This window comes from Choloepus didactylus, chromosome 17 (assembly GCF_015220235.1).
Source record: "Choloepus didactylus isolate mChoDid1 chromosome 17, mChoDid1.pri, whole genome shotgun sequence".
NCBI classification, from domain to species: Eukaryota; Metazoa; Chordata; class Mammalia; order Pilosa; family Megalonychidae; genus Choloepus; species Choloepus didactylus.
Window position 1 is genome coordinate 16,864,036 of NC_051323.1, and position 58,285 is coordinate 16,922,320.

At 39.7% G+C, this 58,285-nt stretch overlaps 1 protein-coding gene and 1 long non-coding RNA gene across 2 annotated transcripts; one reads left to right on the top strand and one right to left on the bottom strand.

The window, feature by feature from the left end:
- Positions 1-12,635: 12,635 nt before the first annotated feature.
- On the top strand, positions 12,636-27,921 carry LOC119512447. The gene is made up of 3 exons (XR_005212381.1): positions 12,636-13,352; positions 26,913-27,063; positions 27,865-27,921. It is a non-coding gene; the product is annotated as an uncharacterized LOC119512447 (long non-coding RNA).
- A 9,366-nt stretch (positions 27,922-37,287) lies between these two features.
- LOC119512841 (uncharacterized protein C2orf78-like) lies at positions 37,288-44,020 on the bottom strand. The gene is made up of 3 exons (XM_037807625.1): positions 43,858-44,020; positions 40,286-41,044; positions 37,288-39,242 (listed from the first exon to the last, which is right to left on the bottom strand). The coding sequence occupies exons 1-3, from the start codon at positions 44,018-44,020 to the stop codon at positions 37,333-37,335; spliced, it is 2,832 nt and encodes a 943-aa protein (XP_037663553.1). The 3' UTR covers positions 37,288-37,332.
- Positions 44,021-58,285: the final 14,265 nt, after the last annotated feature.

Consider the following 58,285-nt stretch of genomic DNA (forward strand, 5'->3'; position numbering starts at 1 on the left):
TTTGATTTACAGGTAGCAGCATGTCTACCAGAAAAATGGTTTGAAAATCCTGCCATGAATACATCTGTTCCCCAACTAGAAAACTTCATCCAGTTTTTATTACAGTCTGTACATAAATTATCTAAAAGTGAATTCAGGTAAGGCATGTATTATTTTCACTTTCATAAGCATAGTTCAAGGATTCTATTATGTTCTCAGCAATTTTTAGGAAGACTGGTACTTTTACTATGCTTCTAAAAATCTGTTGAGACTGTAATACTGAAGAGTTAGAAGATATTTTCATATGTAACTTTTGGAATAGCTATCCATTTTATATTCAGACCTCATGTATTAGTTGACATTTTTAAATGTAAAGCTTTTAAAGCACTTCCAGAAATATAGCACAGGTGTATTTAGAATTAAAACTGTATATCAAGAACCTCTTATGAGCATTTTTTTAAAGTCTCCACATTTGCTAAGTATAGCTCTGCCGTCTGGTGTTCTACCCATGTCTGCCCTGGACATCGCATTCACCGCGCCAGATGTTTCGGGGCTTAAATACGGTGACGTTCTGGTAACCCACCTCCCCAGGGGGAAAGAACAAGCTCAGATTTGCATCATTTGCCTTTGTCCCTGGCGTCAGTCCTCAGTCCCTGGCTCACTCCATCGTGGCCTATGCAAGCGGGTTCTCACACAGTACTGCTTAAATTCCTGTGCTATTCCACTTTTTACAGTCACTTGCTTTGATACTTGCCAAAATACACCCATTAATAGTCAGATAGTATTTGAGCTTTATAATTAGGCTGAAGGCTGAGAATGGAGCATCTCTGTATTTTATGCTATTTTAGATACTGGTTTAAGGTAAAGCACTTGTTTTAGATTAACCACTGATGATTAGGTTCTAAGTTCACCACTGTGCCTCGTACATTTCATTTTTAAGGGGAGAAATGCTTTTTGTTTTGTTTTTCAGGAATGAAGTCAAGATATAATTCTTATTCTGGTGAAAATAAAAGCTTTGAATCAAGCAGAATCCTTCGTAGAGAAATATCACCTAGACCATCTTAAATCAGTAATTAAAGAAGTTTAAGTAAATTGTTATAAGAAAGTACAAAAATGAGATTTTAATATGGTCATACTCAGTTGCTGGCTTGAAAACAAGCTGGTGCAGTAGTCTCTTCTTCATTTCCAGTAATGGAGGAGAGGATTGGCAAGAAAGCAGGACTCCATCCTTCCATTCCCGGCTTCCACATTCTACCAGCCTATACCTGAAAGGTTCCTCCTCCTGATTCTGAGGTGTTTGAGGAAATTAAGCCACAGGAGCAGTAAGAGTTCAATTATTTCCATTTGATTATTTTGAGTTCTTTTCCAAGTAAAGAAAGAGAGTTGGAGAAACCTTGCTTGTATCTGTTTGGCTAAAACATCATTTAGTTTTCTTCATTTATGTCTATTTCAAATAAGTTTTTAAAAAATGGAAATTTATAATGAGATTCTTACATGAAATGAATTATTTGTTAATAATACAAATGATTAAAGCATTTTAAGGCTTTTGATAAACTGATTGTCAACTTGCCCTTCAGAAATATATACCAATTTATTGTATTAACACACATATAAGAATGTCAATGAATGCCCATCAGCAATAAGTATTACCATTTTTTTAAAGTTCATTGCAAATTTGATAGGTGAAAAAAATCTTATTTTAATTGCTGTTTTGTTTTGGCTGTTAGAGAGTGAACACTTTTTTATTAGCCATTTGTAATTCTTTTTGCAATGCTGTATCTCTACCATTTCCTCATGGATTTGTAAGACATTTATATTTTAAAGGTACTGATCTTTTGCTTGTCCTGTATTGTAAAGTTTTCCTCATTTGCCATTTTTCTTTTAAATTTTGTGTATGACATTTTGTTGTATTAAAATCATTACTTGTTATGTAGTTACTATTCTTTCTCATTATGGTTTTTGTCATGGTGGTAGGTGTTTAAAACAGATATTTTAAATACTCAGAATATATGACTAACAATTCTTATAAAAAAATTGTATAATTGACAAAGTTTAAGGCAAGGTAATTGAGTCAAAAAGAAACTAAGAAAATTTTTCAAGGTGAAAGTTTACTGGTAATTTTTCTTAAATTGCAACACTAAAATATTTATTTTTCTAATTGTTAGCCAAAGAAAAATAGTAAGAAAATTTGATTATATTAGGATTTGAGCATGTGGCCTCTGACATTGTCACCAGCTTGATTTTTGAAGCTGCATGTAATATACTTTAACAATTTGGTGTGTTATTTCTATTGCTGTGAAGACGCATGATTCACTTTGTGAATAGTTTTTTAAAAGGTATTTCAGTTACACAAATCATACAGGAATAGTCTCATGTAGAAAACTGAAACCATTGCTGAAAAGCATTTAGCATTCCCACACAAATATTATCCCCAGAGATAACTGCTGTTTTCACTTTAATGATATCCTTTCAGATCTTTTCTCTGTCTATAATAATATGTGTATATAGGTACATATAACTTCATGTTTTCTACAAAAATGGCAAATAATGTTATTGGATATGAAATTTGTATATTTTTACCATTAAAGTACATGTTTGTAAATTTCCCTGTGACTTTTGAATTTTTTATTGAAAATGTGTTGGATATGTTCCCTTACATTTTTAAGTTGGACAGAAAGACCTCTCTTGCATTTCTTAGAATGAAAAATGTAACTGCTTTCAAAAATACAAATTGGTTTATAGTTTCTGATTAAATCTCATTATGTTTGGGGTTTGAACCTCAAGATTTTTATCTGTCCCATGCTATAATTGAGGATGTTCAAAAACATTTATGAAGCTTGCTAATCCTCAGTGCAGAATCTTTTTTTTTCCCAGTCACTGTCAAATGGATTGCATGAAGGGAAGGAACACAACTAGCAAGAACAAAACTTGGAATTGGCAACTCATCTCACATCTGTTTTTTCCCTGGAATTTTCAGCTTTTTGTTCATAAAAAGAATGTGGAAATTTTACAAACTTAGTTAGATGACTTTTCAAAATTTTTTCACAGTGGCTGTTAGGAACCTTAAAATGACCATGAAAAACTATGGTTTTACATATCTTAGGCCATTGACAAAATGATACTTCTATGGATAAGGCCCTATGAAATACTGTATGTAATATAAAACCTGAAAAGAATATTACAGAAGGAAATATCAGATGCATTATTCCTCATGAACACAGAAATAAAAGTCCTTAACAAAATATCAGCAGATTGAATCCAGCAGTATATAAAAAGAAGATATCATGACCAAAAAGGTTTATTCCAGGAAAGCAAAGTTGGTTTAACATTCAAAAGTCAATCAGTGTAATTTACCAAATAAACAGAATAAAGAAATAAAAAGTAAAACCATATGATCATTTCAATAAATGTAGAAAAAGCATTTGACAAAATTCAGCACCTTCTCATGAAAAAAAAAAAAACTTTCAGTAAACTAGGAATAAAAATTCATCAGTCTGAAAAAAGGCATTGCAAAAAACATGTCTATCTTAACATCATACTTAATGGTAAAACATTAAATCCTTTTCTCTAATACTTCAGGAACAAAGGAAGGATGTCTCCTCTCACCACTTCTGTCCAATATTGCTCTGGAGGTCCTAGCCTTGCAATCAGTCAAAAAAAAGAAAGGTGTAAGGAATGAAAGACAAGCATAAGATAGTCATTGTTCACAAATGACATGATTATCTACATAGAAAACCTTTATATAATCTAAAAAAAAAAAAAAAAAAAAAAACTAGTAAAACTAATAAATGAATTTAGCAAGGTCATAGGACATAAAAATTAAAGCATCAGATATGGTCAGCAGTATCTGATTTGAAGACTTAATATAAAGCTACAGTAATCAAGACAATGTGTATTAGGACAAGAATAAATTAATATCCCAATAGAATAGCATAAAGAATCCAGAAACAGACTTACACCTACCTATACAAGCACTTGATTTCTAACCAACATCCAAGTTAACTCAATGGGGAAAAAGAGAGTCTTTAGAACAATATTTTGGAACTGAATATCTGTGAAATACAACAACCCTTGACCCTTATCTCATTTTCTACACACACACACACACACACACACACACACACACACACACAAATACAAAGATGAATCACAGGTCTAAGTGCAAAACTTGGCAACAAAATCTAGAAGAAAACAGACTATCTTTGACCTTGAGGTAGGAAAGATTTCTTGTGCAGGACACAGAAAGGACTATGGAAGGGAGGAGAGGAAAAGGATATGTTGGATTTTTTTTTTCCCCCAGCTGTGTGCAAAGAGGGGATTCAACTTCTATTTTGTACTGGAGGGTCCAGTCACCTCCCTGAAGGTAAATTTTAATATATTTAGATTTTATCAAAATTAAAAATTTATGCTCACAATTAAGAAAATGAATGGACAAGCCACAGCTTTGGGGGAAAATATTCCAACACATACCTTATAAAGAACACATAAAGAACTGCAAATCAACAATAAAAAGACTAACAACTCATTAAAATTGGCAAGTATGAATGGTCAGTAAACATGAAAAAGTGTTCAACATCTTGCACACTTACACACTGCTGAAAGAAGTGTAAAATGGAACAACCACTTTGGAGAACTGTCAGTTTCTTATAAAGTTAAACATCCACTTAAAATACCACCCAACAATTTTACTCCTAGGTATTTACCTGAGAGAAAAACACATGTTCACAAAAGAGCTTGTACAAGAGTATTTGACAGCAGCCTTATCAATAGTAGCCCCAAACTGGAAACAAATGAATAAACTGTGTATTCACAAAATGGAAAACTATGTGGCATTAAAAATGAGCTAATATGCACAATAACATGAATAAATCTCAAAGACATTCTTAAAAGAAGTTAGACAAAAGAATACATACTATGATTCCACTTATGTTAAATATAAGAATAGACATAATTAAAGTTATGGGGGAATGGAAAGGGTCATAAGTAGCTTTGGGGTGACAGAATTGCTCTATTTCTTGTGGGTTGTGAGTACCATGTGTGTATTCAGTTGTTAAAAACTCGTGGAACAGAACACCTAAGATCTACACATTTTAGTTTGTTTATTATCCTTCAATTAAATATATATATAGGTCAGACAAATGTCTGGAATAGTGATCTATCTACAATTGTGTTACCAATGCGCTGAGCACCACTTAAGACCAAAGTAATTGCCCTCTGTGATACTGTTTTCAAAGGTCATCAGTAGATATTAACTGAAAATAAAGATTAGGATATCCAGGGATGTTTTTGTTTTTAACACACACAGTCCAGTAGACTAGTGAGTCTTAACCCGTTTTCTGTCCAAACACACCTAAAGGATATAACAAACTCCCATCAGGAACAATCGCTTAGAATCTCTGCCCTGGATATTTCAAGCTACAAATTCAGCATGGCCCACTAACCAAAAATGTCCCAGGGAGATTCTGTAATGCGATTATACCACAGTCATTTATACCAGCAATTAAAATAGTCTTCTCAACAGTCAATGAAAATCTCATGGAGTCAGCCCAGAAAAATGTGAATTAATATTTGCTAATACAGAATTTACAGGCTTTTTATTAAATGTCCAAAAAGCTTTCAGGTTGGCTGTTCATATGAACATATTCATGTAAATGAATGCATGATAGAATTAAATGCATATAGACTCACAGTTCCCAAACCGTGAACTAAGGTGCCATGGAGCACCACAGCGAACTCAAAGAGGCGCTGTGTAATATTTTTAATTTTCAAGGGAGAGAGCAATAGTTGACATCTGTGAACTAGCCTAAGGCAGTTCGCTTTAGATAGTGCTACATTCCTTACTAAAAGTTGTATTTGTGAAGCTGGATTTTCAGAGGTTGCTGTGATAAAAAGCAAGTACCATTTGAAATTCCATGTAGAACAAGAAATGATTCCGTGATCTTAAAAGTTGTATAACAGCCAACAGGCACATAATTCTCATTTGTAATTGTGATTTAAGGATGTAATAACAGTTTTTTCAATTTATATGTATTGTTTTTTAATGTTTATTAAGTTATTTGGACCTCAATGCTTAATTAAAAAAAAAAACACAAAACTGTTAGGTATTTCTTTTGGCCTACAGGGTGCCCGTAAAGAATTTCTGCAAAACTTAGGGAACTGTGGAACTGTGAACTGATTAAGTTGGAACCACTGATATCGATTGTACATGGAAAAAAGCAGAATGTTCCTAGAACCATTCAGACCTATTAAGGCTAAAGCCATAAAAGAACAAATAGAGAAACACTTCCCTGTTGTGCCCTAATGTTCGTGAACACATCTAGGATTTTAAAATAATAAAAGGCTATTACAGAGGAGAACCTAAGATGGCGGCTAGGTGAGACAGGGCAAAAAAACACCTCTGTGAAAAATACTAGATAAAAGCCAGAAAGTGACCCAGAACACGAGTTCCAGCAATCCACCAGCCGGACAGGGTCTGCTAAATCCACAGGGACCGTACATTTGGTAACACCGGGAGTCTGCATTCTGAAACAAGTAAGTGAGCTGGCTGAAAGTCCGGCGGCCGTGCTGCGGTGTGAGGAAACTGTGGGTTGGCATTTGGAGACTGACTAGTTCCTTTTAAAAAAACAAAACCAAAAAAACCCAGGAGCGGCTGTGGTTACGACAGTTGAGAACCGTGCAGTGAAGCACGTCAGGAGCAGACTGTGCCAATGTCTCGGTGTCTGGCGTGGAGGATAGCCCGCTGCTGATTGCCTCGGGGTCAGGGGGGCAGAGGGGAGCCAAAAGGAGAAAGAAACTATGCCCCTTGCAGCCATTTCCCCGGTCAGTGGGGCGCACTCCTGCCCGGGGCCCAACCCACAGCCCAGAGCCGCGCCAAGAAACCCAGTGTGATGGAGTGTTTCCTGCAGCACCATGCACACACCACAATATCAGCCATGGACAGTGGCCTTTAGTGCACCCCCAGCTAATTGTCCCAGAACTGGGAAGGTGGAGCTGTGCAAAAAGGGGGAAATTAACACCCCCATTCAACCATCTTTAAAGCAGGCTGGGAACGCCCCTGCACGGCCCGGCAGCCCAGGGCTTCCCTGGAGGGCCGGCGCACACTTGTGACGTGGCACAACCTTCCCTCAGCAGAGGTCCTGGAAGAGCACAGCTGAGAAGGGGGGCCTGCTCGGAAATCCCAGGGACCCTACGCCAATACCAAGGACTTGTGGGTCAGTGGCAGAGACAATCTGTGGCAAGACTGAAATGAAGGCTTAGACTCTTGCAACAGCCTTAAATCTCCAGGAACACCTGGGAGGTTTGATTATTAAAGCTGCCCTGCCTCCCTAACCACCCATACACACCCCACATTCAGGGCAGACAGCACCAACAACACACCCAAACTTAGTGCACCAATTGAATCCCACAAGAATCAGATCCCCACACACCACAAAGACAAAGTTGGGGAGAACTGACTTAACGGGAATAGGTGACTCGCGGACACCATCTGCTGGCTAGTTAGAGAAAGTGTACGCCACCTAGCTGTAGATCTGAAAAATTAGAGATCGGTATTTTTTATACCTGGAAAGAATCCTATCAAGTAAAGCAAATGCCAAGAGGCCAAAAACAACAGAAAATCTTAAAGCATATGATAAAACCAGATGATATGGAGAACCCAAACCCAAACACCCAAATCAAAAGATCAGAAGAGACACAGTACTTGGTGCAATTAATCAAAGAACTAAGGACAAACATTGAGAGCATGGCACAGGATATAAAGGACATGAAGAAGAGCATGGCATAGGATTTAAAGGACATAAAGAAGACCCTAGAAGAGCATAAAGAAGAAATTGCAAGAGTAAATAAAAAAATAGAAGATCTTATGGAAATACAAGAAACTCTTGGCCAAATGAAAAAGACTCTGGATACTCATAATACAAGATTAGAGGAAACTGAACAATGACTCAGCCCCCTCGAGTACCACAGAACAGAAAATGAAAGAACAGAAAAAAGAATGGGGGGAAAAATCAAAATGGATCTCACAGATATGACAGATAAAATAAAAAGTCCAAATTTAAGACTCATTGGTGTCCCAGAAGGGGAAGAGAAGGGTAAAGGTCTAGAAAGAGTATTCAAAGAAATTGTTGCGGAAAACTTCCCAATCCTTCTACACAGTATAAATACACAAAGCATAAATGCCCAGCGAACTCCAAACAGAAGAAATCCAAATAAACCCACTCCAAGACACATTCTGATCAGACTGTCAAATACTGAGAAGGAGCAAGTTCTGAAGGCAGCAAGAGAAAAGCAATTCACCCCATACAAACAAAACAACATAAGACTAAGTAGTGACTACTCAGTGGCCACCATGGCGGTGAGAAGGCAGTGGCATGACATATTTAAAATTCTCAGAGAGAACAATTTCCAACCAAGAATACTTTATCCAGCAAAACTTTCCTTCAAACTTGAGGGAGAGCTTAAATTTTTCACAGACAAACAAAAGCTGAGAAATTTTGCTAATAAAAGACCTGCCCTATTTCGGATACTAAAGGGAGCCCTACTGACAGAGAAACAAAGGAGAGAGAGATATAGAGAAACTTAACAGACATATATAGAACATTACATCCCAAATCACCAGGACACAAGTTCTTCTATAGTGATCACAGATCTTTCTCCAGAATAGACCATATGCTGGGACATAAAACAAGCCTCAATAAATTTTTTAAAAAATTGAATTTATTCAAAGCATATTCTCTGACCACAGTGGAATAGAAATAGAAGTCAACCATCAGAGACTTAGAAAATTCACAAACAACTGGAGGAGAAAAATGAGGGGGAGATGAAAACACTCCCAGATAATCAAAAGCTGAGGGACTTCATCACCAGTAGATCAGTCCTATAAGAAATGCTAAAGGGAATTGTGCAGGCTGAAAGGAAGGGACACTGAACAATTGATTGAAACCACATGAAGAAATAAGGATTTCCAGTAAAGATCACATGGTAAATATAAATACCAATACTACTGTATTTTTGATTTATAACTCCACTATTTACTTCCTACAGGATCTAAAATACATAATCTGTAATGATAAATCAGTGGTTTTGGACTCAATGCAAAATATGTAATTCTTGACAAGAACTACATAAAGGTGGGGGAATGGAGGAGTATAGGAACATAGTTGACGTGTCCTATTGAAGTTAAGTTGGTATCAAAGAAAAACAAGATTGTTATAGATTTAAGAGGTTAAATTTAAGCCCCATGGTAAACACAAAGAAAATATCAGAGAATATGACCATAGAGATGAAAAGTAGAGTATGGGTTAGAAGTGGGACAAGGGGCAATGGGGAGTTAAGAAATGAGTGTAGGGTTTCTGTTTGGGGTGAAGGGAAATTTCTAGTAATGGATGGCGGGAAGGTGATAGCATTACAACATTCTAAATGTGATTAGTCCCACTAGGAGAGGCGGGGCAAGATGGCGGAGTGGTGAGGAGCAGAAATTCGTCTCTCCCCTAGAGCAGCTGGCAATTACCCAAGAACTATATGAAACAGTGTTTTCGGGGTCTCCAGTAACCAGTCACACATTGGACACAAGTTTGGAATTGGAGGAAAAGCTGAGATCGCAGCGAACATTGTAAGTTCCCCGGACCAGGGGTCTGGCGCCCCTCCCCACCCAGACCTCACAGACTGTCTTGCTGCAAGCTCCCTGAAAGGGGGGGGGGACCCAAAAAACAGCAATCTGCTGAGGGCAAGAAGGGAGGCTCAACCCAGCCTCAACTGCAGAATTAATTAACAAATTAATTAACTAACTTTGGGAGCTGGGGTGCTAAAGAAGGGCTGGGCTCCGAGAAGTAAGGGCACGTAAAAGCGGGCACCCATTCCCAGACTCCAAAAAAGCCATTTTTCCCCCTACATTTTGTCCCTTCTGGATGTGGGTGGGGGTCTAGATGAAAGAAGATGGACCCACAGTTTGATCACTATTGAAGCAAGGTGCTCCATTAATCTAATCTGGCTACTTTTGTACATGTTTGAAGTTTTCTAAAATAAAAGTTTAAAAGTATTATGGATGTCATACCAAAAATTTTAAATCTAGACATTATTGATAAATTTCTGGGGAAATATGAATGCCAAGTTATGGAATATTGGAATAGAGCAATAAGCACCAATGACATTGAGATGGTCATCATACCTCCCCTCCAAAAAGCCCCAGGCCAAGATGGTTTTACATCCAACTTTCAAGAGACAGATAATCTTCATCTCGTCACAAATTGTTCTGGAAATTTTTAAAGAGGGAAAACTTCCTAGCCTTTCAGTGTGTTTGTGACACTAATTTAATCTTTATTCAAAACCAAACTGGGACAATACAAAGCAAAAAGCATATGGACTCATTTCGCTTATGAATGAGGCTGAAAAAATACCAAATAAAGTATCAGATGAATTAATCCAGCAATGCACTAAAAATCAGATATGGTTTCTCCCATAATATGAAGAAGCTACATTAGAGAATGCATCAATGTTATTCATTACAGTAAAGATTAAAGGAGAAAAACTATGTATTTGTTTCAGGATACAGTAAAAAACGTTTAACGCAGTTCAACATCTATGGAGATTTTATAACTAGCAATCTTAGCAAATAAGGCATAGAAAAAGAAATTCCTTAAATTGGTACAAAAATCCTACTGCAAACATTTTTCTGAATGGAGAAAATTAGGCATTAAGATAGGGAACAAGACAAGAATGCGCTCTTACTGCTACTGTGTAACTTAATACTGGAGATCCTAACCAGTTTCGTAAGAAATGAAAAAATAAACAAAAAGAGATTTAGGTATTTGAAGGGAAAGAAAGAGCTAAAACTGCTATTGTTTGTAGACAACATGATCAGACCTACAGAGAAAAACCACCAGCATGAAGAACCTATTACAACTAATCATAAAATTCAGCCAGGTTATTAGAAACAAAATAAACTTAGAAAAACCTCTAACATTTCTCTACACCTCTGGTTCTCAACCATGTAGGGTTGAAAAATTTAGCAAATAAAAATACAGGACACCAGGTTAAAACTTGAATTTCATATAAACAACAAATAATTATTTAGTATAAATATATCCCATGCAATATTTGGGACAAAATACTGGGTGTCCCAGTAGCCTTGATTCTTGAAGACAATTGCATAATTATGAAGTTTACATGGTGTGACTGTGTGATAGTGTAAACCTTGTGGCTCTCATTCCCTTTATCCAGTGTATGAACAGATGAGTAGAACAATGAGGACAAAAACTAAATGAAAAATACGGTGGGATGGAGGGGAGGATGGAATGCTTTGGGTATTCTTTTTTTACTTTTACTTTTATTCTTATTTTTATTCTTTTTGGAGTAAGGAAAATGTTGAAAAATTGATTGGGGTGATGAATGCATAACTATATGATGGTATTGTGAACAGTTGATTTTACACCGTGGGTAAGTGTATGGTATGTGAATATATCTCAATAAAACTGAATTTTAAAAAATACTGGGTGTCCAGTATTTTATCTGGCAATCCCACTTACAGAGGACATTTGACAAGGTCTAAAAACAGTTTGGTACAACTGAGGAAGGGGTGCTACTGGCATCTAATGGGTATAAGCCAAGGATGCTGCTAAACAGCCTACAATGCATACGTGAATTTTGCCAAGGCTGAGAAACCCTGCTATACATTCATAATAACCAACCAGCAAATAAACATAATCCCCCTGTCTGGGGATTAATTTTCAAAGATTTTACAAAACCTTTATAGAGGAAACTTTAAAAAGTCAGATGAGATTATAGGAATACACAGGCACTCTATGCTCTTGTAAATACATGAAAGGACAATTCTATCCCCCAAATTGGTAAATCAATGCACTGCTAATCAAAATTTAAGATAGATTTCTCAGAGTCGATAAACTTATTCTAAAATTTACATGAAGAAATAAAGGGCCATGAAGAGTAAAGTCGAGTTTGAAAAGAGGGGAACCTTGCCCTGATGGATGCTGAGATATCCTACAAAGCCCTGGCGACAGGGGCAGGATGCTACTGACCCAAGAACAAACAGCAGAGCAAGGGCACTGGAGGAAGGGCTCGGATTCAGACCCTTGGGAGCTTCCTATTTGTCAGGAAAGGAGCCACAGACCAGTGGGAAAGGACAGACTAGCTCACCGATGACATGAAGAAAATTACAAGGGACCCTACCTAACTCTATATAGAAAGGTGCACTCCATAAGGGCTTTATATTAACCCATTAACGTAAAAGCTAAAACTATATGTAAAATCAAGAGAAGATACCGCGAGTGGTGAGGAAGATTAAAAGCACAAAATAAAATCAGTGAGTTGTGTGGCACCCAAAGAAAAGATTTCTAGCCATCAAAGGACACTATGAACAAATTTAGCAGATTAGGAGAAGATATCTGCAATGCCTAACGCCAACCAAGGACCAATATTTGGATTATTCGCTGCCTGACTGCTGCCAGCAGGGTGCCCGTTACACTTCGAATAATCCAACCCGTCACCCTGTACAAACGGCCGCCAGCTCAAGCCAGAACTGCGGCCACCTGGTCCCCTTTACTAATCAAGCGCCTCAGGAAGCCGACATGCTGACGCCATCGGGCCGCACGAGGGCGCACGCGCAGGAGCCGGGATCCTGGGCGCTGCGTGGGTTGGTGCCCAGACGCTTCCGGTGCAGGAGCTGGTTCTCTCGGCGGGCGAGGGCCTGGCCGCTTTAGCAGTGTTGGCGTTGGGTGGGAGGCAGCTCCGGGACCACGTGAGCCACTGGCATCGTGCCCGCCGCGGCTGTAGGCAGCGACACGTCTTTTCTGGAGGTTTCTCAGCCAAAGGGAAGGGCGCAAACCACATTTCCGAAAGGTAATCTACCGCGGCCGGTGGGCTCGGCGCTCCGCTCCCGCAGCTCCTGGTCCTGCGGTCGCCGCCTCACTCGCCGCCGCGCGTGCTTGCGGCGTCTGCGCCTTCCTCGGAGGCATTGGCCCCCTCACTCCTTCCCCCATGGTGTCTGTGGTGTTCCTTGGTTTCTCCCCATCTTTTTAAAAGCGAGCCTCTGGCCATTGCTCCTTGGATGGAATTCGGAGGAACTGCTTTAAGATGGGAATGGCAGTGCTGCAGACGGCCCTTAAGTAGATGGAGCCTCCACATTTCCTCAGGTTATTTTGACACAGGAAATGTGAGTAATGAAAACTAAGTTTGTGTGAAATAACCCAACAGTGCCGCCTCCAGATCTGACAGCGAAAGTCGGTTTCGCTTATTTCCGGGACTCGCAAAGGGCGCTCAGCTATTTCCTGAGAATTCTCTTCTAAGAGCTTTGAGAGTTTGCTCAGATGTGCGGTGAATTTCTTTTACTCCCGAGACCTTCCTCTCCATCTCATACCTCAGTAACTTCATTTCTCTCCTGAATGTCTTTTGAGTCTGTCAGCTTTTCTCCATGTGCTCATCACCACCCTGCTACAGGTCTCATCTAACCCATTGCAGTTGGGTCCTAATAGTGTCCATATGTCCATTCCTGTTTCCTTCCAATCCATTCTTCACCCAAGAGCCCAAGAAATCTTTTTTTTTTTTAATTAAATTCAGTTTTATTGAAATACATTCACACACCATACAATCATCCATGATGTACAATCCACTGTCCACAGTATGGTAACATAGTTATGTGTTCATCACCACAATCTATTTTCTGAACATTTTCCTTACATCAGAAAGAACCAGAACAAGAATAAAAAATAAAAGTGAAAAAAAAACACCCAAATCATCCCCCCATCCCACCCCATTTGTCCTTTAGTTTTTATCCCCATTCCTCCACTCATCCATACACTAGATACAGGGGGTGTGATCCACAAGGTCTTCACAATCACACTGTCACCCCTTGTAATCTACATTATTATATAATTGTCTTCAGGAGTCCAGACTGCTGGGTTGGAGTTTGGTAGTTTCAGGTATTTACTTCTAGCTATTCCAATACATTAAAGCCTAAGAGGTGTTATCTATATAGTGCATAAGAATGTCCACCAGAGTGACCTCTCGACTCCATTTGGAATCTCTCAGCCACTGAAACTATTTGGTCTCATTTTGCATCCCCCTTTTGGTCAAGAAGATACTCTCAGTCCCACGATGCCGGGTCCACATTCATCCCCGGGAGTCATACTCTGCATTGCCAGGGAGATTTACACCCCTGGGAGTCGGGTCCCACACAGGGGGGAGGGCAGCGAGTTCACCTGTCGAGATGGCTCAGTTAGAGAGAGAGAGGGCCACATCTGAGCAACAAAGAGGTACTCGGGGGGAGACTCTTAGGCACCATTACATACAACTGTAGACTCTCCTTTGTGGTAATGAGCTTCATAAGGGCAAGTCCCATGCTCGAGGGCTTAGCACATCAAACCGCCAGTCTCAATGTTTGTGACAACATCAACACCAGTCCAGGTGAGGATGTCCAACACATCCGCACCTTCCCCCAGATCCTCGGGACTACGGAGCGGGAGGCTGTAAATATATTTTTTATTATCTGCCCAAATTACTCTGGACTGTGTCACTATTTCACATTACCCTATACAGACCTACCAGGTCTCACTTCCTAGTCAAAGTTCTATGTAATTATGGTATTTGAACACACTATACAAGTTAAATTGTTTAGAAATATAGATCCTGTACCAAAAACATCTCTTCCCTTGGTCTCACATGGAAGTTGAAGTTTTAAAACACAGTCAGTTTCACCTTTATCCTTTGGTCGGCTTGCCCTGGTCTTAACCGACCTGCTTCATTCATATCACTAATTGAAGTCTGGACTCTTTTTCAGCTTTTTTTTTTTTTTGACAGTGGCTGTATGCACTAATACTGACATTCATATCTGCCGAGCTCTAGCTCTGAGTTTCAGGTGTCTCAGAGATGCATTGTTCCAGAGACCAATCAGGTTATACGCTAGGGGATCAGCATCTCAAAGTTTAGAGATAAGCCTTACAATTCAGGGATAGAGTTAACTGCTGTAAGAGCTTGCAATCTAGGGACTATTACAATTATTGTGTCCACGTTAGGCTATGTTCTAAGATTCAATTCTGAGTTTACACATTGTAGTTAGTCCATATTGGTGAGGCATCATCCCTCTCACCATGTTTTCTCCAACACTTTTACTCCTATATATATATTTTCCTACAATTTTATTGAGTTATATTCGCATACCATACATTTATCCACAGTGTACAATCAGTTGTTCATGGTATCATCATAAAGTTGTACATTTATCACCACAATCAGCACTTGAACATACTGATTACTACAAGAAAAATTGTTGTTTTTTTTTAGCAATAAGAGAAAATGACAAAAAGAAAAATAACATGTCATACAATACAATATACTACTAAGGACAGCAAATAACACCACTACCAAGAATCCCATATTACTCCCCTATATCCCCTTCTCATATACATTTAGCATTGGCGTATTGCCTTTGTTACATTTAATGGAGGTATATTACAATGTTACTGTTGACCATAGACTCCAGTTTGCTTTGATTATTTTTTCCTGAATACCATCCCTTTTTCAAATTTCTACATGGTTGACATTCATTTGCTTTCCCACATGCAAAAACATTTTTATATTTGTATATTTAGTAACAGTCATTGGCCACTCCAGTTTCTGCCACGTTATACAGTCCCAGTCTTTATCATCTATCTTTACCTCTGGTGTCATACATTCTCCTATCCCACCTCTTTCAGCTTTACTCACAGACATCTTCGTTCAGTGTACTTACAATACCGTGCTACCATCACACAGTATTATGCTATCTATTTCTGGATCTATGCAATCAATCCTAAACATTCTGTAGTCCTTCAGCATCAAATGGCTGATCTCTGCCCTCTTTCTATCTCCTGGTCGCCTGTGTTGTCAGCTTTTAACTCCCAAAGTTTGTTCATTAATGTCTGTTCATATTAGTGAGACCATATAGAATCTGTCCTTTTGTTTCTGGCTAACTTCACTCAACATAATGTCCTCAAGGTTCATCCACATTATTACATGATCCATGTCTTTGTTCTGTCTTACATCTGCATAATATTCCATCATGTGTATATACCACAGTTTGTTTATCCACTCGTCCTTTGATGGACATTTGGGCTGTTTCCATCTCTTGGCAATTGTGAATAATGCTGCAATAAACATTGGTTTACAAATGTCTGTGTCTTAAGTTTCAGTTCCTCTGAGTATATACCCAGCAATGGAATAGCTGGGTCATATGACAAATCTATATTTAGCTTCCTGAGGAACCTCCATACTGTCTTCCAGAGTGGTTGCACCATTCTACATTCCCACCAACAATGAATAAGTGTCCTCTTTCTCCACATCCTCTCCAGCACTTGTCATTTTCTGTTTTTTGGATAATGGCCATTCTGGTAGGTGTGAGATGATATCTCATTGTGGTTTTGATTTGCATTTCCTTAATAGCCAGTGAAGTTGAGCATTTTTTCATATGCTTTTGAGCCATTTGTATTTCCTCTTCAGAAAAATGTCTGCATGTCTTTTGCCCATTTTTTAATTGGATTGTTTGTCTTTCTGTTATTGAGATGCAGGATTCCTTTATATATTGGGATATTAAACCCTTATCTGATATGTGGTTTCCAAATATCATCTCCCATTGTGTAGGTTGCCTTTGACTTTTCTGACAAAGTCCTTTGATGTACAAAAGTGTTTAATTTTGAGGAGATCCCATTTGTCTATTTGTTCTTTGGTTGCTCGTGCCTTGGGTGTGAGGTCAAAGAAACCACCTCCTTTCACAAGATCTTTAAGATATTGCCCTACATTTTCTCCTAAGAGTTTTATGGTCTTGGTGCTAATGTTTAGGTCTTTGATCCACTTTGAGTTAATTTTGGTATAAGGTGTGAGATGGACATCCTCTTTCATTCTTTTGGAAATGGATATCCAGTTCTCCAAACACCATTTATTGAACAGGCTGCTCTTTCCCAGTTGCTTCGGCTTCACTGCCTTATCAAAGATCAGTTGTCCATAGATAAGGGTCTACTTCTGCACTCATTGATTCCATTGATCAGTATATCTGTCCTTATGCCAGTACCATGCTGTTTTGAGCACTGTAGCTTTGTAATATGCTTCAAAGTCAGGTAGTGTGAGACCTCCCACTTCTCTCCTCTTTCTCAAGACATTTTTGGCTATTCGGGGCACCTTACCCTTCCAAATAAATTTAGTTATTGGTTTTTGTATTTCTGTGAAGTAAGTTGTTGGGATTTGAATTGGTATTGCATTGAATCTGTAAATCAGTTTAGGTAAAATTGCCATCTTAACTATATTTAGTCTTCCAATCCATGAACATGGTATGTTCTTCCATTTTTTCAGGTCTTGTTCAATTTCTTTTAGCAGTTTCTTATAGTTTTCTATGTAAAGGTCTTTTGTGTCCTTGGTTAAGTTTATTCCTAAATACTTGATTCTTTTGGTTGCTATTGTAAATGGGATTTTTTTCTTGATTTCCTCCTCTTGTTGCACATTACTTGTGTATAGGAACACTACAGATTTTTGCGTGTTGATCTTGTAGCCTGCTACTTTGCTGTATTCATTGACTAGTTCTAGTAGCTTTGCTGTAGATTTTTCTGGATTTCCTACATATAGAATCATGTCATCTGCAAATAGTGAAAGTTTTACTTCTTCCTCTCCAATTTGGGTGCCTTTTATTTCTTTTTCTTGCCTAATTGCTCTAGCTAGAACTTCCAGCACAATGTTGAATAGCAATGGTGATAGTGGGCATCCCTGTCTTGTTCCTGATCTTAGAGGAAAAGCTTTCAGTCTCTCCCCATTGAGTGTGATGTTAGCTGTGGGTTTTTCATATATTGCCTTTATCATATTGAAAAAGTTCCCTTCTATTCCTATCCTTTGAAGTGTTTTCATCAGGAAAGGATGTTGAATTTTGTCAAATGCCTTTTCTGCATCAATCGAGATGATCATGTGGTTCTTCTGCTTTGATTTATTGATGTGGTGTATTACATTAATTGATTTTCTTGTGTTGAACCAGCCTTGCATACCTGGAATAAATCCCACCTGGTCGTGGTGTATAATTCTTTTAATGTGCTGCTGGATTCGATTTGCGAGTATTTTGTTGAGGATTTTTGCGTCTATATTCATTAAAGAAATTGGTCTACAATTTTCTTCTTTTGTAGTATCTTTGCCTGGTTTTGGTATTACGGTGATGATGGCTTCATAGAAAGAGTTAGGTAGCTTTCTCTCTTCTTCAGTTTTTTTTGAAGAGATTGAGCAGGATTGGTACTAATTTGTTCTTGAATGCTTGGTAGAATTCACATGTGAAACCATCTGGTCCTGGGCTTTTCCTTTTTGGGAGCTTTTTGATGACTGACTCAGTCTCTTTACTTCTGATTGGTTTGTTGAGGTCATCTATTTCTTCTTGAGTTAATGTTGGTTGTTTATGCTTTTCTAAGAAGTTGTCCATTTCATCTCAGTTGTCTAGTTTATTAGCATATACTTGCTCATAGTATCTTCTCATTATCTCCTTAATTTCTTCAGGGTCGGTAGTTATATTTCCTTTCCCATTTCTGATTACATTTATTTGCATCTGCTCTCTTTTTTTTTGTTGGCCTAGCCAGTGGTCCATCGATTTTATTGATTTTCTCAAAGAACCAACTTCTAGTTTTGTTGATTCTCTCTATTGTTTTCCTGTTCTCAATTGCATTTATTTCTGCTCTACTCTTTGTTATTTCTTCCCTTCTGCTTGCTTTGGGGTTAGTTTGCTGTTCTTTCTCTAATTCCTCCAGGTGAGCAGTTAACTCTTCAATTTTTGCTCTCTCTTCTCTTTTAATATAGGCATTTAGGGCAATAAATTTCCCTCTCAGCACCGCCTTTGCTGCATCCCATAAGTTTTGATAAGTTGTGTTTTCATTGTCATTTGCCTCGAGGTATTTACTAATTTCTCTTGTAATTTCTTCCTTTACCCACTGGTTTTCTAAGAGGATGTTGTTTAGCCTCCATATGTTTGTGAATTTTATGACCTTCTGCCTTTTTTTTCTTCCTTTATTTTTAATTTTTTTATCTTCATTTTATTGAGATATATTCACATACCATGCAGTCATACAAAACAAATCATACTTTCGATTGTTCACAGTACCATTACATAGTTGTACATTCATCACCTAAATCAATCTCTGACACCTTCGTTAGCACACACACAAACATAACAAGAATAATAATTAGAGTGAAAAAGAGCAATTGAAGTAAAAAAGAACACTGGGTACCTTTGTCTGTTTGTTTCCTTCCCCTATTTTTCTACTCATCCATACGTAAACTAGACAAAGTGGAGTGCGGTCCTTATGGCTTTCCCAATCCCATTGTCACCCCTCATAATCTACATTTTTATACAACTGTCTTTGAGATTCGTGGGTTCTGGGTTGTAGTTTGATAGTTTCAGGTATCCACCACCAGCTACCCCAATTCTTTAGAACCTAAAAAGGGTTGTCTAAAGTGTGCGTAAGAGTGCCCACCAGAGTGACCTCTCGGCTCCTTTTGGAATCTCTCTGCCACTGAAGCTTATTTCATTTCCTTTCACATCCCCCTTTTGGTCAAGAAGATGTTCTCCGTCCCACGATGCCAGGTATACATTCCTCCCCGGGAGTCATATTCCACGTTGCCAGGGAGATTCACTCCCCTGGGTGTCCGATCCCACGTAGGGGGGAGGGCAGTGATTTCACCTTTCATCTTGGCTTAGCCACAGAGTGAGGGCCGCATCTGAGCAACAAAGAGGCATTCGGGAGGAGGCTCTTAGGCACAACCATAGGGAGGCCTAGCCTCTCCTTTTCAGCAACCGTCTTCCCAAGGGTAAAACCTATGGTAGAGGGCTCAACCCATCAAACCACCAGTCCCCTATGTCTGTGGTCATGTTAGCAACCACCGAGGTGGGGTAGGCGAATACCCCTGCATTCTCCACAGGCTCCTCAAGGGGGCACTACATCTTTTTTTCCTTGTTTTTCTTTTTTTTTTTTTTTTTTTACTTTTCCCTTCTTTTTTAAATCAACTGTATGAAAAAAAAGTTAAAAAGAAAACAAACATACAATAAAAGAACATTTCAAAGAGACCCTAACAAGGGAGTCAGAAAAAGACAACTAACCTAAGATAACTGCTTAACTTCCAACATGTTCGTACTTTACCCCAAGAAAGTTACCTAATATACCAACATTTCTGTGAACTTGTTCCTACTATATCCATCAGAAATGAACAGACCATAGTCATTCCTGGGCATCCCCAGAACGTTAAATAGCTTATCTCTTCTTGGATTATTGTTTCCCCTTCCTTAATTGCTCTCTATTGCTAGTTCCCCTACATTTTACATTATAAACCATTTGTTTTACATTTTTCAAAGTTCACATTAGTGGTAGCATATAATATTTCTCTTTTTGTGCCTGGCTTATTTCTCTGAGCATTATGTCTTCAAGGTTCATCCATGTTGTCATATGTTTCACGAGATCGTTCCTTCTTACTGCCGCGTAGTATTCCATCGTGTTTATATGCCACATTTTATTTATCCACTCATCTGTTGAAGGACATTTGGGTTGTTTCCGTCTCTTGGCAATTGTGAATAATGCTGCTATGAACATTGGCGTGCAGATATCTGTTCGTGTCACTGCTTTCCGATCTTCCGGGTATATACCGGGAAATGCAATCGCTGGATCGAATGGTAACTCTATATCTAGTTTTCTAAGGAACTGCCAGACTGACTTCCAGAGTGGCTGAACCATTATACAGTCCCACCAACAATGAATAAGAGTTCCAATTTCTCCACATCCCCTTCAGCATTTGTAGTTTCCTGTTTGTTTAATGGCAGCCATTCTAATTGGTGTGAGATGGTATCTCATTGTGGTCTTAATTTGCATCTCTCTAATAGCTAGTGAAGCTGAACATTTTTTCATGTGTTTCTTGGCCATTTGTATTTCCTCTTCAGAGAACTGTCTTTTCATATCTTTTGCCCATTTTATAATTGGGCTGTCTGTACTATTGTCATTGAGTTGTAGGATTTCTTTATATATGCAAGATATCAGTCTTTTGTCAGATACATGGTTTCCAAAAATGTTTTCCCATTGAGTTGGCTGCCTCTTTACCTTTTTGAGAAATTCCTTTGAGGTGCAGAAACTTCTAAGCTTGAGGAGTTCCCATTTATCTATTTTTTCTTTTGTTGCTTGTGCTTTGGGTGTAAAGTCTAGGAAGTGGCCTCCTAATACAAGGTCTTGAAGATGTTTTCCTACATTATCTTCTAGGAGTTTTATGGTACTTTCTTTTTTAGAGATCTTTGGTCCATTTTGAGTTAATTTTTGTGTAGGGGGTGAGGTAGGGGTCCTCTTTCATTCTTTTGGATATGGATATCCAACTCTCCCAGCCCCATTTGTTGAAAAGACCATTATGGCTCAGTTCGGTGACTTTGGGGGCCTTATCAAAGATCAGTCGGCCATAGATCTGAGGGTCTATCTCTGAATTCTCAATTCGATTCCATTGATCTATATGTCTATCTTTGTGCCAGTACCATGCTGTTTTGGGCAACTGTGGCTTTATAATAAGCTTCAAAGGTCAGGGAGTGTAAGTCCTCCCACTTCGTTTTTTCTTTTTTAAAGTGTCTTTAGCAATTCGAGGGCATCTTCCCTTCCAAATAAATTTGATAACTAGCTTTCCAAGTCTGCAAAGTAGGTTGTTGGAATTTTGATTGGGATTGCATTGAATCTGTAGATGAGTTTGGGTAGAATTGACATCTTAATGACATTTAGCCTTCCTATCCATGAACATGGAATATTTTTCCATCTTTTAGGTCCCCTTCTATTTCTTTTAGTAGAGTTATGTAGTTTTCTTTGTATAGGTCTTTTACATCTTTGGTTAAGTTGATTCCTAGGTACTTGATTTTTTAGTTGCTATTGAAAATGGTATCTTTTTCTTGAGTGTCTCTTCAGTTTGTTCATTTCTAGCATATAGAAACATTACTGACTTATGTGCATTAATCTTGTATCCCGCTACTTTGCTAAATTTGTTTATTAGCTCTAGTAGCTGTATCGTTGATTTCTCAGGGTTTTCTAGATATAAGATCATGTCATCTGCAAACAATGACAGTTTTACTTCTTCTTTTCCAATTTGGATGCCTTTTATTTCTTTGTCTTGCCGGATTGCCCTGGCTAGCACTTCCAGCACAATGTTGAATAACAGTGGTGACAGCGGGCATCCTTGTCTTGTTCCTGATCTTAGAGGGAAGGCTTTCAGTCTCTCACCATTGAGTACTATGCTGGCTGTGGGTTTTTCATATATGCTCTTTATCATGTTGAGGAAGTTTCCTTCAATTCCTACCTTTTGAAGTGTTTTATCAAAAAGGGATGTTGGATTTTGTCAAATGCTTTTTCAGCATCTATTGAGATGATCAATTGATTTTTCCCTTTCGAGTTTTTAATGTGTTGTAATACATTGATTGTTTTTCTTATGTTGAACCATCCTTGCATGCCTGGAATGAACCCCACTTGGTCATGGTGTATGATTTTTTTAATGTGTCTTTGGATTCGATTTGCAAGTATTTTGTTGAGGATTTTTGCATCTATATTCATTAGGGAGATTGGCCGGTAGTTTTCCTTTTTTGTAGCATCTTTGCCTGGTTTTGGTATAGATTGATGTTAGCTTCATAAAATGAATTAGGTAGTGTTCCATTTTTTTCAATGTTTTGAAAGAGTTTGAGTAAGATTGGTGTCAGTTCTTTCTGGAAAGTTTGGTAGAATTCCCCTGTGAAGCCATCTGGCCCTGGGCATTTATTTGTGGGAAGATTTTTGATGACTGATTGGATCTCTTTGCTTGTGATGGGTTGGTTGAGGTCTTCTATTTCTTCTCTGGTCAGTCTAGGTTGTTCATATGTTTCCAGGAAATTGTCCATTTCTTCTACATTATCCAGTTTGTTGCCATACAGTTGTTCATAATATCCTCTTATAATTTTTTTAATTTCTTCAGGATCTGCAGTTATGTCACCTTTTTCATTCATTATTTTGTTTATATGGGTCTTCTCTCTTTTTGATTTTGTCAGTCTAGCTAGGGGCTTGTCAATCTTGTTGATCTTCTCAAAGAACCAACTTTTGGTGATATTTATCCTTTCTATTGTTTTTTTGTTCTCTATGTCATTTATTTCTGCTTTAATCCTTGTTATTTCTTTTCTTGTACTTGGTTTAGGATTGGTTTGCTGTTCATTTTCTAGCTTCTTCAGTTGATCCATTAGTTCTTTGATTTTGGCTCTTTCTTCCTTTTTAATATATGCGTTTAGTGCTATAAATTTCCCCCTTAGCACTGCTTTTGCTGCATCCCATAGGTTTGGTATGTTGTGTTCTCATTTTCATTCGTCTCTATATATTTAGCAATTTCTCTTGCTATTTCTTCTTTAACCCACTGATTGTTTAGGAGTGTGTTGTTTAACCTCCAGGTATTTGTGAATTTACTAAGTCTCTGATGGTTATTGACTTCTAATTGTATTCCATTGTGGTCAGAGAATGTGCTTTGAATAATTTCAATCTTTTTAAATTTATTGAGGCTTGTTTTATGTCCCAGCATATGATCTATTCTGGAGAAAGTTCCGTGAGCACTAGAAAAGTATGTGTATCCTGGTGATTTGGGATGTAATGTCCTGTAGATGTCTGTTAAATCTAATTCATTTATCAGATTGTTTAGGTTTTCAATTTCCTTATTGGTCTTCTGTCTGGTTGATCTATCTATAGGAGAGAGTGATGTGTTGAAGTCTCCCACAATTATTGTGGAAACATCAATTGCTTCCTTTAGTTTTGCCAATGTTTCTCTCATGTATTTGTGGCACCTTGATTGGGTGCATAGACATTTACGATTGTTATTTCTTCTTGCTGAATTGCCCCTTTTATTAGTATGTAGTGGCCTTCTTTGTCTCTCAAAACATCCCTGCATTTGAAGTCTATTTTATCTGAGATTAATATTGCTACACCTGCTTTCTTTTGGCTGTAGCTTGCATGAAATATTTTTTTCCATCCTTTCACTTTCAGTTTCTTTGTGTCCCTGTGTCTAAGATGAGTCTCTTGTATGCAACATATTGATGGTTCATTTTTTTTGATCCATTCTGCGAATCTATATCTTTTAATTGGGGAGTTTAATCCATTTACATTCAACGTTAAAACCGTGAAGGCATTTCTTGAATCGGCCATCTTATCCTTTGGATTATGTTTGCCATATTTTTCCCTCTCTCTATTAATATCCTTTATTGTACCCATACCGAATCTCTTTAGTACTGAACCTTTCTCCAAGTCTCTCTGTCCTGTCTTTGTTTCTCTGTCTGTAGGGCTCCCTTTAGTATCTCCAGTAGGGCAGGTCTCTTGTTAGCAAATTCTCTCAGCATTTCTTTGTCTGTGAAAAATTTAAGCTCTCCCTCAAATTTGAAGGAGAGCTTTGCTGGATAAAGTATTCTTGGATGGAAATTCCTCTCACTCAGAATTTTAAATATATCGTGCCACTGCCTTCTCGCCTCCATGGTGGCTGCTGAGTAGTCACTACTTAGTCTTATGCTGTTTCCTTTGTATGTGGTGAATTGCTTTTCTCTTGCTGCTTTCAGAACTTGCTCCTTCTCTTCTATGTTTGACAGTGTGATCAGTATATGTCTCGGAGTGGGTTTTTTTGGATTTATTCTATTTGGAGTTCGCTGAGCATTTATGATTTGTGTATTTATGTTGTTTAGAAGATTTGGGAAGTTTTCCCCAACAATTTCTTTGAATACTCTTCCTAGACCTTTACCCTTTTCTTCCCCTTCTGGGACACCAATGAGTCTTATATTCGGACGTTTCATATTATCTATCATATCCCTGAGGTCCATTTCGAGTTTTTCAATTTTTTTTCCCCATTCTTTCTTTTATGTTTTCATTTTCCATTCTGTCATCTTCCAGGTCACTGATTCGTTGTTCAACTTCCTCTAGTCTTGTACTATGAGTGTCCAGAATCTTTTTAATTTGGTCAACAGTTTTCTTTAATTTCCATAAGATCATCCATTTTTTTATTTAGTCTTGCAATGTCTTCTTTATGCTCTTCTAGGGTCTTCTTGATTTCCTTCATATCCCGTACTAGGGTCTCATTGTTCATCTTTAGTTCTTTGAGTAGCTGCTCTAGGTGTGTCTCTTCTGGTCTTTTGATTTGGGTGCTTGGGCTTGGGTTATCCATATCGTCTGGTTTTTTCATATGCTTTATAATTTTCTGTTGTTTTTGGCCTCGTGGCATTTGCTGACCTTGATAGGGTTCTTTTAGGGTTTGTAGACCAGTTGAAGTCCTTATCTCTAATTTATCAGATCTACAGCTTCGTGGAGTACACTTTCTCTAACTAACCAGCAGGTGGCGTCCACGAGCCACCTGTTCTCCACAAGCCAGATCTCCCCTGCTTAGCCTTTTTGGTGAGTGGGGGAGTGAGTCTTGTGGGGCCCAATTGGTGTCCCAAGCTTGCGTGTGTAGTTGGTGTTGCCTGCCCTGTATGTGGGGCGTGTTTCTGGGCAGTCGGGGAGGGGGGGGTGGCCCTAACAATCAAATCTCCCTGATGATCCTAGAGTTTTAAAGCTACTGCAATAGTCTAATCCTTCAGTTCAGTCCTGCCACAGTTTGTCTCTGCCACTGACCCACAAGTCTTTGGTATTGGCGTATGGCTCCTGAGACTTGCAAGTGGGCCCCTCTTCCAGGCTGTGCACCCCGGGTCCTCTGTTGAGGGATGACTGTGCTATGTCGCAGGTGAGTGCCGTCCCCCCAGGGCAGTTCTGGGCTGCTGGGCTGTGTTGGGAGGCTCCCAGTCTGCTCAAATGATGGCTGAATGGGGCTCTGTTAATTCACACTGCTCCCCCTTCCCAGCTCTGGGACATTCAGCTGAGGTTGCAGGGAAGGCTAATGTCCACGCCCAGTTTTGTGGTGTGTGCCTGTTATTTGAAGCACTTCCGTCACACTGGGTTGTCTGGGGCAGCTCTGGGCTATGGGGCTGGCGATGGGCAGGAGTGTTTCCTGTCCACCAGGATGGTGGCTGTGAGCGGACACCCCCCTTTTCTTGGGAAGTTGTGTTGTTTAGTGAATTTTCTCAGCCACTGGATTATTGCCTTTTGTCTCAGAGCTCTCTTAGTTCTGCTCTTGACTTGACGTGCCCAAATTTCAATTCTTTGAAGCTTTCTGTATTGAGCTTCTTAGAGTAATTGTTTTAGAAAAAGCAAAAAGGATTTAAAAAAAAAAAAAATAAATAAATAAAAACGGCCCTCCTCAGAGATCTAATGGGTTATTGAAATGCTAATAGACAAAGCAACCAGGGCCATTAAGGAAAAGTGCCCAGGGCAGAGAGATCAGCCTTGCTTCGGGATTTGCATATGCGCCTCAAGGCCTGATCTCCGCCCTTCCCCTTTCTGTGTTCACCAGAACTCCAAAAATCCTCTGCTTTTATTTTGGAGTTTTTCGTGTTGTTTTTTTTCTATGCCTGTCTCCTCTCTGCTGGGCTGGCTGCTCTCAGAGTCTCTGGTGTCTGGCCTCAGTCTATCTATGGTTGGAGTTTGAATCAGTAGAATGAGTTTCCGGTAAGAGCAGCCACTGCAATTCTCCCTTCTCCTTCCTGGACCTGACAGCCCCTCCTCCCCCGGGACTGAGCCTGGCAGGGAGGGGCGCGGGTCCCCTGGCCGCAAAAACTTACAGATTTCGCTGATCTCAGCAGTTCCACGTTTTCATGAGTGTTGTATGAAGTATGCCCAAAGACAGATTGCTCTGTGGTGTCCAGTCCACGCAGTTCCTGGCTTTTTACCTACTTTCCTGAGGAGTAACTAAAACATACAGCTCACCAGTCTGCCATCTTGCCCCGCCTCCGGCATGTCTTCTATAGTGCGAGAATTCAGTCAGCTGGATTTAATCCAATCTGTTGAAGATTTTTAAGCGAGACAGATAGATGACCTTCACTTCTTCCTCTTCAGTTAGCCAGTGAGGTGTTTCCTGAGGAGTTCATCGAACATCTGCGTTGGAGTTGCCAGTTCACTTCCTGAGGAGTTCATCGAACACCTTCATTGGACTTGCCAGTTTGCTGCCTGCCCTATGGAATTTGCACTCGTGCATAGCCACAGTTGGGTAAGACGCTTTTATAAAATCTTATATTCGTAGATATCTCTTGTTGATCGTTTCCCTAGAGAACCCTAAGTAATACACTAGGGCTTTGCCTGTGATAACCACCTCCTCTGTAGAGGAGGTAAATTATCTTATTTGTGTTAACTATACTCACAGAAATGCCACCTCTTATGATGTTAGGGAGTGGCTGCCAGTCTACTTAACTGCTTCCAGGTTCCTTTGTATGAAGTTCTTAGACAGTGTCCCATGTATTCTGGGAGACTAGAAGCTTATTACGAGTACATGAGAACAGATTTCTGAGTCTTAATTGTTCACATATTATACCAAGTGTAGTCAGTTAGGTAGTCTGAATCCTTTCTTGGTCTTCTGCCTGAGTTGTGCAGTCTTAGTTGTGTCTTTTAGTGCTCCCTACTACAGCAGTCTTAGGACTTTGCTTATGGCCAGTTTGGGTTATCCCTGCTATCAGCCCTTCGCACAGGTACAATGCTCACTGATGAAGAGAAGGTTAGTACGCTGTCCACTCCCTGGAGCTGGTAGAGACTCAGAAAATAGATTGATTCAGTTAAACACTTACTGTGCCAGTTTGAATGTATTACATCCCCCCAAACGCCATTATCTTTGATGGAATCTTGTGTGGGCAGATGTATCAGTGTTGATTAGACTGTAATTCTTTGAGTGTTTCCATGGAGATGCGACCCACCCAACTGTGGGTGATGACTGTGACTGGATAATTTGCATGGAGGTGTGGCCCTGCCCATGCAGCATGGGCCTTGATTAGTTTACTAGAGCACTATATAATCTCAGACAGAAGGAGCACGTTTGCTACAGCCAAGAGGGACACTTTGAAGAATCTACAGGAGCTGAGAGAGGAACTGCAGTTTACAGAGACATTTTGGAGACGCCTTTGAAAGCAGACTTTTGCTCTGGAGAAGCTAAGAGAGGACAAATGCCCCAAGAGAAACTGAGAGTGACATTCTGGAGAGAAGCTGAGCCTAGAGAGGAACATCCTGGGAGGAAGCCATTTTGAAACGAGAACTTTGGAGCAGACGACAGCCACATGCCTTCCCCGCTGACAGATGTTTTCCAGATGCCATTGGCCATCCTCCAGTGAAGGTACCCGATTTTTGATGATTTACCTTGAACACTTTATGGCCTTACGACTGTAACTTTGTAACCAGATAAACCCCCTTTATACAAACTGATCCATTTCTGGTGTTTTGCGTTCTGGCAGCATTAGCAAACTAGAACACTTACTGATAACCTTTTAGGTTTATTGTTAGGGCAGGCAGATCCGAAAGTGACTAGTAGTCTTTGTTCCTTAGAAATTCACAGTTAAGACAGTAGGTTAATTATGATAAAAGAATAAATTCATTGCAGTGGGAATGTAGAAGAGAGACTGGGGAAGCCCTCAGTGAGAGGACAGCATTTGATTGGGGCTGAAGGGGAAGAAGACTTTGCCAGAATGAGGCAGGGGCAGCCCGGGTATTGGGAGTGGGTTCTACAAAAGGCACAGGAGTTGAATGGATGCCGCGGAGAGGGTGGCCTCAGGTCTGATGAGAGGGTAGTGAGAAGGGGTTTGGAATTCTCATGTTTATTTTCAGCAGATACTTATTTAACACCTTCTATGTGGAAGGCACTATTCTAGGAACTGGAAATGGAAACAAGTCCTGACCCTTTTAGCGGTTGAGGGGAAGGAGAATAAATAAACAGTGACTATATGGAACGTTTGATGGTGATAAGTGCTCTAGAGAAGAAAAGCAGGATAATGGGGCTAGGGAATGCGATGGGTGGTCAGAGAAAGCCTCTCTATTCAGATGTCATTTCAGCAGAGCCTTACAGGAAGTGAGGAAGCAAGCCATTGGGTATCTGGGGGAAGAGTGTTCTAAGGCCGAGCTACGGTAGTTGCAAAGTCCCTGGAGGTTGACTGTGCTCAGCTTGTTTGAGGAATAGTAAGGAGGCCATGTGGCTGGAGTGGAGTGAGTGAGTGAGGGTCAGAGCAGTAGGAGAAGGGATCAGGGAATATGGAGGTGGGGGGAAGGGTGTGGATCCTATAGGACTTTGTAAATCATAGTTAGGATCATGATGGATTTACAGTTCAGTTGGAAAGACAGATTGATAGCAGGTTATAAAGTGTTCTAAAACTGCCATGTTGAGAAGTTTGGGCATTATTCTATGCCAAATAAAGATTTTTAAGACAGGTGTACAGGGCACTCTACCATGTCTTTAAAACTCTGTCTCTACTGACTCTTTCCCTTCAGAATGTGAACATTGGTTGAGGGTTGGACATATAGAAACTGATGCACTGGAGGGAGGCTGTACAGCAGAGGTGGGGCCTGATAGGAAGCAGCATGGGACAAAATCCAATGCATTCAATTACTAACATGGTTTGTAATTATTCAGCATCTTTTGTATACTATGTTCTGTTCTAAGTGTTAGGGATACAGCAGTGAACAAATCCAGCAGGTGAATGCTGCTTTTGTGGAAGTAGAGGCAGAAACATAATTTTGGGGGTGGAGAGCAGGAGCATCTCTTCCTGTTGAACACAATCCCCAAAATAGCTCTCTTTTGTCATGTTTAACTTAACAGAGTTTACTGACAAACATGTCATATGTTAAGACTGAGAAGCGTATCAAAGAGGGGATTGCATGATTGCAAACAAGACCACCGGGAATGCAGACTGGGCCTATTAGAAAGTAAACAAGCCCAGGAGCTGGAGGGTCTCAAGATAATGGTTAAGAGGGTGTAGAAACCAGGAACAAGTCCTGTTTAGAGAGGAATCTCCTAAGAGAATAGCTTAGTTTTTGGCCTCTGCTGCAAGTGGGTTAGCATTCTTGCTTGACATTATGTGGAACAGAAACAGCAAGCTGGAAAACCCCAACCCAAAGTGAACATCTGATATTCCTGATATCCTGCGTAACTGGAGAACTTGATAGGTGGACAAGTTATGTTCTGTGGATTCATCTTCTGCAGCTAAAGTAATGCAAGTCTGGGGTAACCCAAATTTTTGGAGATGTGTCTTGAATGCTGTCTTTTCTAAAACAATCATATGGTAGACAACGAGACAATGAGACCAGCCTCCATGAGAGGCTTTTTGTATTTGTATGGTCAGCTCCGAGTCATCTTCTGTCGTCTTCCACTTTATCCAAATTTTCTTCTTTTACCCCTAACCTAAGACCCTGCTTCTTAATGTCTGCCATTTCCCGCACCCTTGCTTCTTTTCGTAAGTCCATACAATTTCTTTCCCTTTGGCCTTCGTATTTCTGGACAAAGTCTCTTACTATTGCCTCTGTTCTTATTTTCTTTTCCCTAATCCACCTTCCAACTTTCCCTCCCTTCTTTTTTTTTTTTTTTTTTTTTGCCACATACCATGCATACCATGCAGTCATAGAAAGCGTACAATCAGTTGTTCACAATACCATTAGATAGTTGTGCGTTCATCACCAGAATTAATATTTGAACATTTTCATTACCACACACACAAAAATAATAAGACTAAAAATTAAAGTGAAAAAAAAAAAACAGTGAAAAAGAACACTGGATGCCTTTTTTTTTTGGCCCCCTTTTTTCTACTCTTCCATCCATACACTGGACAAAGGGGAGTCTGTTCCATATGGCTTTCCCAATCACATTGTCACCCCCCTCCCATAAGCTACATTTGTATACACCTGTCTTCAAGATTCAGGGGTTCTGGGTTGTAGTTTGATAGTTTCAGGTATTTACCGCTAGCTATTCCAATTCATTAGAAGCTAATGCAAGTTATCTATATTGTGCGTAAGAGTGCCCACCAGAGTGATCTCTTGGCTCCTTTGGAATCTCTCTGCCGCTGAAGCTTATTTCATTTCCTTTCACATCCCCCTTTTGATCAAGAAGATGTTTTCCATCCCACGATGCTGGGTCTAGATTCCTCCCTGGGAGTCATATTCCACATTGCCAAGGAGATTTACACCCCTGGGTGTCAGATCCCACGTAGTGGGGAGGGCAGTGATTTCACCTGTCAAGTTGGCTTAGCTAGAGAGAGAGGGCCACCTCTGAGCAACAAAGAGGCATTCAGGAGGAGACACTAAGGCACAGTCATAAGTAGGCCTAGCGTCTCCTTTGCAGTAACAGTCTTCTCAAGGGCAAGTACCGTGATAGAGGGCTCAGCCCATCAAATCGCCAGTCCCCAATATCTGTGAGCACGTCAGCAACCACTGAAGTGGGGAAGCCCAACACCTGGTGCCTTGCCCCATAGAGAGAAAATCAGTTGTAAACACTATAATGTTTATAAGCTTGAATATGCCTTTATTACAAAGCATCAGTTCTTACCTTGTGCTTGTACCCAACACTCCTCTTCTTCTGCATCTCTGAGTATTTGTTTAGCTCACTCTGGTGTATAGGTCTTTTACATCTTTGGTTAAGTTTATTCCTAAGTACCTGATTTTTTTAGTTGATATGAAAAATGGTATCTTTTTCTTGAGTGTCTCGTCACTTTGTTCATTTCTAGCATATAGAAACATTAATGACTTATGTGCATTAATGTTGTATCCCGCTACTTTGCTAAATTTGTTTATTACCTCCAGTAGCTAGTATCATCAATTTCTCAGGGTTTTCCAGGTAGAAGATCATATCATCTGCAAACAATGACAGTTTACTTCTTCCTTTCTGATCTGGATGCCTTTTGTTTCTTTGTTCTTGCTGGATTGCCCTGGCTACCACTTCTAGCACAATATTGAATAACAGTGGTGACAGCGGGCGTTCTTGCCTTGTTCCTGATCTTAGAGGGAAGGCTTTCAGTCTCTCACCATTGAGTACTGTGCTGGCTGTGGGTTTTTCATGGATCGTCTTTATCATATTGAGGAAGTTTCCTTCAATTCCTACCTTTCAAAGTGTTTTTATCAGAAAGGGGTGTTGGATTTTGTCGAATGCTTTTTCAGCATCTATTGAGATGATCATTTGATTTCTCTCTTCTGATTTGTTAATGTGTTGTAATACATTGACTGATTTTCTTGTGTTGAACGATCCTTGCATGCCTGGAATGAACCCCATTTGGTCATGGTGTATGATTTTTTTAAGTTGTCTTTGGATTCGATTTGCAAGTTTTGTTGAGAATTTTTGCTTCTATATTCATTAGGGAGATTGCCCTATAGTTTTCCTTTTTTGTGGTGTCTTTGCCTGGTTTTGGTACTAGATTGATGTTAGCTTCATAAAATGTGTTAGGTAGTGTTGCATTTCCTTCGATGTTTTGGAAGAGTTTAAGTAAGACTGGTGTCAGTTCTTTTCGGAAAGTTTGGTAGAATTCTCCTGTGAAGCCATCTGGCCCTGGGCATTTATTTGTGGGAAATTTTTTGATGACTGATTGGCTCTCTTTGCTTGTGATTGTTTGGTTGAGGTCTTCTGTTTCTTCTCTGGTCAGTCTAGGTTGTTCATATGTTTCCAGGAAATTGCCCATTTCCTCTACATTATCCAGTTTGTTGGCATAGAGTTGTTGATAGTATCCTCTTATAACTTTTACATTTCTTTGGGATCCGCAGTAATGTCACCTTTCTCAGTCATTATTTTGTTTATCTGGGTCTTCTCTCTTTTTGATTTTGTCAGTCTACCTAGGGGCCTGTCAATCTTGTTGATCTTCTCAAAGAGCCAACTTTTGTTGTTATTTATTCTCTCTGTTGTTTTTTTGTTTTCTGTGTCATTTATTTGTGCTTTAATCCTTGTTCTTTCTTTTCTTCTTGGTTTAGGATTGGTTTGCTCCATTAGTTCTTTGTGTTTAGCTCTTTGTTCCTTTTTGATGTATGCGTTTAGTGCTATAAATTTCCCCCTCAGTACCGCTTTTGCTGCACCCCATAGGTTTTGGTGTGTTGTGTTCTTATTTTCATTTGTGTCCATACATTTAGCAGTTTCTCCTTCTGTTTCTTTTTTAACCCACTAATTGTTTAGGAGTGTGTTGTTTAACCTCCAGGTATTTGTGAATTTTCTTAGTCTCTGATGGTCATTGACTTCTAATTGTATTCCATTGTTGTCAGAGAATGTGCTTTGAATAATTTCAATGTTTTTAAGTTTATTGAGGCTTGTTTTATGTCCCAGTGTATGATCTATTCTGGAGAAAGTTCTGTGGGCACTAGAGAAGAATGTGTATCCTGGTGATTTAGGATGTAGTGTTCTATATATGTCTGTTAAATCCAATTCATTTGTCAGATTGTTTAGGTTTTCAGTTTCCTTATTGGTCTTCTGTCTGGTTGATCTATCTATAGGAGAGAGAGGTGTGTTGAAATCTCTCACAACTATTGTGGAAACATCAATTGCTTCCTTTAGTTTTGCCAGTGTTTGTCTCATGTATTTTGTGGCACCATGATTGGGTGCATAAACATTTACGATTGTTATTTCTTCTTGTTGAATTGCTCCTTTTATTAGTATGTAGTGGCCTTCTTTGTCTCTCATAACATCCTTGCATTTAAAGACTATTTTTCCTGAGATTATTATTGCTACTCCTGCTTTCTTTTGGCTGTAGCTTGCATGAAAAATTTTTTTCCATCTGTTCACTTTCAGTTTCTTTGTAATTGAAAAGATGATTCTCTTGTATGCAACATATTGATGGTTCATATTTTTTGATCCATTCTGCCATTCTATATCTTTTCATTGGGGAGTATAATCCATTTACATTCAACGTTATTACTGTGAAGGCATTTCTTGAATCAGCCATCGTATCCTTTGGTTTATGTTTGTCAGATATATTTTTCCCTCTCTGTCTTAATGTCCTTTAACGTACCTGTCCCAGTTTGGATGTATCGTGTCCCCCCAGATGCCATTATCTTTGATGTAATCTTATGTGGGCAGACCTATCAGTGTTAATTAGTTTGTAATTCTTTGAGTGTTTCTGTGGAGATGCGCCCCACCCAACTGTGGGTAATGACTCTGATTGGATAATTCCCATGGAGGTCTTGGCCTGCCCATTCAGAGTGGGTCTGAATTAAATTACTGGAGCACTATTTACAATCAGACAGAAGGAGCAAGCTAGTACAGCCAAGAGGAACACTTTGAAGAAAGCACAGGAGCTGCAGATGAGAGACACTTTGAAGATGACCATTGAAAGCAGACACATGTTCTGGAGAAGCTAAGAGGGGACAAACGCCCCAAGAGCAACTAAGATTGACATTTTTGAGGAACTGCAGCCTAGAGAGGAATGTCCTGGGAGAAAGCCATTTTGAAACCAGAATTTTGGAGCAGATGCCAGCCATGTGCCTTCCCAGCTAAGAGAGGTTTTCCAGACACTATTGGGCATCCTCCAGTGACGGTGCCGATTGTTGATGTGTTACCTTGGACACTTTATGGCCTTAAGACTGTAACTGTAACCAAATAAACCCCCTTTTATGAAAGCCAGTCCATCTCTCGTGTTTTGCCTTCCAGCAGCACTAGCAAACTAGAACAGTACCCATACTGAATCTCTTTAGGACTGAAGCTTTCTGCATCTCTCTCTCTCCTCTCTTTGTTTCTCTGTCGATAGGACTCCCTTTAGTATCTCAAGTAGGGCAGGTCTCTTGTTTGCAAATTCTCTCAGCATTTGTTTGTCTGTGAAAGATTTAAGCTCTCCCTCAAATTTGAAGGGGAGCTTTGCTGGACAAAGAATTTTTGGTTGGCAATTTTTCTCTCTCAGAATTTTAAATATGTCATGCCACTGCTTTCTGGCCTCCATGGTGGCCGCTGAGTGGTCATTACTTAGTCTTATGCTGTTTCCTTTGTAAGTGGTGAATTGCTTTTCTCTTCCTGCTTTCAGAACTTGCTCTTTCTCTTCAGTATTTGACAATCTGATGAGAATGTCTCGGAGTGGGTTTATTCGGATTTATTCGATTTGGACTTTACTGGGCATTTTGGCTTTGTGTATTTATCTTGTGTAGAAGGTTTGGGAAGTTTTCCCACAGCAATTTTTTTGAATGCTCTTCTTAGACCTTTACCCTCTCTTCCCCTTCTGGAACACCAGTGACTCTTATATTTGGAGGTTTTATATTATCTGTCATATCCCTGAGGTCCATTTGGATTCTTTCAGTTTTTTTCCCCATTCTTTCTTTTGTTCTTCCATTTTCTGTTCTGTTGTCCTCGAGGTCACTGATTTGCCATTCAGCTTCCTCTAGTCTTGTACTAGGAGTATCCAGAATCTTTTTTATTTGGTAAACAGTTTCTTTTATTTCCATAAGGTCATCTATTTTTTTATTTACTCTTGGAAGTTCTTCTTTATGCTCTTCTAGGGCCTTCTTCATGTCCTTTATATCCTGCGCCATGCTCTCGCTGTTTGTCTTTAGTTCTATGAGTAATTGCTCCAAGTATTGTGTTTCCTCTGATCTTTTGATTTGGGTGTTTGGGTCTGGGTTATCCATATCATTTGTTTTTTTCATATGCTTTAAAATTTTCTATTGTTTTTGGCCTCTTGGCATTTGCTTAACTTGAAAGGGTTCTTTTAGGATATGTAGACTGATCAAAACACTTATCTCTAATTTATCAGATCTACAGCTTGTTGGAATATACTTTCTCTAACTAACCAGCAGGCGGCGTCCGCGAGCCACCTAGTCCCCTCAAGCCAGTTCTCCCCACCTTTGTCTTTGTGATGAGTGGGGGTCTAATTCTTGTGGGGTCCAATTGGTGCACCAAGTTTGGGTGTGTTGTTGGTGCTGTCTGCCCTGAATGTGGGGCACGTGTCTGAGTGGTTAGGGAGGGAGGATGGCTTTAATAATCAAATCTCCCAGGTGTTCCCAGAGATTTAAAGCTGTTGCAATGGTCTAATCCTTCAGTTCAGTTTCACCACTGTTTGTCTCTGCCCTGACCCACAATTCCTTGTATTGGCTTATGGTCCCTGGGACTTGCGAGTGGGTTCCTCTTCCAAGCCGTGTTCTCCTAGGGCCTCTGCTGAGGGAAGACTGTGCTGCGTCTCAGGTGAGCACCGTCTCCCACGGGAAGTTGTGGGCCACAGGGCCTTGTAGGGATGTTCCCAGCCTGCTGAAAGGATGTCTGAATGGGGCGTGTTAATTTCCCCCTTTTCACACATCTCCATCTTCCCAGCTCCGGGACAGTTAGGTGTGGGTGCTGAAACGCTATTGTCTACGCCACATATTGTGGCCTGTACGTGTGTTGCTGGAAACACTTCCCATCACACTGGGTTGTTTGGCTTAGCTCTGGGTTGTGGTGCTGGCGCTGGGCAGGGGTGTTCCCAGCCCGCCGGGAATATGGCTATAAGGGGACGCCCCCATTTTCTTGGGAATTTATGGTGTTTAGCTAATTTTCTCAGCCACTAGACTTATTGCTTTGTCTGTCAGAGCTATTTTAGCTCTGCTGTGGCCTGGGCCCACATTGCAAGTCTTTGAGGCTTTCTGTAATGGGCTTCTTAGAGTAATTGTTTTAAAAAAAGAAGAAAAAGGAAAAGAAGAGCCCTCCTTGCAGATATAATGGGTTATTGAAATGCTTAGCAGCAAGGAGTTTAGGGCCATTAAGGAAAAGTCAAGAAAGCAGAGAAACCAGCTTTTCAGACAAGGGGCCTCGCCCTCTGGATTTGCATATGCACCTGATTCTGTTTGAGCCCTGCCCTTCTCCATATTATGTTCACTGAAACTCGAAAAAGTCTCTGTTTTTATTTTTGGGTTTTTTTTTTTTTTTTTTTTTTTTTTTTTGGCTGTTTATGGTAGTCCTATCTCCTCTCCGCCAGGCTGACTGTTCCCAGATTCTCTAGTGTCTGGTGTCAGTCTATCTGTGTTTGGAGTTTTTGATCAGTGGTCTGAGTTTTCAGTCAGAGCTGCAACTGTAGTTCTACCTCCTGCTTCCCAGCAGGAACGGCCCCTGCTCCTACGGGACTGTGCCTGGCAGGGAGGGCCATAGGTACCCTGACCATGAGAACTTACATATTTCGCTGATCTCAGCTATTCCGCACATTCGTGAGTGTTGTATGAAGTATGCCCAAAGTCAAATTGCTCTGCAGCATCTGGTCCACACAGTTCCTTGCTTTCTAGCTACTGCCCTGGAGCTGAAACTACAACCCCCACCTCAATACTCCGCCATCTTACCCTGCCGACCCCTCCCTCCTTTCTAATGCACCCTGAGTCCCAACCCCACCAAAGGAAAACACGTTACCAGGATCTTAAAACTCAGAAGACCTCTTTATTACACATCTACTAAAACTATTACATTTCTTTATTAAATTTTATTAAATTTTAAATTATATCAATAAATAGGGAAATCTGTATCTATCTGTCTGTCTATGTATAGGGAAAAATAGCTGGTATACAGCTGGTACACCAAAAATCCTAGTAGCTCCTATTATATTGGGTAGCCGTAGTAGTCAGCAATTTCCATATCTTTCTCTCTTTGAACGAAGAACTGCACTTTCCCCAAAGATGTGTATTTGGCAGCATTCTCACGCTCCTGTTGAGCCTTCCTCTTCATGGCCTCACGCTCTGGTCTCTGCTCTTCTGTGATGGGCTTTGACATCACCGGCTCAGGAACATTGGGCTTCCTCCACGGAATTGGTTGAGAGGCGAAATCTTGGAGTAGAAACTGGTTTTGAGGCTTGGGTGGGGACTGGAGCTTGGTCCCAGCAGTGGGAACAGGGTCCCGTTGGAAAGAAGTGCAGGAGGATGTTTTGTAGGGTGCAGGCCTCGAAACAGCAGGCTGACGAACGCTAGGCCTGGTAGGGTTGTTTAAACCTGGCCTGGTTGGGTTGGTCAAAATTGGCCGAGCTGGTCTGGCAGAGCCTGCCCAGGATGCACTGACAGGAGTTGGCCGCGATGGATTGACGGCAGTAGGTTGTGCTGAACTGGTAGAAACAGGGCGGGCGTGGTGAGCTACAGAAAGCCGACGTGAGGCCAGAGACTGTGGCCTCCGAGGAACAGGTCGAGTTGGAGGCTTGTCTATGGTCAGAAAAGGCAAAGGTATCAACTTGACCTTCCCAGGAGGTGGCCGCTCGTATTGGGATGGAGAGGAACACTCTTTCTCAGCACTGCCTTCTGCTTTCTGGGCTTTGACTTGAGTTTTCTCCGGACCTTTTCCCTCACGTGGAGTATCCAGCCCTGGTTTGTTAGCTGGGGGTGGCCGGTGGTGTTTGGTGGTGTTGGAATGTCCCAGAGTCTGAGAAGTAGGAAGTCCCCTTTTCTTATCAGTCTCCTTCCCCAGTGCATGAAAAACCTGTCCAGGTTCCAGCATGTGCATGCCCAGGCCACTTCGTGGCTTTTTAAAGCTCTCTTGGATGAATTCAGGTTGATTTTTCTTCCTCTTTCTCTTGGGAATGGTTGGCTTTTCTTCCCCCTTAACTTTGTTGCCTGTCTGCTTACTTTCTTCAGGTTTCTTGGAGTTGTTTTCTCTGGACCTTTTGGTCTTTTCCTGCCCATGGCCCTTAGTTATGCTGTTTCTGCTGGATGCTGTTTTCTGAGGTTTCCTGTTAGAAGTCTTGGCAGTAAGAGCCTTGTCACTGGCTGCAGCATTGCAGACAACCACTTCTTCCTCTAACAGGCACTCTGGGTTCTTTGGCTGGATTTTGGCCTTGGGAGCACCACTGATAGGGTCAGAGGCTTTGTGTTTGTTCTTCCTGATTTGCTCAGAGGGACCCTTTATCACACTTGACTTTTCCTGCACCTGATTTGCTTTGATGGTGTTGGTATCTTTGGCTTTCATTGCCTTGGGAACTTTAGACTGATCAAGGTCCTTCAAAGAATTGAAGAGCTGGGGGAGGTGAACATCCTCCACCGGTGTAGCAGTATCTGCAAGACCACTGCTAGACTCCATCCCATTTTCAAATGTCCCTTGGTCCTCAAGAACCGTGCTGTTCTTTCCAAGATTACCTTTTTCAGAACACGACTGCTCCTCTTGGCTGAGGGGATCAATGCAGGCCAGAAGCTGGTGAATATCAGGGATTTGTATGGGGAGGAGTGGAGAATCTTGATTTTCTTTTGTGACCTGGTAGACCTCCAGAGACTTTGAAAGCTTGGTTTTAATCTCATCCAATTCTGTTTGTTCCTGGCTTGGAGCTGGAGGCAGTGCAAGGAGATTACCAGAATTCTTGACGGGAGCTCTCACTGAAAAGTCTTCAAGCTCAGATTGTGGGTTACTTTCAAGTATCTGGATATTTCTCCTACTGCAGGACTTCGAGAATTCTGGAGTTTGTGTCAGACAAAATGTCTGACTTTGAAGTTGCAGGCCCAGGGAAGTCTCCATCCTCAGATAAGTTTCCATCACTACAAAGGAATCAAAGAAGAAGTCATGTCCTGGTAAGTGCAATGCTCCCCTGGACAGCAAAAACCTTCTATGACAGGTTGAGCAGACCTAGAGTGGCAAATTCTACAAGCTTATCTGAAGCACCATGGACAGGACCAGTCCTTAGTAAATAGGAGGCTGCTGTTCTTGTTTTGATGTGTGATCATTTGATGTCATTGCCTCTTGGCTTTGTTTGTATATCATAGGATCGTTATAAGTCAATTGAAGAGTGTGAATGTGATTGAAAAATTATGAAATGTTTTATAAAGCCTAGCATCCTCATATAGGGACCTTCCAATTGTCTCCACTCTTCTAAGAATAAGAACACTTAACCCCTTGGACTTGGAGAGGGAGTGGAGTTCTTTCTCCAAGAATGAAAAGCAAGGACAGATTTTGAGCCTGCTTGCTTTGAATAGGATCTCTGAATAGAAGATCTTAAATCCTGCTGTACATTCAGGAAGTGAGGGAAAATTAAAATGACACAATTGCAGTAGAAGCTCTGAAATGCCTTCCTGAAGAGACTAAAGCGATGGATCATGAAAGGGAGTTAATTATAGTGCATTGATGCAAGGAGTGTGATCATCTAGAGCAGTGAAAAATGTAGTATCCCTCAGCTTGCTCTTGTGTTTCTCTTGCACATAGCATAAGAGGCCATTATAGTGTGCCACCTATGTTAGGTGTTTTCAGAGTCTAAAAACATTGGAGAACCCTTAGCCAGGGTAGCGGTTAAATTCTCAGGGTTTAAGTCCTATGTGGATGTGGGCTCACCATTTTCCTGCTGCAGATTTGACCTCCCTGCTGAATGCTGAGCTTATTCCCCTCCCTTCTTGGGATACCAAATGTCATTGTGATACCAAATACCAAACTCTTTGTGATGGTTTTATGTGCTGGAGCAGTTGGGTACTAGTCTGTATTACCTACCTGTGCTCCCAACATGGGGCCAGACGTGCAGAAGATCCAGGTAGTCTGCTTCATACATTGTTCTCTGGCTAGAAGTAATCTCCCTGCCTTTTCTTGTACTCACCTTGAAAATTTGCTTCTGTGACAGGTTGAGCAGACATCGAGTGGCAAATTCTGGGCACCGACGCTGTTGGTAGGCCCTTTGTAGTTTCAACATCCTTCAGCACCATCATCATTTGTTGTTGAGAGGCAGTAGCCCTGCCTCCTGTGTATGACACACAGTCATATGTCTGCAGGTGGGGGCCAAGCTGTCCAGAGAGCAGGGTCCCCAGTGTGCCTTGATTATGGTAGTATGTCTGGCTCCCTTCCTGATAGGGAACTGACAGGGCATTTCCTTGATTTGGAATCTGAGATGTTCCCTGCACAAGGCTAGCAGACATTGATGGATGCCGAGGGTCCCCGATATTTTTGTCTGAAATTTTATCGTATTGTGCTGATACAGGCATGGAAGAAACAGCCATGTCCTGGTCAATGACAGTGACACTGAAGTCACGGAGGGAACATGATTTCTTCTCAGTGCTTCCTGTGTTGTCCCATCCAAAAATACCTGAACAGGAAGCAGCTGAAGTGGAGATCTGCCTCTGTCCAGAAACTCCAGACAGCATGGTTGTGCTAGAATGTTGGTTAAAGTAGGCACTAGCCACGAGTGGTTGGAAAGAGGTGCCAGAGGCTGATGGCAGTAGCCATGCCGAGCTGACGGGTTGTGCAGAGACCCTGGAGAAGTTGCAGGCACTGCCTGTTGGGGGAGCCGCATTGCTCACCACAGGAAGAGAGAGCTGCAGAGAATTTGGAGTTCCAGGCAAAGATGCTTTTTGGAAATTTTCTGTAGCAAACAAGAAGATGATGAAAAATCACTGAGACTGATAAACTTTCACTATATTTGAGGAACAGTAAAGTTAAGGTTGCAATCAGGAAACTTCTAATACCAGTACTCATTGAGATACGAATATCAAACTGTTTATGATGGTTGTAAGTGCTGGAGCAGTTGGGTAACATTCTGTATTACCTGCCTGTGCTCCGAACTTGAGCCCAGATGTGCAGAAGATCCAAGGAGTCTGGCTCGTACATTGTTCTCTGGCTAGAAGTACTCTCCCTGCCTTATCTTCCCCTTGAGCATTCATCGGTGTTGACCCATACACTCTTTCCTGGATTTGAACCTCTCTAGGACTAGCAAGTCCTCAGAGAATTTCTATCTTAACACTTATTTTATGAGGGAGGAAACTGAGTGTCAGTGAGGTGGGATGGCTTGTTCAAGTTCTCCTGTATGTTTGCAGCATTACCAGGTTATAGGACCTAGGCATCAGGACTGCCTTGATGGACTCTTTCTCTTAGCAGTAGACTGTCAGAAACTGGGAGAGACAGAGCTTTTAACAAAGGCATGCTTTGGGTTCATTTGCAAAGAGTACAGCTCTTGCCATTGTGATCTTCCGTGTCTTGTTTTGCTTGTACAATTTGTATGACATTTCCTGGAATTCATAAATAACCCAGTCCAGTTGGTAAACTCTTTTCAGGTTTCCCTTCTACTTCTAAGTCAAAATGACTACCTGAAAGGGGTTTCTCAAAAATTTTTTTTTAAAATAAAAGGTACTTAATCCCTTTGAGCTTTTGGCTCCTCATCTATAAAGTGGTTATAATAATAACAATTCATGAATGATTGAAGGTGATATATTATATATGATTTACATGGAGGAAGCAAAAATATGTTCTGGAAAGATAGACATAACCTATTAATAATGAAAAACATGTCACAGAACTAAAAAGAAATTTATAGATAAATGAAACTGAGGTATGTAGCAAGGGTCAAAACATAATGAATTTACTAAGAATGAATTTTCTTTACCATACACACAATATTATGAAAATGAACATTGCTACTCTACTCTGTTTTAGTGAATACTATCAAGCCAAAGCAGCCTACCAGAGAAGATGATTTTGAATGAATTTCTTACTAATACATACAGAGAAAAATGTATTAATAAACATTTCCCAGCAAGCAGAAAAATGAAGTAAATGTGAATGTATAGGTAGCCACAAACTATATAGATAAATATTTCAATAAAACAGGTACAAAGTAGAGAGCAAAATGACAAATGTCAAGGAATTCCATTATCATGCTCATTCATGATTCTCTGACAGTCACTTGCCAAGCAAGTAAAAAAGATATTCATCCTAAAAGGAATTGATACTTCAATTTAGTGTAGCCGGATAACAAGGAGAAAAGAAAACTTAACAATTATCTTGTAGGTTTTTCTGTTCATCCAAGAAACCTAGATTATAATCATCTTTTACATCCAGGAAAATGTTACACCCAAAGCCTAAAAAACAATCATCACTACTAGTATCTTTTTTTTTTTTTTTTTTTTTTTAAATTTCAACGAAAGGAAAGCCCAAAAACCTCCATAAAATTGCTTTAGATAATTGTGGAATTAGAGATCTGGGGGCTTGACTTTTTCTTCTTAGATAATTAAGGTTTAAAAATATGATGACTTTTGGCAAGTATGCTCTCCATTTAATTGCTGTAAAATTGAAAAGTATCGTTTCACTGGGAATTTGTCCTGATGTGAATGAATAGAGATTGCTTTTTTAAGCTTAATTTTATTTTTAAAAGGTAAAACACCTATGTTATTTAAAAATCAGAAGGAAATAAAAAGCATACACTGTAAACTATTCTCTCCACCTCTTCTTAGATAATCATTTTATCTGTTCCGTGTTTGTAGGCAGCATCATTTCTAAAACATAGTTCGAAAATGTTTATATTGAAAACTTTCAGGTGCCATCTGTGTTCAGAGAGGCCATAAGAAATAACTGATTTTTTAAAAAGTAAAGAGAAAAACTGACTGTGGTTATTCTGATAAGCTACTTTTTCTGGCGATAGTCGAAGCATTGTTGAAAACAACTTCACTTTTCTCAGCTCTGAGTAGATTTCATTTATGCTTTCTGCTTCTTTGGTTCTCCTTAAACATTCCACCCTAACTACCTTTTTCTCCTTGAGAACCCCCCAGACACTCTCTATCTCCTTCATTCTTACATTATCTCTTCTCTCTTGACTTCTGTTGTCTTGTGTTTGATGAAAACAGTCTTGAACCAACAGGGATTGGCATATCTGCCTCCTTATAGACCCGTTCTATTTTTCTCTCCTTATTTTCTCTTTTCACCTGTTTTACATGTGAAACTCCAAAATGTGTATGTGACTTTCTGAAACAGCAGAAATTTGAAATTCTACATTTGGAATATTAGTAGAGAGAGATCATGCGAGATGAAACAGCTTTCCTTAGTATATATTGCCAGTTTTTCACATCGCTTAGGTCTTCTCTCTATTTCTGTTGACCACTCTTAAGATGTCTTTGATTGCATTTTCTGTTTGTGTGCCCTTTAAAACTCAGTATTAGAAAATGAAGGGACCAACGAGATCAACCAATCTAACATCGTAATATAAGAGACAAGGACATGGATTCTGAGATTCAGTGACTTGTACAAAACTACATCGCTACTAGATGTCAATTCCAAACTGAAATTAGGTCTCCAGATTTCCAGTTCAATATTACTTCCTAGTATTCCACACTGTTTTCTCTTTACTATTAAATTTAGGGGAATATAAATCTGATGGAAAACATTTTAAACAGTTTCTTTCCTTACCTGACATGGTCAGAGAAGAGGAAACACCAACTGTGGCGAGAAGGGTTGAAGAGACGACGCTAGACGGTGAATGGCTGAAGCCAAACAGAGCACGTGTCCAGTAGGAAGGGCACTGGCCACTGGTCACGTGCGATGATCCCAGTTTATTTACAGACATCTCCATGGAAACCCCAAGATTCTACCAGATGGTGGGGGGTTTGGTGGGAGAATGAGGTCACAAACAGGTATATGATAGCCAATAGGGAGTTCAAATCCCCTGCAAGAAGATGGGATTGGGTGGAGGGTAGGAGAGCTTTAACAGCACCTCCATGGCCGAGCCGTGAGCAGGTGAAATCCAACAAGACAAAAGTGGCTTTCCCAGTTTTCCCCAGGTTCTTAGGCTAGATAAATCAGCTCAACATTTCTTGTAAATGTTCATTAGTATAGTTATCCAGTGGTTAATTACATTTTATATATTTTATATATAGTTACATAGTTATTCTTAGGGAAAAAAGGGACAGCTTAGGTAGAGCAATAGTAATGATTATGAAACAACATCAGTCTGACTGACTAGTGAACTTACTGCAGATTTTAAAGACCAAAGGAGGGAATTACAAAGCTTTTTTTTGAAATGGGTTGATGAGTACAGTGAAGTTTGGTGAGTGCATCTTGCAGGGAAAAATGTAGTCCCAGGTTCTTCTCTGTCAGTATCTTCTTGGATCCCACCATCCTTTAGCTGGGTTGGGCTGGGCCGGCTTGGACTTCCATCTCTCTTCTGCCTTCCTTTTATTTCCCTTTGTCTTAGGCATTATTTCTGAGGAAGCCTTGATCTTGCATTCTTAAATTCAAGGACATTACTTCATGTTAATTCCCAGAAGGGTCGTCTTCGAAAGCTTGATGCTTCTCAAAATGGATTCTCCCCATGAGAAGCAGACACCAGAGAGCTAGGAGAAACAGATGACTGCAAATCCTCCCTCTTCTGGCCTTTGGTCACCATTCTTTTATGTGTGATTTTCTACCTCTGGCTCTTGGGATCAGGCAGGTATCCTTCCATCCCACTCTTTTATACAACAGAGGCATTTGGGATACTTTTCCCATCCTTCCTTATAAATGTTCCAGCTGTGGCAGTTACTGTAGCCTCCTCCCCCTTACAAACAGCCACCATGGAATGTTAGGCCTCTAGGATTCTCTGTCTGCCACATTTGGGTACAAGGCCAGGCAACATGAAGTGGAGAAGAGAAAGAAGAGAAGAGAACATTAGAGGGGAATAGGGACCCGACAAGGTGAAGCAGCGGCACAGGAAAAAAGTATTCACAGGGGTTTACTTGTTTCTGTAGAAAACAAATCTACACACTTTGCCCTCATGGTGTAAATGTTCCACTATTTTTGTATTAACAGAACTTAGACAAACCAGTGTATTTTTTAAATGAATTTCTTTATTGTGAACTTTGCCATATATACATAACAGTGATAACTTTCAAAGTACGATTTAGCAATAGTTAAGAGAACAAACTTCAAAGAATGCCATGGGTCACCGTTCCACAAATTCAGCTGTTTCCAGTATTGTAAAATATAGCATACGTACAGAAAGATGTTAACTTTCAATGTATAACTCAACAAGCAGTTATATAGGTAATTTCAAAAATTGTTACGGGTTACAGTTCCACAGTTTCAGTTCTTTCCTTATTACGCAACATAGGGTATATACAGAAAGGTGAAGACTTTCAAAGCACGAGTAGCTAGAGCACAAATTTCAAAGGATGTTATAGGCTGCAGTTCCACCGTGTCATTTCCCTCCTTCCAGCTATTCCAACACCCCAGCATCTAAATATATGTGTATATAATTTTATAAAGTTCCTCTCACTTAATCTCTTTCTCTGTCTTCAGAGGTCTGTAGGCAGTGAGCCACCTAACTTGTTCATGTTGACAATATGGGGAAGGGGCCTGCATCTGATTGTTCCTTTTTTTTCATGATTTTTTTATTGTAGAATATAACATATATACATAAAAGGTGATAACTTTCCAAGTGCAACTTAACAAGTAGTTAGCAAATTTCAAAGGATGTTAAAGGTTACAATTCCACAGTTTCAGTTATTTCCTTAATATGAAATTTGACATACATACAGAAAAGGTAATATCTTTCAAAGTATGATTTAACTAGTAGATATATAGGATATTTCCAAAGTGATTATGATTTATAGTACCATACTTTCAGTCATTTCCTTATGGTGTAATCTAACATATATACCCAAAGGTATAGCTTTCAAATTACAATTTAACAAGTAGCTGTAGAACAATTTTCAAATGATGCTATGGGTTACAGTTCCACCATTTCAGTCCTTTCCTCCTAGCTGTTCTAATACCCTAGCAACTAAGGAAAAGATAATTATATAAAAATTAAGTATTCATAATCCTTTGTTAAATTCCATCTTGTGTGTTGCTACTCCTTCCTGTAGTTTAATCACTTTTCTGATCTTCAGGGATGTGTAGGCAGTGACCACCATAACCTGTTCATGTTGAAAAGGGGTGTCAACTTTATGAGCAAAGGGGACATATCTAGTTGATGTTCTTTAAGAGGCTATTGCCTCTGGCAAACCAGTATTTTTTAATTTAGCTAGATAGTTTGGCAACTGCCATGAATTCTGTGAACTAAAAAGAATACTCTTCAATGTATTTTTCTCATTTTGTTTTATGTCACATTACCTCCTTTATGTCATTCCTTGGTATGTTTGTAGGATATATAAAATGATTTTAAATGCTCTTGTCATCTGTGTGTTCATCTATGTGTTTTTTCTTTGTCAATGTATTTTTTGTTTATTTTTACTGTGATAACATATATACAACATAAAATTTCCCATTTTACCCACTTTCAAGTATACAGTTCAGTGGTATTAATGATATTCACAGTGTGTGCTCCCAACATCGTATGCCTTTAACAAAACTTTTCCAGAAATTCTATACGCATTAAACACAACGCCACGTTTCAGGGTCCCCGGCCCCTGGTAATCAGTAATCTATTTTCTGTCCTTATAAATTTGCATAATTGTATTATTTCATATAAGTGATCTAATACAATATCTGTCCTTGTGTGTGGCTGATTTCACTTAGTATCATGCCTTCCAGGTTCATGCATTTTGTAGTATGTATCACAACTTCATCCCTTTTCACGGCTGAAGAATATGCCATTATATGTATATACCACATTTTGTTCATACACTCTTCTGTGGATGGGGACATGGGTTGCTCCCACTTTTGGCTATTGTGAATAATGCTGCTCTGAACGTTAGTTTACAAGTATCTGTTTGAGTATCTACTTTTAACTGTTCTGGGTATATCCCTAGAAGTGGAGTTGCTGGGTCATATGGTGACTCTGTGTTTAACTTTCTGAGGAACTACCAAATTGTTTTCCACAGTGGCTGGATGATTTTTGCATTCCCACAATATACAAGGGTTCATATTTGTTTGAAACCTTGCCAATACCTGTTACTTTTGTTTATTCTTTGAAATAATAGACATTCTAGTGGATTTGAAATGGTGTCTTGTTTTGATTTGCATTTCCCTAATGGCTAATGATGTTGAGCATCATTTCACCTGCTTTGTGGCCTTTTGTATATCTTCTTTGGAGAAGAGTCTGTTCAAGTCCTCTGACCATTTTTAAATGTTTTTTTGTTGTGTGGTTGTGAAAGCCTTGTGGATCACACTCCCTTTAACCACTGTATGGATGGATGCATGAGTACAAAAATGGGGAAAAAAGCTGGGTGAAAAATAGCGTGGGAGGGGCCAATGAGTTGGGTGTTCTTTTTAACTTTTATTTTTTATTCTTATTTTTCCTTTTTCTGGTATTAGAAAAATGTTCAAAAAATAGATTGGGGTGATGAATGTAGAACTGTGTGATGGTACTGTGAACAGTTGATTTTTCGCTACATGTGATTGTATGATATGTTAATATGTCTCAATAAAACTGAATTAAAAAAACAAAACTAGAGAAAGCTAATACAGGAAAAAAAACAGGAGAACAAGAAAAGAGAACAAAGGAAGAGAATAAAACAAAACTAGGGGTTTAAGAAAGAAAAAATAGAAGGATGTCAACAGGTCGAACTACGTCAACTTCAGTTTTCTTTGACTGCAACATAAATAAGTTTTTTAAATGTGATTGCTTCTTCAGTTTCGCAGAACTGAAACTGCTTTTAGCAACCCATCAAACTTTGAAGAAGCAATCATTAGACAACCTACACCATGATCAAAACAAAAAACAATGGTGTTATATAGGATGTCTGCCAAGGACCCAGGCAAGCAAACAAAAGGATGCTGGTGAGTTGTAATTTGCCTTATCCTAGACCATCCATCAAACTGTAAAATTAAGAAAAAAAATGCTGTTGACACCTAGTGAATTTTTAAAATGACAAAACACCAATATTCTCTGTAGTAAATTAAACCATTCTCCTTTTATTTTGTACATAGTCACTGGACTGGTAGAAGGATAGAACTAGGAGAATTCATGCAACTTATATTCCTGGCTGTTTTCATTGTTGCAGTCTTTAGCTATAACTCTGGCTTACTTTCCAAAATATTTAGTACAGTACCTAGTAAGCAAGTCCACCAGATCCAACACTCAGCTCAATAACAGTGACATATTTTTCCAACACTCTTTCGCCCTGCTGAACCAGGAGTTAAGGGATAGGACACCCCATGAAATTGAGGCCGTAACAGTGCACAAGCACCAGAGTGTGCTACACAGAGAGTTCTAAACTTTCTAAAACCCTTACATCCATACTACCCAAACTACAAATTCAAGCATAGAGCAAGCGATGATATCAATTTCTGAATCAGAATACACTGAATATCATGCGTTGCCTGGAGAATGTACAAAATACTAGGTCATTTGAAAATGCCTGAGTATAAATTTTACCTCATAATTACCTCTCTACCTGGGCAGCATTTATTTGGCCACCACTGCTTAATATAACCCAGAGGCTCTATCTTTTTTGGCAAAAATATAGGTTTTCCTCAATAATTGAAATCACTAAGAGTTTGGGGATATAATTGGAAGTGAAACAGGCATGAGTCTGAAGAAGGTATGTATGTGGGGACCAAGATAAAAAGGAAACGGCATAATTATAAATTTTATGCCCTCCTGTTTGGATTCCCAGAAACTTTGGAATAAGTGTACAATACATCAACCAAATATGAGGCTTTATTTCTGAACCCTCATTTCTATTCCATTAGTCTATTTGTGTGTCCATGTGCCAGCACCACACTGTTGTAGTGACTTTTTTTTTTTTTTTATCATCATTTTATTGAGATATATTCACATACCACGCAGTCATACAAAACAAATTGTAATTTCGATTGTTTACAGTACCATTACATAGTTGTACATTCATCACCTAAATCAATCCCTGACACCTTCATTAGCACACACACAAAAATAACAAGAATAATAATTAGAGTGAAAAAGAGCAATTGAAGTAAAAAGAACACTAGGTACCTTTGTCTGTTTGTTTGCTTCCCCTACTTTTCTACACATCGATCCATAAACTAGACAAAGTGGAGTTTGGTCCTTATGGCATTCCCAATCCCACTGTCACCCCTCATAAGCTACATTTTTATACAACTGTCTTCGAGATTCATGGGTTCTGGGTTGTAGTTTAATAGTTTCAGGTATCCACCACCAGCTACCCCAATTCTTTAGAACCTAAAAAAGGTTGTCTAAAGTGTGCGTAAGAGTGCCCACCAGAGTGATCTCTCGGCTCGTTTTGGAATCTCTCTGCCACTGAAGCTTATTTCATTTCCTTTCACATCCCCCTATTGGTCAAGAAGATGTTCTCCATCCCACGATGCCGGGTCTACATTCCTCCCCGGGAGTCATATTCCACGTTGCCAGGGAGATTCACTTCCCTGGGTGTCTGATCCCACGTAGGGGGGAGGGCAGTGATTTCACCTTTCAAGTTGGCTTAGCCAGAGAGAGAGGGCCACATCTGAGCAACAAAGAGGCATTCAGGAGGAGACTCTTAGGCACAAATACAGGGAGGCCTAGCCTCTCCTTTGCAGCAACCGTCTTCCCAAGGGTAAAACTTATGGTAGAGGGCTCAACCCATCAAACCACCAGTCCCCTATGTCTGTGGTCATGTTAGCAACCATGGAGGTGGGGTAGGCGAATACCCCTGCATTCTCCACAGGCTCCTCAAGGGGGCACTACATCGTTTTTTGTTTTTTTTTTTTTTTTTTCCCTTGTTTGTCTTTTTTCTTTTTTTCTTTTTTTTAACTTTCCCTTCTTTTTTCAAATCAACTGTATGAAAAAAAAAAGTTAAAAAGAAAACAAAAAAAAACAAACATACAATAAAAGAACATTTCAAAGAGACCATAGCAAGGGAGTAAGAAAAAGACAACTAACCTAAGATAACTGCTTAACTTCCAACATGTTCCTACTTTACCCCAAGAAAGTTACATACTATAGCAACATTTCAGTGAACTTGTTCCTACTACATCCATCAGAAATTAACAGACCATAGTCATTTCTGGGCATCCCCAGAACGTTAAATAGCTTATCTGTTCTTCTTGGATTATTGTTCCCCCTTCCTTAATTGCTCTCTACTGCTAGTTCCCCTACATTCTACATTATAAACCATTTGTTTTACATTTTTCAAAGTTCACATTAGTGGTAGCATATAATATTTCTCTTTTTGTGCCTGGCTTATTTCGCTCAGCATTATGTCTTCAAGGTTCATCCATGTTGTCATATGTTTCACCAGATCATTCCTTCTTACTGCCGCGTAGTATTCCATCGTGTGTATATACCACATTTTATTTATCCACTCATCTGTTGATGGACATTTGGGTTGTTTCCATCTCTTGGCAATTGTGAATAATGCTGCTATGAACATTGGCGTGCAGATATCTGTTCGTGTCACTGCTTTCCGATCTTCCGGGTATATCCCGAGAAGTGCAATCGCTGGATCGAATGGTAGCTCTATCTCTAGTTTTCTAAGGAACTGCCAGACTGACTTCCAGAGTGGCTGAACCATTATACAGTCCCACCAACAATGAATAAGAGTTCCAATTTCTCCACATCCCCTCCAGCATTTGTAGTTTCCTGTTTGTTTAATGGCAGCCATTCTAACCGGTGTTAGATGGTATCTCATTGTGGTCTTAATTTGCATCTCTCTAATAGCTAGTGAAGCTGAACATTTTTTCATGTGTTTCTTGGCCATTTGTATTTCCTCTTCAGAGAACTGTCTTTTCATATCTTTTGCCCATTTTATAATTGGGCCGACTGTACTATTGTCATTGAGTTGTAGGATTTCTTTGTATATGCAAGATATCAGTCTTTTGTCAGATACATGGTTTCCAAAATTTTTTCCCATTGAGTTGGCTGCCTCTTTACCTTTTTGAGAAATTCCTTTGAGGTGCAGAAACTTCTAAGCTTGAGGAGTTCCCATTTATCTATTTTCTCTTTTGTTGCTTGTGCTTTGGGTGTAAAGTCTAGGAAGTGGCCTCCTAATACAAGGTCTTGAAGATGTTTTCCTACATTATCTTCTAGGAGTTTAATGGTACTTTCTTTTATATTGAGATCTTTGGTCCATTTTGAGTTAATTTTTGTGTAGGGGGTGAGGTAGGGGTCCTCTTTCATTCTTTTGGATATGGATATCCAACTCTCCCAGCCCCATTTGTTGAAAAGACCATTATGGCTCAGTTCGGTGACTTTGGGGGCCTTATCAAAGATCAGTCGGCCATAGATCTGAGGGTCTATCTCTGAATTCTCAATTCGATTCCATTTATCTATATGTCTATCTTTGTGCCAGTACCATGCTGTTTTGGCAACTGTGGCTTTATAATAAGCTTCAAAGTCAGGGAGTGTAAGTCCTCCCACTTCGTTTTTCTTTTTTAAAGTGTCTTTAGCAATTCGAGGCATCTTCCCTTTCCAAATAAATTTGATAACTAGCTTTTCCAAGTCTGCAAAGTAGGTTGTTGGAATTTTGATTGGGATTGCATTGAATCTGTAGATGAGTTTGGGTAGAATTGACATCTTAATGACATTTAGCCTTCCTATCCATGAACATGGAATATTTTTCCATCTTTTAAGGTCCCCTTCTATTTCTTTTAGTAGAGTTATGTAGTTTTCTTTGTATAGGTCTTTTACATCTTTGGTTAAGTTGATTCCTAGGTACTTGATTTTTTAGTTGCTATTGAAAATGGTATCTTTTTCTTGAGTGTCTCTTCAGTTTGTTCATTTCTAGCATATAGAAACATTACTGACTTATGTGCATTAATCTTGTATCCCGCTACTTTGCTAAATTTGTTTATTAGCTCTAGTAGCTGTATCGTTGATTTCTCAGGGTTTTCTAGATATAAGATCATGTCATCTGCAAACAATGACAGTTTTACTTCTTCTTTTCCAATTTGGATGCCTTTTATTTCTTTGTCTTGCCGGATTGCCCTGGCTAGCACTTCCAGCACAATGTTGAATAACAGTGGTGACAGCGGGCATCCTTGTCTTGTTCCTGATCTTAGAGGGAAGGCTTTCAGTCTCTCACCATTGAGTACTATGCTGGCTGTGGGTTTTTCATATATGCTCTTTATCATGTTGAGGAAGTTTCCTTCAATTCCTACCTTTTGAAGTGTTTTTATCAAAAACGGATGTTGGATTTTGTCAAATGCTTTTTCAGCATCTATTGAGATGATCAATTGATTTTTCCCTTTCGAGTTTTTAATGTGTTGTAATACATTGATTGTTTTTCTTATGTTGAACCATCCTTGCATGCCTGGAATGAACCCCACTTGGTCATGGTGTATGATTTTTTTAATGTGTCTTTGGATTCGATTTGCAAGTATTTTGTTGAGGATTTTTGCATCTATATTCATTAGGGAGATTGGCCGGTAGTTTTCCTTTTTTGTAGCATCTTTGCCTGGTTTTGGTATTAGATTGATGTTAGCTTCATAAAATGAGTTAGGTAGTGTTCCATTTTTTTCAATGTTTTGAAAGAGTTTGAGTAAGATTGGTGTCAGTTCTTTCTGGAAAGTTTGGTAGAATTCCCCTGTGAAGCCATCTGGCCCTGGGCATTTATTTGTTGGAAGATTTTTGATGACTGATTGGATCTCTTTGCTTGTGATGGGTTGGTTGAGGTCTTCTATTTCTTCTCTGGTCAGTCTAGGTTGTTCATATGTTTCCAGGAAATTGTCCATTTCTTCTCCATTATCCAGTTTGTTGCCATACAGTTGTTCATAATATCCTCTTATAATTTTTTTAATTTCTTCAGGATCTGCAGTTATGTCACCTTTTTCATTCATTATTTTGTTATATGGGTCTTCTCTCTTTTTGATTTTGTCAGTCTAGCTAGGGGCTTGTCAATCTTGTTGATCTTCTCAAAGAACCAACTTTTGGTGATATTTATCCTTTCTATTGTTTTTTTGTTCTCTATGTCATTTATTTCTGCTTTAATCCTTGTTATTTCTTTTCTTGTACTTGGTTTAGGATTGGTTTGCTGTTCATTTTCTAGCTTCTTCAGTTGATCCATTAGTTCTTTGATTTTGGCTCTTTCTTCCTTTTTAATATATGCGTTTAGTGCTATAAATTTCCCCCTTAGCACTGCTTTTGCTGCATCCCATAGGTTTTGGTATGTTGTGTTCTCATTTTCATTCGTCTCTATATATTTAGCAATTTCTCTTGCTATTTCTTCTTTAACCCACTGATTGTTTAGGAGTGTGTTGTTTAACCTCCAGGTATTTGTGAATTTACTAAGTCTCTGATGGTTATTGACTTCTAATTGTATTCCATTGTGGTCAGAGAATGTGCTTTGAATAATTTCAATCTTTTTAAATTTATTGAGGCTTGTTTTATGTCCCAGCATATGATCTATTCTGGAGAAAGTTCCGTGAGCACTAGAAAAGTATGTGTATCCTGGTGATTTGGGATGTAATGTCCTGTAGATGTCTGTTAAATCTAATTCATTTATCAGATTGTTTAGGTTTTCAATTTCCTTATTGGTCTTCTGTCTGGTTGATCTATCTATAGGAGAGAGTGATGTGTTGAAGTCTCCCACAATTATTGTGGAAACATCAATTGCTTCCTTTAGTTTTGCCAATGTTTCTCTCATGTATTTTGTGGCACCTTGATTGGGTGCATAGACATTTACGATTGTTATTTCTTCTTGCTGAATTGCCCCTTTTATTAGTATGTAGTGGCCTTCTTTGTCTCTCAAAACATCCCTGCATTTGAAGTCTATTTTATCTGAGATTAATATTGCTACACCTGCTTTCTTTTGGCTGTAGCTTGCATGAAATATTTTTTTCCATCCTTTCACTTTCAGTTTCTTTGTGTCCCTGTGTCTAAGATGAGTCTCTTGTATGCAACATATTGATGGTTCATTTTTTTTGATCCATTCTGCGAATCTATATCTTTTAATTGGGGAGTTTAATCCATTTACATTCAACGTTAAAACCGTGAGGCATTTCTTGAATCGGCCATCTTATCCTTTGGATTATGTTTGCCATATTTTTCCCTCTCTCTATTAATATCCTTTATTGTACCCATACCGAATCTCTTAGTACTGAACCTTTCTCCAAGTCTCTCTGTCCTGTCTTTGTTTCTCTGTCTGTAGGGCTCCCTTTAGTATCTCCAGTAGGGCAGGTCTCTTGTTAGCAAATTCTCTCAGCATTTCTTTGTCTGTGAAAAATTTAAGCTCTCCCTCAAATTTGAAGGAGAGCTTTGCTGGATAAAGTATTCTTGGCTGGAAATTCCTCTCACTCAGAATTTTAAATATATCGTGCCACTGCCTTCTTGCCTCCATGGTGGCTGCTGAGTAGTCACTACTTAGTCTTATGCTGTTTCCTTTGTATGTGGTGAATTGCTTTTCTCTTGCTGCTTTCAGAACTTGCTCCTTCTCTTCTATGTTTGACAGTGTGATCAGTATATGTCTCGGAGTGGGTTTTTTTGGATTTATTCTATTTGGAGTTCGCTGAGCATTTATGATTTGTGTATTTATGTTGTTTAGAAGATTTGGGAAGTTTTCCCCAACAATTTCTTTGAATACTCTTCCTAGACCTTTACCCTTTTCTTCCCCTTCTGGGACACCAATGAGTCTTATATTCGGACGTTTCATATTATCTATCATATCCCTGAGGTCCATTTCGAGTTTTTCAATTTTTTTTCCCCATTCTTTCTTTTATGTTTTCATTTTCCATTCTGTCATCTTCCAGGTCACTGATTCGTTGTTCAACTTCCTCTAGTCTTGTACTATGAGTGTCCAGAATCTTTTTAATTTGGTCAACAGTTTCTTTAATTTCCATAAGATCATCCATTTTTTTATTTAGTCTTGCAATGTCTTCTTTATGCTCTTCTAGGGTCTTCTTGATTTCCTTCATATCCCGTACTAGGGTCTCATTGTTCATCTTTAGTTCTTTGAGTAGCTGCTCTAGGTGTGTCTCTTCTGGTCTTTTGATTTGGGTGCTTGGGCTTGGGTTATCCATATCGTCTGGTTTTTTCATATGCTTTATAATTTTCTGTTGTTTTTGGCCTCGTGGCATTTGCTGACCTTGATAGGGTTCTTTTAGGGTTTGTAGACCAGTTGAAGTCCTTATCTCTAATTTATCAGATCTACAGCTTCGTGGAGTACACTTTCTCTAACTAACCAGCAGGTGGCGTCCACGAGCCACCTGTTCTCCACAAGCCAGATCTCCCCTGCTTAGCCTTTTTGGTGAGTGGGGGAGTGAGTCTTGTGGGGCCCAATTGGTGTCCCAAGCTTGCGTGTGTAGTTGGTGTTGCCTGCCCTGTATGTGGGGCGTGTTTCTGGGCAGTCGGGGAGGGGGGGTGGCCCTAACAATCAAATCTCCCTGATGATCCTAGAGTTTTAAAGCTACTGCAATAGTCTAATCCTTCAGTTCAGTCCTGCCACAGTTTGTCTCTGCCACTGACCCACAAGTCTTTGGTATTGGCGTATGGCTCTTGAGACTTGCAAGTGGGCCCCTCTTCCAGGCTGTGCACCCCGGGTCCTCTGTTGAGGGATGACTGTGCTATGTCGCAGGTGAGTGCCGTCCCTCCAGGGCAGTTCTGGGCTGCTGGGCTGTGTTGGGAGGCTCCCAGTCTGCTCAAATGATGGCTGAATGGGGCTCTGTTAATTCACACTGCTCCCCCTTCCCAGCTCTGGGACATTCAGCTGAGGTTGCAGGGAAGGCTAATGTCCACGCCCAGTTTTGTGGTGTGTGCCTGTTATTTGAAGCACTTCCGTCACACTGGGTTGTCTGGGGCAGCTCTGGGCTATGGGGCTGGCAATGGGCAGGAGTGTTTCCTGTCCACCAGGATGGTGGCTGTGAGCGGACACCCCCCTTTTCTTGGGAAGTTGTGTTGTTTAGTGAATTTTCTCAGCCACTGGATTATTGCCTTTTGTCTCAGAGCTCTCTTAGTTCTGCTCTTGACTTGACGTGCCCAAATTTCAATTCTTTGAAGCTTTCTGTATTGAGCTTCTTAGAGTAATTGTTTTAGAAAAAGCAAAAAGGATTTAAAAAAAAAAAAAAAAAAAAAAAAAAACGGCCCCTCCTCAGAGATCTAATGGGTTATTGAAATGCTAATAGACAAAGCAACCAGGGCCATTAAGGAAAAGTGCCCAGGGCAGAGAGATCAGCCTTGCTTCGGGATTTGCATATGCGCCTCAAGGCCTGATCTCCGCCCTTCCCCTTTCTGTGTTCACCAGAACTCCAAAAATCCTCTGCTTTTATTTTGGAGTTTTTCGTGTTGTTTTTTTCCTATGCCTGTCTCCTCTCTGCTGGGCTGGCTGCTCTCAGAGTCTCTGGTGTCTGGCCTCAGTCTATCTATGGTTGGAGTTTGAATCAGTAGAATGAGTTTCCGGTAAGAGCAGCCACTGCAATTCTCCCTTCTCCTTCCTGGAGCTGACAGCCCCTCCTCCCCCGGGACTGAGCCTGGCAGGGAGGGGCGCGGGTCCCCTGGCCGCAAAAACTTACAGATTTCGCTGATCTCAGCAGTTCCACGTTTTCATGAGTGTTGTATGAAGTATGCCCAAAGACAGATTGCTCTGTGGTGTCCAGTCCACGCAGTTCCTGGCTTTTTACCTACTTTCCTGGAGGAGTAACTAAAACATACAGCTCACCAGTCTACCATCTTGCCCCTCAGGCCTTATTAAATACCTTAATAATAGGAGAACAGCGAACAGTAATAGAAAAAGCAAAGCAAGAAAAAGATTTTTTTTAAAAAAAGAGAAAATCCTGACAACCCAGTGTATGTGTAAGCAAATTTAGCAGCACCAGTAAGAGATCCTGAATGGAATCTGTAGTGACTTTTTAGGGCCCCTTTTCCTTCCATATGAATTTGGTGATTGTCTTTTCCATTTTTGGAATAGTATGTATTTTACATGTGCAAGTCCTTTACATCTTTGGTTAAATTGATTCCCGGATATTTTATTTGTTTTGTTGCTATTGTGAAAAGAGTTGTTTTCTTGATTTTCTTTTTGGATTGTTCATTGATGGTTTGTAGAAATACCACTATTTTTTAGTGTTGATCTTGTGTCCCACCGCTTTGCTGAATTTATCTATTAGATCTAGTAGGTTTCTTGTAGATTCTTTGTGATTTTATATATGTAGGATCATGTCTTCTGTGAATAGGGATAATTTTACTTCTTCCCTTTAAGTCTGGATGACTTTTATTTCTTTTTTTTTTTTTTTTTTTTTGCCTCCTTGCTCTGGCTGGAACTTAGAACTTCCAATGAAATGTTGAAGATCAGTGGTGAAACTGAGAATCCTTGACTTATTGTTCTTAGGCGGAAAGCTTTCAGTCTTTCACCATTAAGTGTGCTGTTTGCTTTGGTTTATCAATGTATTTTTTTAAGGAACCCAACATTGTAAAACATATTGCATGTTTTTTTCCTGATGATTGTTTATTACAAAGCATCTTGAACTAACCTGACATAAAAGATTTTTTGGAAAAGCTTTCAAAGGGATCTGTGAAAAAAGGAATTTTGGTGAGTTTTACAGTGTACCCAGGTATAAGGAACACATGTGCAGTCAGCCCTACTTGGCCTGCCTTGCCTTTGTCTTTGTTCCCATCATTAGTGCTTTTCTAACTCAGTTCTCTTATGACTGTCATAAAGTGAGCTAGGGCTGGGTTGCTAATGATTTCTTGTGGAATTGGCTGCTTTGGGGGAAGAAATCAATGGATCTAATCATTTTTCTTTATGGTAAGCTTATAGAAATACTTAGATTTCTCTGGGGACTTTTCTAGAGCAAGAAGATAGTGTCATGGATGGGACCTGGAAAGAAAATTAGTTCATGTGTAGGCCTGTTTTTCCTCTCTTCTGATGATGCTTCTATGATCATGAGACATGATTTGTTTCAGGAATGGGGAGTGATGTTTCTCCGGGAAGAAAACTTCATACCTCAGGTGGCTTACTTCCATGATTCCGGTAAGTACTGTGAGATTAACAACATATACTAAATATCTGCA

Excerpts from the sequence above, each read along its gene's own strand:
- LOC119512841 (XM_037807625.1), bottom strand. The coding sequence starts at position 44,020 with ATGGAGATGTCTGTAAATAAACTGGGATCATCGCACGTGACCAGTGGC. Across the intron at positions 41,045-43,857 it reads CTCTTCTCTGACCATGTCAG|AAAATTTCCAAAAAGCATCT; the intron begins GTAAGGAAAGAA and ends TGTTTGCTACAG. Across the intron at positions 39,243-40,285 it reads CACAGAAGCAAATTTTCAAG|TGATGGAAACTTATCTGAGG; the intron begins GTGAGTACAAGA and ends ATTCCTTTGTAG.